The 72,089-nt window shown below is 37.6% G+C and overlaps 1 long non-coding RNA gene across 1 annotated transcript; it reads left to right on the plus strand.

The window, feature by feature from the left end:
• Window positions 1-14,816: 14,816 nt before the first annotated feature.
• Window positions 14,817-33,259, plus strand: LOC119873239. Its single transcript, XR_005364335.1, has 3 exons — window positions 14,817-15,084; window positions 21,774-21,884; window positions 32,376-33,259. It is a non-coding gene; the product is annotated as an uncharacterized LOC119873239 (long non-coding RNA).
• Window positions 33,260-72,089: the final 38,830 nt, after the last annotated feature.

Here is a 72,089-nt window from a genome sequence, read left to right on the forward strand (position 1 = left end):
CTATATGAAGTTGTTGCCACTGAGAGGAGGTTATTACAATATAGTTACTAGGTAAATAAATGCAATTAAAGGTTACAATACTACTAGTCCTTATGTCTTTTGTTCATATGGATTCTGCCCTTTAAAAAATATTTATCTTTCCAAAATGTCATTCATTCTTTCGAAAAGATTGTCAAATCCAAGTCCGGTCTCCTTCCAAGAAAATGTCCCTGGTTAACTGAGCCCTACTTATTTTATCTACATTACCAGAGTTCCTAAAGCATCATGATTATGTCCTACATTCTGTGTATGTGAATCTCATTACCAGAGCAGAACCTTAGGCCAATTTATTTACTGTTGCCTCAGTATGTTCATTAACTAATATTAAGCCCCTTAAAGACTTAGACAAAATACAAATATATTTGAATCCCCCATACTCCCTAGCAGAATCATACACCAAAAAATGAAATGTAACAATTATTTTTTGAGTTTTAGGTTAAAATTTTTCCTTGAATAGGAAAGATAAATATAAAACACTGAGTTTATACTAATTACAGCCAGAAGCCTAAATAATCCAATTATCAGGTATAAAGTTACTCCCTCAGTTTTTTTCAGGTGAGAAGGTAAGTCAGGATATAACAGCCAATATTTCAGAGAGAAAACTTTTTCTTTAAACCACTGAGTAATTTCTTAAGATAAACACCTCTCTGACAACATGAACACTCTCCTGAGACTTATAAACAAAACCTGGTAGGAACCATTTATTCCCCATCATTTTATAGATTCAGAGAGGATGCAGGTTTGAAGGTCATGTCAACAGGTCAATCCATGGCAGAACCAGGGCTAAAGACTGGGTCAAACTATTCTTGTTCTTTCATTCAAATCAAGTCATCAAGTATCCATTTATCAACACTTTTTAGGGGCTGGGGATTCTGGAAAGGAGAGACAAATCCTTCCACCCCTGCACCCTCATCTGAATCCATCCCTGAAAGAGTACTTATATTCTTATACTGGGGAAGATAGATAATATACAATATAAATATGTAAATTTTATATAGTATTATCAGGAGGTATAAAATGCTAGAGAGGAAAGAACAGTGTGAGGATTAAGTTGGAGTGGGCACCTCAGGGCTCTTACAGCACTCTAAAATAAGACAGCAAGCTAGCAGACACTATGGTACCAAGACTGGGAGAGTCTCCCCATCTTTCACCTCTGTTCCTCAAGTCAAAAGCAGAATCATGCCCAGGCTCCCTAGGCCTAGAAAACCCCTACATAAGGATGAAAGGAATTGGGGTGCGTCATAGTTGCATGCAGTAGTAATACATCCTCATAAATTATTCCTTTGTGGAAACACAAAGCTCTCCTGTAGAGGTCAAAAAAAGGAAGAAAAAAAATAATATGAACTAAAATTGAAAAAGGAAGAATTGGTAGAAGGAATTATGCTAAGTCTGATTACAATTCCGGGGAAAAGAAGCAAAAAGGAAAGAGGAAAAACCAGTTATAGATGTGGGTTAACTGCTTCTATTTCATCAATTTTGTGTAACATATGGAGTCAAAGTACAAGATTAAAAACATCAATTTATAATACAGAATTAAGATGCAATTTCACATACTCCCTTCCCCTTTTCATTCTGAGTAGATCCATCTTCCTTCCCCATCTTAAGATAAACCAGTGATCTCACCGTAGATCAGTTCCACAGTAACTGTCTGGGACTACCTAGGCAAGACACAGCTGTCCAGAATGCCTTACATCCCCACTAAAATGGGAATGTCAACTGCTTTACATCACTTTTGAAGACAGGTGCATTTCTAATCTTCTCTTCCATTCGGCTCCTTTTCTATCCATAAACTTCAGTGCTCTTCCACCTCTCATTCCCAATAAATAACTGTGCTGTGTAATTTCACAGATCAAAGAGATAAAAGAAAAATGGTATGTTTTGTATTAGACATGGATGTTGAAGACTGTGTTAAGAAATCTCCTTTAGCAAGGGAACCCTTTTGGTCCCTGTGCTTTCCTCCTCAGGTTTATTTAGCACATACGAAATTTCAATAAATATGCTCAAGACAAATGATGAAGACAGAATTGCAGGGTATTAGACAAAATGCTTTGGAGTCAGATAAACAACCATGAGTTCAAATTTACTTCTGCCTCTTACAAACTTGTTAGCTGTAAGATTTGCTCTGTGCATTAAACACCACACATGAACATACCTTATATAGTACACTCTCCAGGTACATAGTTTTCTTTTCTCATTCTAAAAGACATAGTAGCATCTTTTTTTTTTTTGTTTAAGATTTATTTATTCATGAGAGACAGAGAAAGAGAGGCAGAGACACAGGCAGAGGGAGAAGCAGGCTCCACACAGGGAACCCGATGTGGAACTCAATCCCTGGTCCCCTGGATCACACTCCGGGCAAAAGGCAGCGCTAAACCGCTGAGCCACCTGGGCTGCCCCATAGTAGCATCTTAAAAAAACAAACAAACAAACAAACAAACAAAAAAACCTCACTGAATATGAAAATTAAAATACAATAAATAGCAAGGAGCAAACACCCAGAGGAACTCCTAAACACTGTATCCTTTCTCCAAAAAGCAAAAGGAATCATTACTGGTACCAAAAGAAACCCTCAAGACTCTTTCAACCTGGAAGTTAATACTTAATTTCTGATTGAAAAGAACTTGGTAATCAACTAATGGTAGTTCTCCCTAACCCTAACGCTTTTTCTTTTTAAGGATTTACTTTCTAACATGTTAACATTAAGTTTCTCAAAGCAGCATAGTCCAAAAAAAAAAAAAAAAAAAAAAAAAGCCTCACCCTTTTTCCCCCAACCTAAGACAAATTATAACTCTACAGTTGACCATAAAACCTAGACTCATGTCATGCAAAGGTCTGTACTATCCAAGCAATCTTAGATACCATAGAGCAGTATGGAAATGGGAACATCAATCCACTTTATCAAAGCAAGGCAGTTAAAAATCTCACATTGTAATAACTTAAAAAGTAGTTAAGCACTTGGAAAAAAACTAACGAGCAACAGTCAAATGCTTCTATCTCAGCTCTGTCCTCACATGTTTACTTGACCATGAACAAACTGCTTACCCTTCTGGACCTCCACTGGTTTACCTTTAAATTTGTAAGTAATGGTAGGGCACTTAGCACAGTGCCTAGCACAGAGTAAATGCTCAAAGACTTTTATTATAGTGATATAAGACTAAATGCATGTTAACTTATCTTTGGGGTGAATTTCGGTGCTTCTACGTTATACAGGCATGAACAGTATCCCTCCGAAATTTATGCAACCCAGAACTTGTAAATTAATCCTTTTTGGAATTAAGGTCTTTGCAGATGTAACTGGGTTAAAATGAGTGCTAGTGTGGGTCCTAAATCCCAATATGACCAGTGTTCTTTTAAGAGGGCAATGTGGGCACAGACACACAAAATGGTCACATGACAAGAGGCAGAAACTGGAATGATGCTGTTATAAACGGAGGAACACCAAGGACAACCTGCAACCACCAGAAGCAAGGAAGGATTCTTTCCTAGAATCCTCAAGGGAATGTAGCCTTCCCTACACCCTGATTTCAGAATTCTACTCTCCAGAACTGTGAGAAAATAAATTTCTGTTGTTTTAAGTTTACCACTCAATTTGTGCTGTTACAGTGGCCCCAAGAAACTATACATTGGTTTTAAACAGACATTGGGTAAATATAAAATAATAAAATAATAAGGTTGTCAATTTTCTTGACGTATTATTACTTATTAGAATTATTCAATGTTTCCTGTCACAATCATAACAAACATTGTGTATTTAGACTCCAGACCAAGAAAATATATTATAATCTTGAATGTCTTATTTTACAGACCATGAAAACAGAGGCCCAGAAAGATTCAGTGACTTTTCTTTCAGAGCTTCTGTGGTAGCAAAGACAGAACTAGAACAAAAGATTATCAACCCCAAACCTGGAATACATAATGTTCTGAATAAAAACCTCTTGGATTATCAATATATACACAAAACTCCAGAATAACTACTTTCCGGATATTAGAAATATCTAAGACTTCTGAAAGTTTCCCAAAACTGCTTATCATTGCTGCTGAGTTATGAGCTAAAGAATAAAGCAGGAACCAAAAGTGAATTAAGAATATCTTCTCTGGGTGTCTGTCTATCTGGTTCAGTCAGTAGAGCACATGACTTTTGATCTCTGAGTTATGAGTTTGAACCCCAAGCTGGGTGTAGAGGTTACTTAAAAAAATAAAATCTTAGGGGAAAAAAAATTCAAACACAGCTAGTAAGACTGTAAACAGAAGCTGTTGCCAAAATACTTCTCTAAAGTATCCATTAAGAACATAAAAGTTCTTAGCTGAACATGTTTATTATAGTATACTTTATAATATAATTTTAATAAAAGGAATAATTAAAAGTTGCCAAGAAAGGTTAATAGAATGTAGCCAATAAAAATGTTTTCCCAAAAAACAAGAAAAGCACTCCAGTGGAATTTTTGGGATACAAACTCAGATGACATATACGAGAGGCTGGGGAACTTCAAACTCTTGTCATTTTATCTTGTCAGTTGGTCATTCTTTAGCTTTGGGCCTACTACTTAATTTAATGCATACGGTCCACAGTACAGTAATTTTCTGAAGGCTTTGACCAGCATTAAAGCAGAACAAAAAAGTGTTGTAACACTTAAGAGCAGCAGATTCAACTAGCTAATACTTAAAAAAAAAAAAAAAAAAATCTTGCAGGATTTTGCATACAAAAGTATGATTTTTATTTACCACTGACCCCTCTAAGGAGAACAGTGCCTGGTACACAAAGGCACTCACCTATTTGCTAAACAGACATCTTTTCTATGCACATTCATTCCTCAGTCAAACCCATATTGAGTAAGAGACTTTTTTCTAAGTTCATCTTTAAAAAGAAAAACTACCAGAATGTCACTATCAAAGATAAAAGTTCTGTAGGAATCAGGACTTAGCAGTTTGGAGGACACCAAAAAAACCCAAAATCTCAACACCAATGTCTAATTTCACTGGAACAATCTTTCAAGAGAAGCTTAGTCGTAAAATAGAAATGCACCTAAGTAACAACGCAAGATATCATCCTCCTGTCATCAATGCTTTTCCATATATATAACAAATAGTAAGTTATATCAATGGCTTACTTAATAGTCTCTTTTTCTTAGTTTCCTACTAGCCCCCAAATAGAACTGTTTTGTTCTAAACACATGTTCAATTTAACATTATATTCTAATAGTGTTGTCTCACTATACTAAACAACAGCAGGCCCTTAAACAAATTAAGCCACTATATCAGATCACATTAAACTCTTCCCTCTGACACAGTTAAGAGTTACTGAGGATGGGGAAAAAAGGGATAATGGTAATTTTTCACTGGGCTGAAAAAGACCAGACATTTATCTCTTACCTTATTAGCACGTATCTGTTTGTAAATATCTGTTTGCTGCCGAATTCGATATTCCAAGTCAGAAACATGAGCCTGAAGCCAGTTCCAGCGGCTGACAATAGCTGCTCGGTCTGCAGCCCATCTCCATTCTGACCTGCGCCTCCTAAAAGGAAATAAACAGTGAAATTCAAGAGTAGCAACAACATTTATACCCAAAGGGAATAGGAGGATTTTAACATCTAAAGGCTCTTACGTCACTTCTCCTAGTGCCAAGAAAAACACAAGACTTTATGTATGTATGTATGTACGCATGTCAATCACAGGACACCTATGGACAAAACCTCACATATAAGTAAGTCCCATATTAACTAGTTGAAACTGACTTCTAGTATCCTGATCCTGTGGCAATTTCAGAGAAGACATAGAAATATTCTCAGGAGACAGAGAAGTATTTTTCTACTTTACATAAGACATATAAACTAAAGATTATCTACACAGAAAATCCAAAAGACATCACAAATTAAGAATTCAGCAAAACTGTCAAGATTGGCATACTAAAACTCAAAGTGTTGTTATGTGCCAATAAGTAGAAAATACTCACTTTTATAAAGAGCACTATTCACAATACCAACAAATGCTAACATTATACATAAAACATTTTTAGGGAAAATAATAAAACCTAAAATCATAAAGGCCTCTATAAATGATGCGATACAATTTTTAATGGCATTTTCATATACATGTATAAATTCAGATATTTTTTAAAAAGATTTTATTTATTTCATCAGAGACAGAGAGAGAGAGAGGCAGAGGCAGAGGGAGAAGCAGGCTCCATGCAGGCAGTCTGATGCGGAAGTCATCCCGGGATTCCAGGATCATGCCCTGGGCTGAAGGCAGGCGCTAAGCCGCTGAGCCACCCAGGGATCCCCCAGATAATTTTTTTTAAAGATTTATTTATTCAGGGATCCCTGGGTGGCGCAGCGGTTTGGCGCCTGCCTTTGGCTCAGGGCGCGATCCTGGAGACCCTGGGATCGAATCCCACGTCGGGTTCCCGGTGCATGGAGCCTGCTTCTCTCTGCCTGTGTCTCTGCCTCTCTCTCTCTCTCTCTGTGACTATCGTAAATAAATAAATAAAATTAAAAAAAAAAAAAAGTTAAAAAAAGATTTATTTATTCATAACAGAGACAGAGAGAGAGAGGCAGACATATAGGCTCTATGGGAAGCCCAATGTGGGCCTCAATCCCAGGACCCCAGGATCACAGCCTGAGCCAAAGGCAGATACTCAACCAATGATCCACTCAGGTGTCCCAAATTCAAATAAGTTCCAAATTCCCTACGAGGTTTTTAATGAAAGCAGATGAACAGATCCAAAAATTCACAAGGAAATGAGGACCAGCAGTAGAGATATTCTAAAGAAAAACTGATGGAAACTGGCACTACAGACTTCCCGTAAAGCCATGACAATTATGGCAATCTAGAAAGACAAAGGAGACTAGTGAGACAAATACAAGGCCCCAAAATTTAGAACTGGATATATAAAAAGGATGACATCCATTACCAATGGGGAAAGATTGAACTACTCAATAAAATAGTACTGAAATAGCCAATTCTTTACATGGAAAAAAGTAAAATTAGTTCCCTTCTTCATGATATAATTCCTTAATTTTGGAATTCCTAAATCTGAAAAGCCACGCTCAAAAGTATCTTTAGGATTCCTTAAATAAGACACAAAAAACATTTTAGTTAAATTTCAACATACAAAAGATTTAATGAGGTAAAGGCAAGCCGCTATTTGGTAGAAGGTATCTCTAATACAAATAATTCAAGATCAAATATCAAAATATAGAACAGAACTCCAAACAGGTTAAAAAATGGACAATGTAATAACAGATAAATGGAGAAATCACCTAAGAGAAATCCAAATGGCCAGTGAGTACATAAAAATATGCCATACCCTGTTAGATTTTGGTCAAAATATTATTTTTTAAAAAAGATTTTATTTATTTAATTAATTATTATTTATTCATTCATTCATTCATTCATGAAAGAGAGAGAGAGAGAGGGAGAGAGAGAGAGAGAGACATAGGCAGAGGGAGAAGCAGACTCCATGCAGGCAGCTGGATGTGGGACTCGATCCCAGGACTCCAGGATCACACCCTGAGCTGAAGGCACTTAACCACTGAGCCACCCAGGCATCCCTGAACTTCTAATTTTTTTTTAAATTTTATTTATTTATTCATGAGAGAGAGACAGACAGAGAGAGAGACAGAGAGACAGACAGAGACACAGGCAGAGGGAGAAGGAAGCTCCATGCAGGGAGCCCACCATGGGACTTCAGGACTCCAGGATCACGCCCTGGGCTGAAGGCAGCACTAAACTGCTGAGCCACTTGGGCTGCCTATTTAAACCCAAATAGGGAAAAACCAAGTTTTGGTAAGATGTGAGAATCAGGAATTCATACACTGCCAGTAACAAAAACCGGCACTCCCCCTTTTAAAGAGTAATCTGGAAATACTTGGCTAGACAGAAAAATGTGCATACCCAACCATCATGAAATTCTGTTTCTGAAAACAAACCTGCATACCTATATGAAGAAACTGATTCACTGCAGTAAAAGGCTGTAATAGCTAAAAGTACAATCTAATTTGCTAAAGTAGGGAAATAAACTAAGAAAGAAGTCTTTTCAGATACACACAAGTAGTAAAAGAATTTAATGGAATACTGTTTATCAATAGTTATTATTGTATCTATCAACATGAATAAACCTCAACAATACAGAACAGAAAAACTTAAGAAAACCAAAAAAGAATAAACATACAATTAGGACTGTTACCAGTACATAAATAGTAAAGGTATACAAACATGCACAGAACTAATACTCAACAAATTTAGAATCAGGGTTCTCATCACCTCTGGGAAGGGGAATGAAGTTGGATTTTAGCTCTACTTATAATGTAATGTGTGACTCCTCTTTTAAAAACAACAAGTCTGGGGCACCTGAGTGGCTCAATTGGTTGTCTGCCTTTAGCTCAGGCCCTGATCCCAGCATGCTGGGATCAAGCCCCACATCAGGCTCTAAGCAGGGAGCCTGCTTCTCCCTCTCCCTCTGCCTGCCTCTCCCCGTGCTGGTCTTAATTATAATTAAGACCAAGGATAGTAACAATATTTTATTTTATATGGTCCAAAAATAAGCCATTCAAGACAACCACTGTGATAAAGTATTGTCCTATTATTTCTCTGTTAGAAAGAAGGCATTTGGGGATCCCTGGGTGGCTCAGCGGTTCGGTGCCTGCCTTTGGCTCAGGGCGCAATCCTGGAGTCCCAGGATCAAGTCCCGCATTGGGCTCCCGGCATGGAGCCTGCTTCTCCCTCTGCCTGTGTCTCTGCCTCTCACTCTCTCTGTGACTATCATAAATAAATAAAAAAAAATAAAACTCCATACATTCTCTGAAACATATCACCTTGTCTTTAAAAAAAAAAAAAAAGGTATAATTTTCCTATTTAAGTGACAGAATAAAAATGATTAATGTGTTAAAAAAAAAGTATAATTATCTAGTGTAATGTTGACTGCAAGTCTAGTTCCAGCTCAAATTCAGAAGAGAACCTCAAGAGGTTAAAGTAATAACTTCTGGATCATCCCTAAACTATAAAAATGTCTGAAAGAGGCAAAGCTAGTTAACCTGCATATCAACTTTCCAATATTCATTCCTCTACAAAGTTTACCACCTTCTGGGATCCCTGGGTGGCGCAGTCGTTTAGCGCCTGCCTTTGGCCCAGGGCACGATCCTGGAGACCCGGGATCGAATCCCACGTCGGGCTCCGGTGCATGGAGCCTGCTTCTCCCTCTGCCTATGTCTCTGCCCCTCTCTCTCTCTGTGGGACTGTCATAAATAAATAAAAATTAAAAAAAAAAAAAAAAGTTTACCACCTTCCTATCCTGTTAAATCTGTTGGTTTTTATAAGTCATGTCATTCCCAAAACTATCACAGCACTGAATGTCTGTCTACCATATCACCAATGCGCTCAATAAATAAACCTCAAGTCACTACTTTTTTTTTTTTTTTAAAGATTTTATTTATTTATCCATGAGAGACAGAGAGAGAGAGAGGCAGAGACATAGGCAGAGGGAGAAGCAGGCTCCACGCAGGGAGCCCGATGTGGGACTCGATCCCAGGTCTCCAGGATCACGCCCTGGGCCAAAGGCAGACACTCAACCACTGAGCCACCCAGGTGTCCCAAGTCACTACTCTTAATGTAAGTTACACACTACTTTTCCTAAATAAGCTCCCCTCAAACCTCATTTCTTCCTGTCATGTGTAAGGTACCATACAGCTCCTGTGGCTTTTCAAATCCTAACTCTTGAAGAAAACAAAGTATAAGAGAAGTCAAATATTGTAAAAGCAATTCAAAGACAAAAAGTGATTAGTAAAATTAACACAACATCCATTTAATGACAAGTGATTCACAGACAAAATTTGTTTTAACAACTGATAGTGGCCAGCCAAAACAAAACCCTAAAGTTGAAAACTAAAGAAAAGGAGATTTCTTGGCAAATTTACAGCACCTCCTCCTTAGTCACCCCTAATGGACAAGGAATCCTGGCAGTCTCTCCCAATGATCCTGAACTTAGTTCATAAGCCTTCTCATGACAATGTTCCAGGACACCAAGCTCTCTATATTGTCAAGAAAGATGAAATCTATTTGTTATCTCTGAATTTAGACACATCTTAACCAAAAAAAAAAAAAAAAAAAATTTTTTTTCCTTGTCTGATGGAGGAAGGGAAGAATAAACCAAAACATTTTAAAATCTGTGTGAAAGTCTGAGGCTAAAAAAGAAAATTACTTAAAATATTTCAGTTTACAAGAACTTTGATGAATAAATACTATTTTTCTCTGATAACAAAGAACAGCCCTTTTAAATTTTCCTAAGGTCAAAACTAACAAACCTGCTATATAGGTATTCTCCTAAATATCAATAATAAACTGAACCTCCTTATAATATTTCTTGGAAACTGGCGAATAAACTAATTAAAAATAGGCAGCATTAAGGGAATAGTCATCACAATTATGAACAATTTTCATTCTACAAATACATTTGTCATTTGACAGTTTAGAATTGGAAGTAATTTTCAATGGCAAGTTGCCACCATATTATAATGAATGAAAAACAGAAAACCCTGCCCCAAGTGTCCAAAAAAGTATTTTGTGCTTTTTTTTTGAAGATTTTATTTATTTGAGAGAGCAGAGAGCACAAATGGAGGGGGACTGGGGGAGAAGAGAAGCAGAATCACCACTGAGCAGGGAGCCCAAAGCGGGGCTTGATCCCAGGATCCCTAGATCATGACCTGAGCTGAAGGCAGACGCTTAATCAATTGAGCTACCCAGGCACCCTAGTATCTTGTATTTAAAAAATCTGCAATAGGGGATCCCTGGGTGGCTCAGCGGTTTGGCGCCTGCCTTTAGCCCAGGGACGTGATCCTGGAGTCCCGGGATCGAGTCCCACGTCGGGCTCCCGGCATGGAGCCTGCTTCTCCCTCCTCCTGTGTCTCTGTACCTCTCTGTCTCTCTCTATGTCTATCATAAATAAATAAATAAATCTTAAAAAAAAAACTGCAATATGGGCAGAAAGCTCAACTGTAGCAAAGGTGAGAGGAATACAGTTAACAAGTCTGAGGTAGCTATGATGATGTTACCTAAACTCCAGTGATAGAGCAGAACCTCACAAAATATTATTTTAAGAATAAGATCTTCACATCTCTTCTTTTCCCCCCATAACAAATACAACATGCCACAGAAGCTCAATTTACCAGAGGGAGATGTGGATTTCCTCCAAATGTTCAAAATGTAAATTTACTATTCTGATAATTTACATTATCAAAAATGAGATATTGATTTAATATTAGTCATATAGACTTCAAAAAAGAATACATGACTAAGGCAGCACAAGGATAATTACATATTGAGAATTTGTTTCTAATGTAGTCTTTATGAATGATGAAGAAAAAGATGCATTCCAACACAGATGAGTCTTTCAACTCTCTCTTGTTGCTTATGCTGTGCTAACAATTAGTGAAATTGTTTTACTGCATTGCCTGTGCAGGATGCTAGAATGCCTTCTAATCTATTATTCTGCTATGAACTTTATTCCAGTTTATGCTAGAATGTTTGTCTATAACTACCAGGCTACTGCTTGAGAATTCATTTTAACTCATATTTTGCCCCTCACTTTTATAAAAGTTTTATTGATAAATTTGCTTTCCCTCCATGTGCTACATAAAAATCCATTAAAATTTTACATTATGGGTTGCTCTTTGGTTACCTAACTGCAGGAAGATACAGTTCCAATGTTTCCTTTGGTAATACCACGTGAATAATAAATTGTAATGTTGCCAGCTATGTATCAGTAGTTATTTGTATAAAATAGTATATGCCCTATAAATAGATTTCTTTTTTAGCTATGTGAATTTATAGTTTAATGGTTCTTTTTAGAGGGTTAGAAGAATATTACCACATATCTCGAACTTAGGAAATTTTACAGGAACCCCTATAGAGTATTTATAGTGCTGACTTGAACAAAAAACTATTTCCTCTAAAAAAGCTCTTATATTTATAAATACTTTGAAACTACATAGTGGAAAGCACTTGAAATTTTAGGGTTCACCTTACCTGCTGGCCAATGTAGAAAATGAACAGGTGATTTCTGTCTTTAATTTTCCAAATCATCTTGAATGGTAATGTTAATGGAAATGTTTCATTAGAAGAGGAGAAATAGATCAACACAGGGATTTTTGTGTAAGGAGATTTAACCTCTCTTTAAATGTGGCAACCAAGATCCTCCTATATTTCTTACGAATTAGGAATTACACACTAAATCCTCAAAGGTGTCACTGACAAAAACTTTTTTTTACTGCACCTTAAGAAGTAATGATCTGAGTCACTTAACTCAGAGGTGGTTACCACTGATTTTCTAAAATAGAAACATTAAGGAATGTAATTTCTGCTAACAGAAAAATAAGAATTTGCAATATTATGTCCCTTACTATGCCCACTGTCAACTTAGTGTCAATGAGTTCCAACAAGAGATTACTAATATACCAACTCTATTTGATAAACCCTATATTCAATGCCTATAGTACTGCCACAAATAGCAGACCAACAAGCAGCAGTGACAGATACTTCTTTTTTTCTCAAAGATAAAGTACAGCAAAAGCAGACTTATCTGAAAGGAACACTAAAGCTAGGCATTGAACCACATCATATTTAACCTACTGCTGTCTTTAATGAAACCACCTAGTCCTATTCCAAGATGGAAAATCTGTAAATCTAGCAGAACAGTGCTGATGGATAGTTTTCCCTGATCTATGTATATATACATTTTGTAAGTACAAGGGCGGGGGGTGGGGGTGGGGGAGTGGGGACAGGACAGGACAGGACAGACACGACAGAGGGAGGGGAAAAGAGAATCTCAAGCAGGCTCCATGGTCCCAGAGTAGAGCCCAATGCTGGGCTCAATCTCACAATCTCAAATCCTGTACAGTAATTTTTAAAAATTTTCATTAAACAACAATGAATAGGCTGGAAAGGCCTAAATGGCGGTGATTCCTCTTCAATTCTGATTTCATTTCTATTTCCAGTTCTTTCACTTTATGTTAAAAAAAAAAATTCTACTAACAAAATGGCTGTCTACAGCAAGTTACACAGCACTATGCTGGCACACAAAAAACTGGCACGCAAATCACTTCAGTTATGTGCTATTCAAAGTGTGCAACAAGGCCTGGGAGACACCTAGATTCTGAAATCTCCAAGTTCTCTAGATGACTTAGAAAACCAACAGAATAAAGTAAAACTGAGATCCCTGAACATCCAGAACATACACAGTTGCAAGATTCACAGTATCTAGGGTAAGGGTTAAGAGTCACAAGAACAGAAAATCTTGACATTATTGAGAGCCTTATTAAAAAAAATGTAAAAAAAAAATGTGTATACAAGAATTCACTATCTATCTCAAATGTAGTATGAAATGAATAGGTAAAAGAGCAGGAATATAGGTTCACGCCAAGTTCTCACTTTTATTTACTCTATGACATTACAGACATGAAAACTGACCTCTGGAAGTAACAGCAACATTTGCCTCACAGGAGTGTGGCGTTCATAAAATGATATAATCCTAATTGCAAAGTACAATCTGTGTATTAGAAAAGATTAAATAAACATAACCTTGGATTTTAATTCTGTATTGTAAAAGATACAAAAGAAGGGAAAAAAGAGAAACCTCTAAGAGGCAAAAAAAAAAAATACAGGAAATAGATGTTTTTAATAGCAACAGAATTTTGAGCGTTCAGCTTCAGACTCATCCAAAGAAGTTCCATTCTAAGTAGCAAAACTAAAGTACAGCTGACCCTTGAATAACATGGGGGTTTGGGATATCAAAACTTAACTCCTAACTGCCTAACAAAAACAGTCAACACATATTTTGTATGTTATGTGTATTACATACTGTATTCTTCCAATAAAACTACAGGAAATACTATGAAAATCGTAAGGAAGAAAAAATACATGTACAATATATATCCAAAAAAATCTATGTACAATGGACCCTCCTAGTTCAAACACATTATGTTCACAGTTCAACTGTAGTTCATTAGAATAGATACTGTATTTAGCAACAACTTCAATGACATTACCCTCTGCTAAAATTTAGAGGTGGAGGAAATAAAATACTGGGAGGAAAAAAGTCTACCATCAAATATCCTTCATGTTTTAGCTGTAAAATAAAACTTAGATAAGAATGGGTTAAAAAGCAGTTTGCATCTGTCATTCTAACTGGTTATATCAGCTTTCTAGAGAGGTTTGTAGTAACAGGAAGCAAATGTACCAGAGCCAATTCTAAACTTCCAATTTATCCTGATAAAGACTCTGTGGTTGAATACTGAAGGCTTTTGTCCTACTGCTTAAACCAGATTACCTCTGAAATTGAAGAGATTTGTGTATTTCAACAAATTATTTCAGCCAAACTTTCAACCACCATGAACTCTTCCTCCTCCCCCACACCCCTGCCCCAGTGCCATTTAATAAATATTTAAACACCTATTATTTACTACCAGAGATTATACTAGGTGCTGGGGATACAGTAATAACAAATAAGAACTGTGGCTCATTAATCTTAGAGTTTATTTATTTTTATTTTTATTTTTTTTAAGTTTTTTTATTTATTTATGATAGTCACAGAGAGAGAGAGGCAGAGACACAGGCAGAGGGAGAGGCAGGCTCCATGCACCGGGAGCCTGATGTGGGATTCGATCCCGGGTCTCCAGGATCGCGCCCTGGGCCAAAGGCAGGCGCCAAACTGCTGTGCCACCCAGGGATCCCTAATCTTAGAGTTTAATGGGCAAGATAAATGTTAATAAACAATCATGCAAAATGTGAGATAAGAGATTATGACATCAGATCTAGATTGAAGAATCTAGAAGACTTCTCTCTGTGGTATAAACATTTAGCCTCCAAAGAATAAACCAGAACTTGGCTGGGCAGACTTGCTCAGGATGAGAGGTTCCAGGAATAGGGGGATGTGGAAAGGCACAGAAGATACTAGGGGATTGTGGTGGGTCTTAAGAAAAGATAGGTACACAAGTTCTCTAGCTGGAACTTAGAGGGTAAAGAAGGGGAAGAATGCACTGGAGCTGGCACTGGATATAGGTAGGTAATAGGGTCAGATCATACAGAACTCTGTAATCCATGTTTATTTTATGAAACAATATTAAGCAGTCCTGGTCTATTGCCTATGTTCGTGAATTTATCTTGGGACTCTTTTTAAATCAAAAATTTCAGGGACGCCTGGGTGGCTCAGCGGTTTAGCGCCGCCTTCAGCCCAGGGTGTGATCCTGGAGACCCGGGATCAAGTCGCACATCAGGCTCCCTGCATGGAGCTTGCTTCTCCCTCTGCCTGTGTGTCTCTGCCCCCCCCCCCTCTCTCTCTGTCTCTCATAAATAAATAAAATCTTAAAAAAAAAAAAAAATTCAGGGACACCTGGGTGGCTCAGTGGTTGGTTGAGTGGCTGCCTTCAGCTCAGGTCATGATCCCAGGGTTCACATCAGGGTACCCACAGGGAGCCCACTTCTCCCTCTGCCTGTGTCTCTGGCCTCTCTCTCTGTCTCCCTCAGAAACAAATAAAATCTTAAAGAAATAGGGCAGCCCGGGTGGCTCAGCGGTTTAGTGATGTCTTCAGCCCAGGGCCTGATCCTGGATACCCTGGATTGAGTCCCACGTCGGGCTCCCTGCATGGAGCCTGCTTCTCCCCCTCTGCCTGTGTCTCTGCCTCTCTTTCTCTCTCTGTGTCTTTCATGAATAAATAAAATCCTTAAAAAAAATCTTAAAGAAATAAAATAAAAAATTTCAAATACAAGCCAAAAGATAACAAGCTTCCACATAACCATCAACTACCTTCAATAATTATTAAATCTTGGCCAATCCTCTCATCTGTAACATCCACCCCCATCCCTGTGTATTAATTTTAAAGTCAATCCCAGTCATTAGATCAGTACATCTTGTATTTCCATGTATAACCTTAAAAGGTAAAAAAAATTTTTTATAAATTTTTATTTATTTATGATATTCACACAGAGAGAGAGGGGGGGGGGGGCAGAGACAGGCAGAGGGAGAAGCAGGCTCCATGCACCGGGAGCCCGATGTGGGATTCGATCCCGGGTCTCCAGGATCGCGCCCTGGGCCAAAGGCAGGCGCCAAACCACTGCGCCACCCAGGGATCCCTAAAAGGTAAATTCACTTAAAATACAGTATACTATATATAAGCGCGTGCGCGCGCACGCACACACACACACACACACACATACTCTCTACACTATACACTTTCATAATTTAAAAAACAAAAAATCCTTCATGTCAAATATCCAGTTATTGGTCAGATATCGTGGACTGTCTCAATTGGTTTCTCCAAATTGAAGACAAGATCCACACAGTGCATCTGATTAGTACATCTCAAATTTATAACATATTTCCTCTTTCTCTTTGCAATTTATTTGTAGAAGAAACAGCTATCTGGTCCTTTAGAATTTTCCATGTTTATTTTTATTCTTGTCTCAAAGTCCACACTTCTGAACTTTATAAACTCAACCTCTAAATTAGTTTTAGTTTGTTATTTAGTATTAGTACAGATTAACAGATAAATTATTTGTACTTTTGTACATTTTTACATGTTTAAGGACTGAGATAATGTTGGGGGAACCTGGGTGGTTCAGTTAGCTAAGTGTGGACTCTTGGTTTCAGCTCAGAGTCCTGGCATCCAGCCTCACATGGGCTCTGTGCTCAGTACAGAATCTGCTTGTCCCTCTCCCTCCTTTTGCTCACGCTCCCCTCTCAAATAAAATCTTTAAAAACGAGATGTTCCAAAACACACTCAAAGTTTTAAGGTACTTCAAACTCTTCTCAATGCCCATTTGTCAGACTTTTTATTAATCATGGTAATATTTACATAATACATAATCTGCTAAGCACAGTAAAACAAAAAATATAATTAATTCTCCAACAAAGCCCCTCAGTAGCAGTACTCAGGTCAATCTGTCATACCCAATTCAATTTCCAACTAGAAAATATCCAGGGGCATCCTTTATGCCTAAAACCCACCACACTGGGGAAATCTTTCCCCTGGAGAACTGTATCTTGGAATTCATTACTTTGTATTCTTCAAGCTTACTGTGATCGTCTTATTTCATTATTTGTGTATTCTTATTTCCAAAGTCATGTCATAAAGACCTGACTGGTCTTCAACTAGATTATCCATGCCTCTTTATGGGTACTACCTACCATGTATTTTAAACTGTAGATCAATTTTCAGTTATCTGCATACATGTAGTTCACAAATAAGGAACTCTCAGGAAATTAAAAAAACATATATGAGACTGATTTAGCCAATGACTTGTTCTGCTTAATTATCAAACTGTTTAATACAACAAACCAGGGAACCTGGGAGGCTCAGTTGGTTAAGCATCTGCCTTTGGCTCAGGCTACTATTCCAGGGTCCTGGGATCAAGTCCCACATTGGGCTCCCTGCTTGGCGGGGAGTCTACTGCTCCCTCTCCCTTTGCCCTGCCCCCCACCCATGCATGCTCTCTCTCAAATAAATATATTTTTAAAAAATTAAAAACCCCACCTAACTGAAGCTTGAAAGACCCAGAATGCCTTTGACACACTGAAGTGTTCCAATGGAGAAAAACACAGCATGACAAAGAAGGATGGAAGTGGCTTATAGTTCTTCTTGGCTGGCTGTAGGACTAGACACAGAATCTGAGCATGAAGATTCAGAACAAAACACTGGCCTAGTTACTGTGTCTTTTTTAGAGAATAGGACTGTTATGCTTCAAGAATAAAGCAAAATGACAAAGTCAATACTGAAAGACTCAGTTATTCAAAGAACTGCTATCCCAGAGTGACTCCTCCAGAGTAAACCAGTCAATTTTTTGTCTACATTTTTGACTACAGAGTTCATCTTTTTAGAGTGGATTCCATTTTAGAACATTTCAAAAATCAAACTTAGGTTAGAATATTCAAATTCTAGAAGTGATACTAATTCCTCCTTTGAAAATCCTAAATAGTTAAATAATCCCACTTGTTCAAGAGCTACAAATTAAAGTCTAAGAGTAGCTATTATTTGATCTAGCTCATTCACCCAAGGAAGAGACTGACAAGGAGCATATCTTACAACTTAAAAGCACTTATTGTGAGATGCCTGGCCGGCTCAGTGGTTGGGTGTCTGCCTTTGGCTCAGGGCATGATCCTGGGTCCAGGGATCTAGTCCCACATCTGGCTCCCTGCAGGAAGCCTGCTTTTCCTTCTAAGTCTCTCTCTCTGGCTCTCATGAATAAATAAATGAAAAAAAAATTTAAAAGTACTTAGTGTAAGCAGCAGGGGACTTAGAAACTTCTCATACACATCAAAACATCACAATTAAAACGGAAAGAAAAACAGTCTCCTATACTCGGCATTTCCCAACTTGTCAGCCTTGGGACTTAAAGTTCAGTGGAAGAGCAGAAAAGTACAAGGTACTGACAAAAAATAGGAAGGGGGGGGGGGGAGGACACCAGCACTTCTTATTCCATGGGGGAGAACTTCTGGCTATTTCTAGAAAAATCTAAGGAATCTATGGATTTAGCTCCATAGATTAAACTGTATAATAAAGGATTCCTATAGAGAATCATTTTTCTACTCACTATAAAAACAAAATACAGCTTGTTAGAAAGAATATGGTATATGGAGGTAGTAAACATTAATTCCAAATCCTGGCACTGTCATCTAGCTAGCCATAATCACTCAGCCAGCTAACTGAAAGATGGTAGAACCAAGACTCAATGCAAAAATCCAGAAGTGATGTTCCAGCTTTACTGTGTAAGAAGTTATCTGAAAGTTGAAATGAGTTCCAGAGTGAATGAAAAGAAGTTGGATAGTTCTTATGCAAGAAATATCCAAGACCATACTTTCAGAAACAGTACTCAGAGCTACTGGGGGTTAGGCATAAAAGGATACATCTTAAAGAAAATGAAGCTGAATCAAAAATCAATTTGTTAGTTAATTTATCAGTTCTTAAACACAACTTCTGGTTTAGGCAAGACAGTGTAGATTCTTTTCTTCTAGCTCATCCCAGTAAATCACAACTATAAATCCTGGAAATAACACAAGAGGCAACCAAAGAAAAACTCTGAAAGGTGGAAAGATGAAGGTGAACTGGTTAGGGACCTCAGGATTAGAAAAATAAAAGAAGGGATCCCTGGGTGGCGCAGCGGTTTGGCGCCTGCCTTTGGCCCAGGGCGCGATCCTGGAGACCCGGGATCGAATCCCACATCGGGCTCCCGGTGCATGGAGCCTGCTTCTCCCTCTGCCTGTGTCTCTGCCTCTCTCTCTCTCTCTGTGACTATCATAAATAAATAAAAATAAAAATAAATAAATAAATAAATAAAATAAAAGAATACAGGCCATCTAAAAAATCCCATTCAATAGAAGGTAACCCAAGCTTAGCATTTCCTAACTTCCAACCTAGCAAAAAAAGTAGCCTGGGCAGGCTCATCACTCTCCTGATGGAACAGGAATACCACCCACAATAGCAGGCAAGCTCTTCTGCAGCAACTGAAAAGGGAAGGATCAGGAGGTCAGCTAATAATAAGAGGCCAGGGCAAACATTATTACCACATTTCTCTCTTTCCTTTTTACAACAAAGATTCATTATGTCTAATCTCTTTCCTCCCATTATTTCTTAGATCCAAGTACTAACCTCCACTACTGCACTGAAACTGCTAGTCAAGGTCACCAATGACCTCCATTGTACTAAATCCAATTCTCAGTCCTTATCACTCTTGATCTATCAGCAGCATCTAGCACAGGTGATCAGCCTCTCCTCCTTAAAATACTTTTCATTTCTTTCAAAACATATTAACCTGATTTTTCTCTTGCCTTTTTGAATTCTTTTTAAGATTCCCAACTGCCCATACCTCTCAATCTTTTTTCCTACACTCACTTCCTAGGGAATCTTATCAAATAGCATAGCTTTAAGTATTGACTATGTTCCTGACTCTCAAATTCTTATCTCTAGCCTCAATTGCTCCTCTGAATTCCAGATTCCTGTATACACTTACCTACTCAACACCTGCATCTGAATGTCTAAAAAGCATCTTAAACTTACTATTCAAAACTGATACTCCCTCTTCCCCATTCTTTATACCATTCCAAACCTGCTTCAATTGGATTGATTTGCTTTTGCTTAGAGGTAAAAACAAAACAAAAACAAAAAACCAACCTCTATACTATTCTTTTTTTTTTTTTTAAAAAGACTTTATTTATTCATGAGAGACATACATAGAGAAAGAGAGGCAGAGACACAGGCAGAAGGAGAAGCAGGCTCCATGCAGGGAGCCCGATGTGGGACTCGATCCTGCTGAGCCAAAGGCAGATGCTCAACTGCTGAGCCACCCAGGCATCCCCCTCTATACTATTCTTAACTTCAAACCTCTTACTCACACCTCTTACCCACCCTCCTTACAGACACCCCCACCACCACCCCAACACATACACATTCAGTCCAACAGTAAATCTTACTGGAACTATTTTCAAAGTATGTCTAGCATTCACAAATACTTCTTGTCACCTCCCTATTACTTCTTTGGTTCATACCGCCCAGATTATTGCCAAGAGCCTCTTGAATGGTCTGGCTCTCATCCTTGACCGAATTCAGGCTATTTAGCATGACATACATACAGCATGACATACATACATACATACATACATAGACATACAGCTGCCAGAATGATGCTATACAAAAGGACAAGTTAGAAGACATCCCTCCTCCTCTCCCCAGTATCAATTATGGCTGCTTTCCATTTCTCAAAGCAAAACCAAACCAAACTGAACCTTGCAAGTTCTTTGTATGGACCTGTATAGGGCACCTGGGTGCCTAAGTATTGAAGAGTCTGCTTTTGGCTTAGGGTGTGATTTCGTGGTCCTGGGATCCAGTCCTGCACCAGGCTACCTGGAGGGAGGCTGCTTTTCCCTCTGCCTATGTCTCTGCCTCTGTGTCTCTCATGAATAAACAAAATCTTAAAAAGGACCTGTATGGCCCCAAATGGTCATGTACCACTTACTTCTCACCCTATCCCTGCTTGCTCTCTGGCCTCATCTCCTACACTCCTGACTCATTCCTCTAGGTCACTGCTTTTACTACTGTTCACTGAACATGCCAGATAAGTTATCAAACACAGGGCTTTTTTTCTCTTTTTAAAAAAGTTTTATTCATGAGAGACACAGAGAGAGGGAGGCAGAAACGTACACAGAGGGAGAAGCAGGCTCCCTGTGGGACCCAATGTGGGACTGGATCCCAGGACCCTGGGATCACGCCCTAAGCCAAAGGCAGACATTCAACCACTGAGGCATCCCAAACACAGGGCCTTTTAATTAGTGTCTCCAAGGTGGACAGCCTCATTTTCTTCAGCTTTTTTCTTTAAAAGTCGCTTCAATGAAGCCTTCCCTTGATTACTCAATCTTAAAGCTACAAGCCTTCACCCTTCCCCAAATCCACACATTCTCTTTCCTTTCCATCCCTCCTCTTGTAAAAGTTTAATTAAAAAAATTTTTTTCTACCTGTAAACATTTTAATTACTTATCTTACTTATTGTCTGTCTCCTCCACCACCCCACCCCTCTAGAGGAGTAGGGACTTTTGTTTACTACCACATCCCTGGTATCTTGAACAATGTTTGGCATGCTGTAGGTAGTCAAACATTTGTTGAAAGGGATAAGGAAGGGAAAGAAGAAAAGAGAGAGGTTAGAACTAGGATCCTAACTTTTCCTTGAGTGAAATTAACCTCTTTCTCATTTGGTGCCAATAGAGCTCCATAAGCCATTCTGGCCTCTGTTGACCAGGTAGAAGACAAAACTATAGTCCACACTCTTCGTCCAAGTATGAAGGAAAATATTACAAAATGGAAACTGCCAGTAAGGTATTTATTTGCTCTGTATTAACACCAACCATATACAACTTGAATGAATGCTTACTAAGGGTATTATAAATGTTCTACATGCTTTTACAAATAAAACAAACTTCTCACATCTGAATTCCCACACTCTTTCAAACCATTTCCTAAACAGTTAAAAATCTTGAATTGTACCATATACATAAACTATCTACCTCAAAGTTTTCTTGGCAAATTTTCAACCTTTCTCCACATAAAGTTGAAAACTATTTTGTCAGGTTCTTCTTTACCATATGGTATAAAAATCCACTCCTCTCCCCTTAAGAATTTGTAATGACCTAGTCAACCCTAAGAGGTCAAAACAATTTGTAGTAAAGAATGACCAAAGGCACAGAAGACAGACATTTTCAATGTCCTACTAACTGAGAGAGTAGTCTATCCATTACAGTGCTAATTGTAGCTACAGTGTTACAATATCTAGCATATGGTAAGTGTTCAGTAAATGGTAGACACTGCTGCCCCTACTATTTCTATCATACCTGACTGCATGAAGCTACCACAAGGTGCTCTGTGCCCTTCCATCTTATGACAAGCCTCTGTTTTGGTAAATGTGTATTCCTTAAACACACTTGAGAAACAGGAACTTGACACCAAGTATCTTTTGCATATGGAGGGGTGAAGGGTGATGAGGGAAACGGCTTCATAGATTATTCTATAGTGGTCCCTCAATGAAAAAGTGATGATAAAGCTCACCCACAAACTCCGGATCATTGATAAGTAACCACAATAATTGTTCATCTTAACTCATTAAGAACCTATTGTTGCAATACTAACAAAAAAATCCAAGCACACAGGAAAAATCTTTTATGTACTTCTAGGATTTTCAACAAGTCTACTGAGAAAAAGCACAGTGATCTCATAATAGGGAGCTCTTAAAATTGTACTTCATTTTACTGATGTTTCCTCTTAAGTAACACAAATTATAAAAATCACAAATATGGTGCTTACTATATGTTCACTACACATCACATATATTAGTTCATATAACTTCAAGACACTCAAATAGGTATTATTATTCACTATCATCCCATTATACAATGACGAATTTAAGGAAATTAATACAGAAAGGTTGAGAAATTTGTCCAAGCTCACGCTGCTGTTAAGAGACAGGGCATGCCCTATGTACTCTGGCTAGAGTTCTTGTTAACAGTTGGGACAGTATAAATCTAAAAGAGTATCACACTGCCAAATTAACTTTTTCAGAAATTATGTCAAATTTCTTTCTCTTCTCAAATTTCTCTTCAAATTTCTTAATTCACTAAGAAATGGCTCAATTCACTCCAGGTGCTTTAATAAAAATTCTTTCCATTAGTTATAAGATTCTTACAGACTTTGTTAAGTCTCTTGATCAATCTCTTGATGATGCTAAGTCTAGACCTAAATCACTCTCTCAAAAAGGTGCCCAAAACTTTAAAAGAAACCCCAGAGATTATCTCTAAGCATCTCAATTTTTAAAATGGTTTCAATGAGACTAAGATGGGACCCAAAAGAGTAAATGACTTTCCCGGTGTTAATTCAGTCAGTCAACTTCTTAAAGCAAGTATCAGAAAGAGATGCTCAGAAGAGTCTGGAATGCCAACAAGAATTGAAAGTTACATTCTGATTTTTAAAATTATTTTGGCTTCTTTAATTGGCACAGGTTACTATACCTTATATGTTGTCTTTTTAAAATTTAACAACTTTTAATGACTCAGAAATAAGAATACTTGATCAGTACACTCATCTTTGACATTTTCCTAAAAATATATATATAAAATTAAGACTAATGATCTCTCCTGAGAAATAAACAGGAGCCATATGAATAATAGAACACATTGATTGACCAAATGGCAACATTTATACTAAACTAATAAAGAATTCCACCATTAAAGGAACTCAAGCCCCGAATCTATTCTATACTTGCATGGCCCTCAAGTTTTCTCACTTGCAAAACAGATCTCTAGGGTCCTTCTAGCTCTAAAATTCTACCCATCTTTGCTCCTAAGCATCATATTATAAAACAGGAGACTCCACATTTTGTTCCCATTTTAAGGCATATTTGTATGTCCTGCAAACAAGGTGCCTACTAATTAATAACAAACTAAAATAACTGGTGTGTCAAAGTAAGCTTTGTCTAAGTTAGTTTTTCTGAATTTACTTACCTTTATGCCAAAGAGTTCCTGAACCACAAACTATGTACCTATCAATTTGTTTACTGATAAGAACCCTGGGCCCAGAATTAGCAACCCAACATCCAAAAGTAGGATATCTACCTGAATCAGATTGAGTGAGCATCAAAAAAATCTTAACCTCAAATATGAATTCTAAAGAGGGAAGAAGGATACATATTTTCTCTCTTACAAAACTAATAAGACTAGAAAAAAAATTGTCTGATGTTCTTAAGGCACAGAACCATCAAGTTCCCCATAGGAGTACTACATTTTTGATAGTTTACAATGTTTCTCCCATTTTAGTTAGGACCCCATGTTAACATTACAACCTTGCAGGCAAGAAAAAACATCTCCAACATATTAAGGATAATGTTTAAAGGGAAAAGGGAACGGCAAATCTTATTTAAACCATTTTAAACTAGACAACAAAATGAAAACAATGCCCAACTAAGTTATGAGACTCTTGACTGACAGCTGACAGTCAACTTCCTGAGTAGGTAACTAGCTTGAGGGCGGGAGAGGAAGAAATCCTAATCCAATTAAACTCATCAAGACAATAGTTTTAGCATTTTAACAGAAATGTTAATTTCTTTTTCTTTTTTTTTTTTAAAAGATTTTTTTTATTTTTTAATTCTTATTTATTTATGATAGTCACAGAGAGAGAGAGAGAGAGAGGCAGAGACATAGGCAGAGGGAGAAGCAGGCTCCATGCACCAGGAGCCCGACGTGGGATTCGATCCCGGGTCTCCAGGATCGCGCCCTGGGCCAAAGGCAGGCGCCAAACCGCTGCGCCACCCAGGGATCCCCAGAAATGTTAATTTCTTCCTAAAAGGAGGTTATAAATTACATCACATAGAAGTTTCTAACTATCCGGATAAAGCTTTAAAGCAAATTTTCTTGTACCTTTCTCCTTTTAATTTAGACACTCTCTAAAGGTCACTCCAGGGGCGCCTGGGTGGCTCAGTTGGTTAAGAGTTGGACAATTCCATTTTGGCTCAAGTGGTAAGTCTCAGGGATGTAAAACTGAGCACTGGGCTTGGAGCCTGCTTGGGATTCTCTCTCTCCCTCTGCCTCTCCAGAGCAGGCTCCTGCAGGCGTGCTCTCTCTTTAAATAAAATAAAGGTCTATCCAGGTAGAGGTTCATCTCATTAGAACTTTTTTTTTTTTTTTACTAAACATTTAATCCTAATTAAATTTGCCCTAACATTTCTTTTATAATACTTAGCTGTTTTTATAAGTAAGGCAAGCAGAATTATCTTAAAGAATAAAAAGTTTACAGCAATTGTTCTTTCTTCCCTACCACAGAAGAAGAAAGAGGATAAAGCTGTACAGAACAGCCAACAGTTCTATATCAGCCTCTTCCCACCCCACCACCAATTACACAGCTCATGAAAGCTAAACAGAAGTCCTAGGGAAAATATACATTCTAGAGATGAAGATTAATTTTAGAGGTGTATTACATGATGGCAGCTATATGTATTTTCAAACTAAATTAAGGACAAAAACTTCACTATGACATTACAAATGAGAAATAATACGTTTATTTGTAGGACACGCACACCAAAAAGTGTATTCAAGCAGTCCAAACATCTCAAGAGGAACCAATAAATACAGTCTTTGTGGAGGAGCAGAAATGCTATGGCAATTGCAAAACATGCGCACAAAGCTTTTAATGTTTCCCCAGAGATCACTAGGGTCATCATAGAGGATGGCCATAAAATGCTTAAGATGCTCATAGACATGGGCAAATGCCACAGAAGTGCAGGAAAGTGGTTATTCATTAGACTGGCCACCAGTGTGATGAAGCAGAGAAAGAGCCTCCAGGGTTGGAAAAATACAATAGAAACAATCTGGTTCGCTTCAAGTTTCTGATTAGTTTTAGAATACACATTACTAATTTCAGAATCACAGAAGAAAAGAAATAACTCTAGGAACCGAATCTGCTAAGACTTACGGTAGAGTGAGAACTAGACCCAACTTCCAACTGAGAGGACTTTGTACCACACAAAAATGAAACATTTAAATTTAAATTTTGTTAGAAATAACCTGGTTACATATATAGTAGTCTCCCATTATTTGTGGGGGATGTGTTTCAAAACCCCTTGGAGATTCCTGAACCTCAATGTATTGAGCCCTATATATACTATGTTTTCCCTATACAAACATACCTACAACAAAGTTTAATTTATAAATTAGGTACAGAAAGAGATTAACAATAACTAATAAGAAAATAGAACAATTATACTGTATTAGACTAGGCTATGTGAATGTGGTCACTCAGAACACTTATTGAATTGTACTCACCCTCCTTGTGATAATGTGAGATGATAAAATGCCTACACATTTAGATGTAGTGAGGTTAATAATGTAGCATTAGGCTACTACTGACCTTCTGGTGATATGTCAGGAGGATAATTTACTTCCAGATCTCAGGAAGTGAAATTGTGCATAAGGGGGACTTCAGTACTCCTCCAAGGAAATATAATATGGTGAAAGGGGGACTTCCCAGGCCAAGTTATAAATGAATAATCCTTGTTCATTAGATTCTATCCTTGTTCCTAAAACATACAGAGGCCATGTGAGAACTCACAGCCCTGATGCTATTATTATTATGCAGGTGCTTTTGGCCAGCAGGTCCCAGCTGAGGAAAGCACTCTAGGCATCCCCAAACAGGTGCCACATATAAGAGTAAAGATGCTATCTTGGAAGTGACCCTCTAGTTGGCCCCCAGCCTTTGAATCTCTCTGGCTGAGCCCAACATCCTGAAACAGAAACAAGCTGTTCCAAACTGTATCCTGAATTCTGACTCCTAGAATCTGTGACAATAAAATAAACCTTGTTTTATGTCATTCAGTAAGAGGCAGTTTATTAAGCAGTAAAAATAATAGAAATAGGTATCATTCAATCAAGTTGAACATTTGCACACTTCACCACCAAAACCTTTAGCATGCATATACCAGGAAGCATGTTCAGAATAAGAGGAGTGAACATTATTTAAAAATAATCTAAGGGAAAACCCAAACACACACCAAGAGGAGAATGGATGAATAACAGTATTATTTGCTCAATGCAGCAATGAAAATGAACTACTGCTACATGAAATAGCATGTATGAATTTTAGTAACAATGTTGAAAATCCAAGTCAACTTACAGCTTACTTTCTTTTGTAAAGTTTAAGGTGAAACAAAAGTAACCTAGAGATCCCTGAAGAAACTTGAAAAGCTGTGAGTGCATGTTTTGTCACTGCCTTAGAATCTTTTTTGGAGAGTCAGAAATGCTTTCTGATGGCTTTCCTATAATTTTTTTTTTAGGTAAACACAGATATACAATGCAACTAAAAGAGAAAAAAGAAAATTATAATTTAGGATATAAAATGGGGATGGATCTTAGAGATAAATTTCTGTTATTAGCAGGCAGTCTTGGAGCTGGGCAGTCATGTCACTGGTGTATATTAATTTTAAAAGAAAGTCATGCATAAACCACTAATAATGTCAGGAGCTCAGAAGTCTAACTAAAAGGAAATAAATAAACACATATAAATAGGAGTACATAAAATAGGAGGACAAGCTATGAGAGTATGGAGGTTAGGGGCAAGAGTAACCACATTACCATTAGGTTAAAAAAAATACCTTTTCTAGTTTAAGATAGCAAACACTGAAATCCAATATGCACTCCACCAATTTCCCTTTAAATACTCATGAAAGGGACACCTGAGTGGCTCAGTGGTTGAATGTCTGCCTTAGGCTCACAGCTTGATCCCGGGATCCTGGGATCAAGCATCAGGCTCCCTGCGAGGAGCCTGGTTCTGCCTTTGCCTATGTCTCTGCCTCTCATGAATAAGTAAGTAAAATCTTTAAAAATACTCATGAAAATAAGAAGTTTATAGTTTCACAGAGCTAGAAACTAATAAGAATACTGATTGGTCTCTGAGTATCCAGAGAAATTTCCAATAACCGAACTCAGAAGAAGCTTTAAGGCAAAAAACGGTAGGGACACATAAGGAGAGAGATTTCCATTCCCTACCACTGTATCATTCCTAGAATCTTCAATAACCAAAAACAGTGAGGGCATCTACTCCTAACCCCTTCAGGAAACATTTAAAAATATAGAACAAGCTTCTTTCCTTCATTAAATTTTAAATAATGAAATAAAAACTATAAAAAACAGAAAACTGATACTCAGTTTGGCAATGAAAAGATGCTAAAGCTGATAAAATGATGGGAAGTGGTATTCACGGACTGTTTCTAACAAGGAAAGGCCTACAGACTGCACTGGATTATACATGCAACACTACTACTAATAGGAAGGCACTGTGACATAATCAGACATAGGATCCTTTCTCAGGCCAGCACATCTGAACACCATCAATACCAGCAAGTTAGCCAGAGGCAGTACTCAGTAACACTTAGCAAGTTGAAAGCATGAATTTAAAGCAACCAGGTGGACACTGAGAGGAATCCATCAAGCTGTTTACTTGCAAACACCAAGACCTTTCCAAAGGCCTTTCCTCCTTAAAATCTCCAGAGAAAAAAAAAGGGAAACTACCAGAAAGAGTTAGCAGAAGTTAAAAAAGATAAAATAAATGTCCCTTAACTAAAATTCTTTTTTTTTTCCTTAACTAAAATTCTTACATCTTTCCAAAACTCTGTTTTTGATGGTCTTCCCCCCTTTGTAAAAACACATACAAAAACAAAAATCCCCAAAACACAAGATACTCTTCCTCCAATTCCTTAAAAACTTGTTATCCCCAGCTCCTCTTTCCCTCACAACCATATTTAGTCTACCAGAAACTTTATATTATATGTATTATATATACTGTATCCTTACAATAAAGTAAGCTAGAAAAAAACTTAAGAAAATCATAAGGAAATACACTTATAGTATTATATACTGTATTTACTGAAAAAAATCTGGATATAAGTGGTTGTCAACTGTCCATCTAGTATCAGACCACCCCTGATCACTTGCACCAACCAATCACCATCTCTCACCTGGAAATGGCATCAGCCTCCTGACAGTTCTTCCTCAGATCTACGGGTCAATCCTTCACCTCAGTACCTTCTCTGGTAACCCAGAGTAAAAGCCACAGTTCCTGTAAAGTTCCTGGCTAGTTCCCATCTCCTCTCATTTTCTGATTTAAATTGATTTCACTTGGAACACATTTTTCTCCTAGATATCCTTGGGAAATACTCCTTATTTCCTTGAGGTCACCTTATCAAAGAAGCCTTCTTTGACTGACACAAATTAGTAAAAGCTGCTGCTGCTATCACTACCCTCCCTCAATCCTGTTTTGTTTTCCACAGCACTCACCACTTGACATACATGTTTACTGCCTCTGCTCCTCTAGCAACGTAAGTTCTAAGAGGGCAAGAATTCTACGTGTTTTATTTACTAATGTATCCTCACAAACTTAACAGTTTCCTCATATGCAGTGAGCATTCAATAAAGGTTAAATTTATTCAGTGAATGAATACTGGTGATGGTGGAGGTGAGGAAACGGAGTATCCTATATACAGTGGTTCATGTGCATGCAACCATGTACATGCCTGGGAAGTCAGCCAAAAATCTTTATTGAGGGTTATTATAGATTCGATCTAATTCCAATTAAAGTTCCTGTGAGATTTTTTTGAGGGAATTTGACAAAGACGGATGTATTTGACTAGGCAAATTTAAAACTCCTGTAATTCAAAAAACATACAAATTAAAAGGCAAATAAAAAGCGAGGAAAAACATTTGGCACTTACAAGTCAATTTAAAAAGACATAAGCAAGTGATTTCAGATTTGTTTATATGAAAAATATAAATGGCCAATAAATACAAACCAAGGGTTAAACTACATTAGTAAATCAAAGCAATAAAAAATTTAAAGAATGTTTTTTTCCTATCAAATTCAAAGTCTTTATAAAAATTGTATCTAAGGGGCACCTAGGTGGCTCAGTCAGTTAAGCGGCTGACTTGATTTCACTCAGGGTGATGAGAACAAGCCCCAAGTCAGGCTTCCTGCTGAATGTGGAGCCTGCTTGGGGTTCTCTCTCTCTCTCTTAAAAATAAAATGTATCTAATATCTGCTAAGTTTCAGGGAAACACTGACAAAACAGTTCAATTCTGGACTACATAATTTTTATCAAAAATCTTAAAACTGGGGCTATGGAGTGGCTCAGTTAGTTAAGTGCTGGACTCTTGGTTTCAGTTCAGGTCATGATCTCAGGGTCATGAGATGAAGCCTCGCTTGGGGCTCCACAGTCAGCAGGGAGTCAGCTTGAGACTCTCTCCCTCTGCTCCACCCATCCCTGTTCATGCATGCACACGTTTTCTAAAAATAAATAAATCTTTTATAAAATATTAAAACTCTCATCCCATTACCAAAACAAATTTTCTCATCTAGAAATTTAACCTAAGATAAGTAATTTGTGCTATGAAGCAAGCTTTACATACAATAATGTTTTTTAACTCCTACAAAAAATTGCAAATTAAGTCACATGACTTAAGTTGGTTTTACTTGCTTGTGGTTGCACTTTCTTTGGCCTTTAAAGGTATCAAAATTTTTTTAGTTTGTTGCCAGCACTTCAAAAAAATATATACAAAGCAAAGATAAGATGATTTGCCAATGCTGGGTCTGCAAGTCCTTCAATAGTCATTAAACATTTAGTAGCTGGTCCCTTCAGATGTCGCACATGACTCATAGTTGAAAATCATCCCCATTCTAAAACTTGATTCATTTATATTATATGCCTAATCTCCCGAAGTTACCAGAGTTGGAAACCCTACACCTAGAAGTCAAACTTTGAGCCTGTAGGCTTGCTTTCTTTCTTTCTTAAAATATTTTATTTATTTGAAAGAGCAAGTGAGCAGTAGCTAGGTGGGGCGGGAGTGGGGGGGTTGGGGGGAAGCAGCAGAGGGAGAGAGAGAAGCAGACTCCAACCTGAGCAGGGAGCCCTACTCGTGGCTTGATCCCAGAACCCTGAGATCATGACCTGAGCCAAAGGCAGACACTTAACCAACTGGGCCACCCAGATGCCCTCTCTGTAGGGCTTTCTAAACACATATCACTGGGCCCCACCCCCAGAGTTTCTGATTTAATAGGTCTGATGTGGAGTCCCAGAATTTACATCTCTCAGTTCCTAAGTGATGATAATGCTAGCTGGTCCAGAGACTGCACTTTGAGAATCTTAGACTAATGAAGCTTCTTCACTGGAGCTAGAGAGGGGCCCAGCCTCCCTCCCATGAATTACAGAATTACAGGATACTTGAACAATGGGGATTCCTTGATGGGGGAGCAGGAGGACACACCAGCACAGGAAAACTGATGGGACAATCCAACAACCACTGCCTATGGTCATTGTATCATCATTGCAGATAGCATAGCACCACCTCCCTTCCTAATTATCAGAGGTGGAAAACTGTTGCCCTACACTAAATTTAGTAATAATTCTAGATTAAATTCTTAGTCCTATTTTTTTAGTCTTATTTTTTTTAATTCTAACATTCTTCTTCATGGGTTTTATCTATTCTCCAAGTTTTAATTACTTCTTCTACACTTCATGTATAAAACAACAAGGGTTGCAAATAAAGACTTGCAAAAATCACCTTATGGCTCCAATATTTTATTACCAACAAAAATGTGTATTGCTATCCCTAATATTTTTTACTTAATTCAATTTTTCTCCAGCTGGTCACTATAGATAGTAGCTAACATTTGTTGAATGCTTCCTTTGTTGTGGGTACTGCTATATACTTTACATGAATCTCATCATTTAATCGTTATAATCTCCTATTTGACAATGCCTACTATCCCCATATTGCAAATGGAGAATCTGAGGCAGCAAGATATTAAGGTCACTTGCCCAAAGAAGAACAAGAAAGACCTACATTTGAACCCAGACAATCTAGCTCCATAGCCCTCAATTATAACCAATGTAATACATTGCCTTAATCATGCAAAATTCAACATAGTCAACTTCCAAATTTCATCCCAAACCAGCCCTTTCTTTAAACTTGCCAATTATCTGTCAGTATTCTCAATTTCCTACTCAAGTTCTCAGGACTGAAATCATAAAGTTCTTGTAATAATTAAGTCCAGTTATATTTCACACTTGTCCTTTTTCTTTTAATTCAATTAACCTAAAAGTCCTCTAATCATTCCTTCACATGGTCTCTAAAAAATAACTCTTCCTGACTCTAGTCTTCTCCCAACCAAGGCTACAGTGCTCCTCGGCCTTTGGGTTAAAGGCCAACTTAGTTATTAACAGGGAATTAAACTTGAGGCCTTTCTTACCTTTTGAACTCATTTCTCTGTTTCCATACACAGGCAAGAACTCTACTTAAAACACATCAACACACATGCAGAACTTTCCTTACTTCTGAGGGAGAAAAGAAGAATGGAGGCAATGTTCAACCTAAAAAAAGTATTATTTCTAAGTGGAAAGCTACAAGCTCTGAAACCAGAACACTGAAACATCAAACCCTTATTTCATGGACCCCTTAACAGTTTAAAAAGAATCCTTAAGTTTGTCTAAAATTTTACACAATGTTATATGTCAATTATATTTCAATAGAGCTGGGAGTGCACAGGGAAAGAAAATACTTTTAATTGTTGAGACACTCCAACCTAACAAAATATGAATGCCAAAGTGAGCTTCATTCTTGGTCAGGGGTGGGCAATCGCTCTGGAAACAGAACAAAGTCTTAGAGATCCTGTTAAAACCTCCTGTTTGACATGGAAGAACTCCAAGCTGTTTGTTACAGGAGAATCCTGTGTCTTTAGCTTGAAAGCAACACAATTTCCTAAAGTATATTTATATAAGCCATGCAGTTTCACACAATATAATAGTCACCACCATGATTCTGAAGAGTCGCATCTGATGAGTCAGACACTACCAGTTATCTTTAAAGGTAACGTAATAATTATACATCTTAAACAGATGAAATGTGAGAAAGGCAGCACTTTGAAGAAAGAGCAGAGCTAGAACTAGACAACTGGAATCCAATCTTCATTCCGATGCTTAGGTAGAACTCTGGGCAAGCCCCCCCCCCCCTTTACTCTGAGCCTCAGTTTCTTTTCTGAGAAACTCCTAACTTCAGAGTTGTGGTGATTTAATGAAATTATGTGTTTAATGCCCCTAGCACAAGAGTACAAGCACTACAAGAACACTAATATCCTCCTCTCTCCTTTATTGTATCATCTAATGTGTTAGTGCTAAATTTGTATTAGGGTTACCAGTAATTTACTGTTTTGCTTTCTATGTTCTTAAATGTTTTAATAAATTACTTGTATAATAATATATTTTGTAAATAAATTTTTTTAAAGAATTTATTTATTCATGAGAGACAAGAGAGAGGCAGAGACATAGGTGGAGAGAAAAGCAGGCTCATTTTGGGGAGCCTCATGTGGGACACAATCCCAGGACCCAGGGATCATGACCTGAGCCAAAGGCAGATGCTCAACCACTGAGCCACCCAGATACCCCAATAAAATTTTCTTTTAAAAAATTTAGATCAGGGCAGCCCCGGTGGCGCAGCAGTTTAGCGCCGCCTGCAGCCCAGGGTGTGATCCTGGAGACCCGGGATCAAGTCCCACATCGGGCTCCTTGCAAGGAGCCTGCTTCTCCCTCTGCCTGTGTGTGTGTGTGTGTGTGTGTGTGTGTGTGTCTGTGTGTCTGTGTCTCTCATGAATAAATAACGTTTTCAAAAATAAATAAATAAATATAAATATATATATATATATATATATTTTTTTTTTAAATTGCATCGAAATCAGTGAAAAGATAAGCCCAAATGATTTAGTTTTATTTCTTAACATTTTTTGGTCCTGGCTCCACAATGTGTAAATGCATAACAAACTCCCAACACAAGTTAAAGCTCTCATCACAAAAAACAACTTTTGGGGCACCTGGGTGGCTCACATAAGTGTCTGCCTTTGGCTCAGGTCATGATCCCAAGGACCTGGAATCGAGTGACACATCAGGCTCCCTGCTCAGAGGGAGTCTGCTTCTCCCTCTATCCACACCCACCTCCCACTTGTGATCTCTATCTCAAATAAAGTTAAAAAAAAAAAAAAAAGCAACTTTCAATAAGAGACAAGTTGTATATTATCCAGATTGTCATCATTTCTACCCACAACACAATGTCCCTAAAACTGAGAATCACTTACCTAAAAAGCAACATATTTTATATAAAAAAAAACCCTGAAATTCTTGCAGTGCTATTTCTCAATTAAAGAAGCAGACAGGGATCCCTGGGTGGCGCAGCGGTTTGGCGCCTGCCTTTGGCCCAGGGCGCGATCCTGGAGACCCGGGATCGAGTCCCACGTCGGGCTCCCGGTACATGGAGCCTGCTTCTCCCTCTGCCTGTGTCTCTGCCTCTCTCTCTCTCTCTCTGTGTGACTATCATAAATAAATTAAAAAAAAAAATAAAGAAGCAGACAATTCCACTATAATAACATTAATAACATGTGACTTTATTTATTTATTTTTATTTATTCATTCATAGAGACAGAAAGAGAGAGGCAGGCAGAGACACAGGCAGAGGGAGAAGCAGGCTTCATGCTGGGAACCCGAGTTGCACTCCATCCCGGGTCTCCAGGATCATGCCCTGGGCTGAAGGTGGCGCTAAACCACTGAGCCACCCGGGCTGCCCTAACATGTGACTTTAAAAACACATTAGTCCTTGCCTAAACTTAAGATCCAGCATTCAAAACAAAGTGATATCCAATTTACCCTAAACTAAGCCTCCAAATAAGCATAAAAATGGAAAAGTCGAGAATGTGCTAGCTGTAATCCTTTGAGGGGACTGACAGGGCTGGTCTATAAAACTAGAGATCTAGGAATGTGTACATGACCCTGCAAAAGCAAGGGAAGACACAGATAAAGACTGAACAAAAGAACATCAACAACATCAGCCTGTTGCCACATACAATTCTCTTATTTCTCATACATGTCTTACTATTCAAAACCACTTACTGAGCTGCAAGACATTGGTGACGTCCAAGACAAAAAATTTTGGCAGGAATGCTATAAAGCGGGACAAACTTTGACTCAAGAAAAGAATTCTGAAGTAACTGAACTTAACAGAATTGAAAAGAAGTCTGCTCTAGACATCTAATAGGTATGAAATTATGTTAGAAACCAATCCAATTTAGGCGGGAAAGGCAATTCAATGTGCTATTGCAAAAGAGGAAAAAAGGCCTTGGCAATGAACCAAAGACTATGATCAGGAAAAGCATGACAGCATTTATCAGCATGAATGCTTTATTTAAATTAAGAGAATTTAAAAATAAATAAATTAATTAAGAGAATTTATTTTTTAGAGTATTAGGTTTACAAAAAAACTAAGCAAAAAGTACAAAGTGCCCATCCCCCCAGCTTCCTTTATAATTAACATACGCATTAGTGTAAGACATTTGTTATTACTGATGAACCAATTGATACATCATTATTAAAGTCCATACTTGACATTAGGGTTCACTCTTTGTTTTGGCTTTTGACAACTTATAATGACATATATCCACCATTACATTTTAAATGTATGATACCGTATTCAAAAAGTAATGTTCTAACATGTCAATATCTTTATAACCATTATATAAACTAAACTTCGAATCATCCCCCTGCCCTCACCTACTTTTCCCACTTTTCCCCATCTCAGTGAAGAACACCAAAAAACTCTTCTTTCACAACCCACACAACTAGCACATCAGCAAATTCTACCCATTCTCCTTTCAAAATAAATTCAGAATCAAACATTATTTGTGACAAACTCTACCACCCTGAACACCCTCACCCAAGCCGCCATCACTCTTCTATCACTAAAATGTTACAATAGTCCCCAGTTTAACTCGTTTCCCTATTTCTGTCCACAGCAATCAGTGTTTCTTTCAAATTAGGTTAGGTCATGTCACTCCTCTGCTCAAAGGTGACACTGGCTTTCCACCTTGGAGGAAAAATGCAGTTAAAAACTGAGTAAACACTCAAGTAGGCTTTTGCCCATGGGGCTTCTGCACCTGCTGATACCCTTACCCAAAACGCCATCCTCACATACATCACCCTGTATTTAATGGTACCCTCTCTTCCTTCATAGCACTATTTCCCATCTGCCTTACTGTTTCTCTACAGCATTTACTGCCATTTAACACAACACATACACTACTCATTTACTGTCCTGATCCCACTAGAAAATAAGGGCAGAGACTTTTATCTATTTTGCTCTCTGCAGCAACTACAAAGTACTTGGCCTTCAACAATAAGAGGTTCTGAAGGTGATATAACTGAGTATTGGTAGGAAATTAAAACCAGGATACAGCTGCTAGCTCCTATAGCCTAAATAGAGCCCCCTTATCAACAAATTAGTGATGTACTGAACTAAATTAGTTACTGATTCTGGAAACACAGAAGTTCCTTTGCTCTCTTAAAGGCTTCGGAGGTTCCTTTATTAGAAAAAATGTCCAGAGTCTAAGAGGCTGGACTTCTGCCTTCACAGAACTTCCCCAACTACTTACTAGTCCCTTACATAGTCACTAAGTAAATTAGACAGGAATAAATTTGTGGGTAAGGGACACAAACATATTCAAGGTTGCTATAATAAAAACAAAGATGCATTCAGCCTTAAGTGCTTAAAAGATAAACAGGCATTCACAGTGTGAAATATGAAACATTTTAAATCATATTCATAACAAAAATGCTGCAAGATTACCTGGCTGAGGAATATGGGGAAGAGATCAACTACAAGCATGGTTAGAAAGAGTGAATTTATCTGTCATAACCAAACAACTTAAACTCAAAGCTTTAATCTAAATATAAAAATACTTCTAAATCTAGAATTCTAGACCCCAAATACATCCTCATACACAGAGGTACCACCATCCACGACCCTAAGAAGCGGGGGGGGGGGGGGGGTAAGAGTGGAGATGGCAGAACCATGAAATACTATACATACAGTAACACATCTCATTATTCTCTACAAGACAGCTACACATTCAGTGGAAATCTCTTATAAAATGGGCAGAATAAGAAAACCCTGCCCATTAACACAATAAAACCTACTTTTTTTTAAAGGTGAAATTAGTTTTTCTGAAAGGTAGCTTTATTTTTTTTTAATTTTTAAAAAGATTTTATTTATTTATGACACACTCGTGCAGAAAGAGAGAGGCAGAGACACAGGTAGAGGGAGGAGCAGGCTCCATGCAGGGAGCCTGATGTGGGACTGGATCCTGGGTCTCCAAGATCACACCCTGGGCTGAAGGCGGCGCTAAACCGCTGAGCCACCCGGGCTGCCCTAAAACCAACTTTTATATAAGAATGTCCTGGGCAGCCCCCGGTGGCTCAGCGGTTTAGCGCCGCCTTCAGGCCAGGGCGTGATCTTGGAGACCCAGGATGGAGTCCCACATCAGGCTCCCCGCATGGAGCCTGCTCCTCCCCTCTGCCTGCCTCTCTCTCTCATGAATAAATAAAATCTTAAAAAAAAAAAAGAATGCCCTGCCTAGGGAAAGAGGAGTTATTAAAGGACAATGTAGTAGAACAAACAATTTCAGCTTTGCAGATAAATTTGTGTGACTGTATTCAATAGTATCAGATTTTACCATTATTACTATCCATTTCATTTCAGTTCCCAGGCTTTAAAATCCCAAAGCACAGAAAGTGATGAGTATACTACATGCTAGCATTAGTAATACTAAAAAGTTGCCACTTAATGAAACATTAAGGACCTAGTACTTGACACTTTTTAAAAATCTTAGTAACAAAGTAAATATTATATTCCAAGGCTATTAGACACTGACCAATATGGACAAAGTCAGTTAATCAGTAACTGTAGGAATTCAAACTCAGATCTGATCAAAAGTCTGCACTCTAGGACAGCCCTGGTGGCTTGGCGGTTTAGTGCTGCCTTCAGCCTAGGGTGTAATCCTGGAGGCCCGGGATAGAGTCCCACATCCGGCTCCCTGGATGGAGCCTGCTTCTTTCTGTGTGTGTGTGTCTCTGCCTCTCTGTGTGTGTGTCTCTCATGAATAAATTAATAAAATCTTTAAAAAAAAAAAAAAAAGTCTGCACTCTAAAACATAACTCAGTAAAGCTGTTAAAAAAAAAAAAAAGCTGCATTCTTTCCACTAGATCACACTGCTTTCCTTAGTCAAAACTAAAATCCTTCCAACAGATACATAAAGCATATCTTTATAGTTCTGGACATCAAAGAGTTATCTGTCAGAATATTTTAGTGAAATAAATTAAGGGAAAGAGAGCTTAAAATCTGAAAATGTTCACCTACTAACAACTGCAATACTTTCCCCCAACTTTAAATTAAATGAATTTAGGCCTCAGTTTTCCAAGTCCTTTCCTCTAAGGGTACCCTAAAGACAAATACATAAATAACCTGATTATTTATCTCCTTTAATAAGTGAAAAACAGTAATGTGAAAATGTTTCTGACTATACTCATCAACAAAAACTGCCCACTAATATGGACTCTTTCCTTCAAAAATTGGTCATGGTCATTACCCAACCTCTAAGTAATACACCCCACTGGGTTATCATGCTAATGAAGGAGGAGAGGGAAGCCACAGAAAATTCAACAGGTGGTTTACAAGTGGCTCTCATTAGATTCACATACTGGGTCTAATGAGAGGTCAAGTGACATGGTGGGATTATGGAAGCCGGCAACAACCGTATTTAATAAAATATCTTTTACACACACTGTCATTTCCCCCACGAGAGTCTTCAAAAATTATTTTCACTCCTCAGTTACTCTAAGGATATGATAGCCAATCACAGCTCAGAGTAACCAGATTTCCTGAAAAGGAATTCAATTCTGTATTCTCTTCAGAATTTTCCTTTCCCAATAATGGAGAAAAAAATTTATGTATGAATCAATTGAGAGAAAAAAGAAAATACACAATGAGTTGTAAATCTCTGCTCATCATCAAAGCAGCATCAAATAATTAAAAGTCAGAAAAAGTAAAATGCTGATGACTGAACATAGCACCTCTCTAATTCTACACTATAAGGCATCTTCCCAAGCCAGTTATTAGTTGAAGTACCTGGTAAGAGTTGAGATGTAATTTCATATTTGACCCTTATCTAACTATGAACTTATATGCCTATAAGTACTTTATGCCTATATAAAAGACTTACAAAAAAAAAAAAAAAAAAAGACAAGTCCTTTCCTAATTCTTAACTAGGACCAAAGGTACTGCTTGATCTGGCTGCTGCTCATATCATCAGAATCTTTAGCAACTACTCTCAACATTTCTCCTTGCTCTCTTATGCTCTGGCCAGCTGGAGACCAAAGGAGAATTCCTGGTAGCCCCCTTTCATGGAACTCCTTGTCTTTTGCTGTACTCATCATAATTACTATTTTAATCATTTAATTCAAACTTTTTTTTTCAATATGTCTACCTATCATGGTTCAAGATACTTGTATTATTGAGGTGAACAACATAAAGTCCCTAATAGGAGGAAATTTACATTCCAGAGCTAGAGAACGACAATAAGCTAGTAAGCAAAAGGGCACGCGCCTTTGAATATAAAAAAGCGGGCAGCCCGGATGGCTCAGCGGTTTAGCACAGCCTTCAGCCCAGGGCCTGATCCTGGAGACCTGGGATTGAGTCCCCCATCAGGCTCCCTGCATGGAACCTGCTTCTCCTTCTGCCTGTGTCTCTGCATCTCTCTCTCTGTCCTTCATGGATAAATAAAATCTTTAAAAAAAAAAAAAAAAGTCATTGTGGGGATGGCCTGGGAGGCTTAGTCGGCTGAGCCTCTGACTCTCAGTTTTGGCTCAGGTCAAGATCTCCAGGTTGAGATCAGATCGTGAAATCCAGCCCAGCAGGGAGTCTGGCTCCTTCTCTCTCTGGCCTTCCCCTAACTCCTGTGCATGATCTCTCTAAAATAAGTCTTAAAAAAAATCTTAAAAAAAAAAGTCATTGTGATGCGAAGCTGGTAAGCTGGTGGTCAAGAACAGCTCTTTAAAAAGTGGCAGGTATCTGAACAGTATGAAGAACAAAAACAAGGTGATAGGAGATCTGCACAAAAGCTTTCCAGACAGAGGGAATAGGAAATGTACAGACACGAAGGCACTAGAGTAAGAAGGTAAGTGTGGTTGGAGCAAGTGAACTAAGGGAAAAGTAGTAATATGATAAATAAAAGAGGTAAGCTGAAGCAGACATAACCTAAATCTTGTAGGGCCTTTGTAACCTATGATAAGGAGTTTGACTTTTAGTTTAAATGTGACATGAAGGCTTTGGAAAAATTTGAACAGGGTACAATGTGCTATAATTTACATTTTGTTTGTTTGCTTTGTTTTTTTTAAGTAGGCTCAAAGCTGGTCTTGAACTCACAGCTGAGATCTGGAGTAAGACACTTAACTGAGCCACCCAGATGCCCCTATCATATATGTTTTTAAGCTCATTCTGGCTGTGGTGTGAACACACTGTAGATGATAAAAAACAGAAGCAGATAGACTAAATTAGGAGGCTGCTGAGATTGTCCAGTCAAAAGATAGTAATAGCTTGAATTAGTGTGAAGCACTGGAAATGGAAAATGGGAAATTGCATTCATAATGTAATTTGAAGGTGGAGCCAACAAGATTTACCAATGGACCAGAATGTGGAGATGAAAGAGAAAAATCTGGTATTTGTGTCACTTCCTCCCCCTCCCAATGAGAATGGATTTAAAATCACTATAAAAGCAGGGACTGTATTCGACTTATATTTAGGTCCATGAACACAGGAACAGTGCAGTATGTTCCAGCTGAATGAAACAATGAATGGCGTATTACACTTCTCAAAATACAAGCATTTACTTTTGCTGGCAAATACAAGGGTGTCAGGCATGGAAATTAAATACCTTAGGAGAAGAAAGGGAAGTTAAAAGATTCTGAAATAAAAGAAATCAGAGACCCATGTTTCACTGAACTTGCAAAGTCACCTCAAAGCACCACCTGTCTGAAAATGAAATATATAGAAAACAGTACATTTAGGGAAATGAATCACAGTATCTGAACACTGCTTTTTTGTGCGTTACAAGATTGGCTACACCATCTGACATGATCACTTAAATTGCCAGACTTGCTTCATCAAGTAGAGCCAGAGGTCCTTGGAGTCCTTGATATTAGAAATCTGGGTAAATGAGCCAGAAGTCAAAGCACGCTGAAGGTTTTTTTAAAAAGACACAAAATAAGTTTAGCAAACCAAGTTTGTTAGAGGGGAGAATGGAAATTATTTTTAAAAATAACACAAAGCCTACTCATCTATTTGCAAATTACAGAACTAAAATAAATTTCTATGCTTTTAAATAAGATTCAGATTTGACATTCCTTTTATTTTTTTTTTTTAAAGATTTTATTTATTTATTCATGAGAGACTCAGAGAGAGAGGCAGAGACACAGACACAGGCAGAGGGAGAAGCAGGCTCCATGCAGGGACCCCGATGTGGGGCTCGATCCCGGGTCTCCAGGATCAGGCCCTGGGCTGAAGGTAGCGCTAAACCGCTGAGCCCTGGCTGCCCAGATGCGACATTCTTAACCTCCTCTATGACACAGCTACTTAGGATGGGAGTGTTGGGGAACTATTTTCCTCCAAGAAATTTACTGGAGTCTTTAGGCAGTACTTCTCAATGCTGGCCATACCTTAGAATTATCTGGGGAGGTGTTAAAAACATAAATGTGGGCAGCCCAGGTGGCTCAGTGGTTTAGCGCCTGCCTTCAGCCCAGGGCGTGATCCTGGAGACCCGGGATCGAGTCCCATGTCAGGCTCCCTCCATGGAGCCTGCTTCTCCCTCTGCCTGTGTCTCTGCTTCTCTCTTTTTTTTTTTTAAATTTTATTTTTTTAAAGATTTTATTTATTTATTCATGAGAGAGACAGAGAGAGGCAGAGACACAGGCCAAGGGAGAAGCAGGCTCCATGCAAAGAGCCCAATATGGGACTCGATCCCAGATCCCGGGATCATGCCCTGAGCCAAAGGCAGATGCTCAACCACTGAGCCACTCAGGCGTCCCTCTGCTTCTCTTTCTGTCTCTCATGAATAAATAAAATAAAATCTTTAAAAAATAAAAAAATAAATGCTGGAGACCCACCCCAGATAAATAAAATCAAAATTTAATTAGGAGTAAGGCCCAGACTTTTTCCCTTTAATGTCTCCCAGGTGATTCTATTTAGCAGCCCAAGTTGTGAACCACCAACCTACAGCAAAAAGATTAGAGTGATTTAAATAAAAAACTCAACATCTTCAACAAAGTTGAGCCCTCATATTAACATGTGGCTCATAATGGGCATTTTGGAAAGCAGATAAAAGAACTTGAAGGGGGGGGGGTGCGTCTGGGTGGCTCAGTCAGTTATGATCAGGTCATAATCCCAGTGTTCTGGCATCAGGCCCCTTGTCATCAGACTCTGCTCAGCCAGGAGCCTGCTTCTCCCTTCTCCCTCTGCCCTCCCCTTGCCTGTGCTCTCACTCTTGCTCTCTCAAATAAGTAAAAATCCAAAAAAATAAAAAATAAAAAAAAACATAAAAAACTTGACTGGAAAGGTAAATGGTTCTGTTTCATACATAATCAAACATCTTAGGGAAAGGAGAGAACATAATTTTAAATAAATAAAAAAATAAAAACCCTGGTTAATCCCATCCACATTCTTTCTTAAATCAGCAACAATACTAGAGAGTCAAACCAAGGTCTTCTTCCTGAAAAGCTGACTCAAATCTCTATAGAACAGCAACAATTACTGCTGCAAAGCGAAATACATCTTCAGTCATCAAAATTAACAAATTTCTTTAAGAAATTCTACAGAGCACAAGAGAGTAATGCAAAACTTTGCTTAATTAACTGATGTACCTTTCCACCCTCCTGAATGAACACCTGAGGAAGGCTGCCATTGTTTCTTTTCAATTACACCTAAAACCCTCTGGTCCTTACGTCATTATAATAGATGTTCAAACTGCCACCGGTTTTATTTTCAACTATCAGATAAGTGACAAATTTCCAATCTAAGATTACTGATAAAAGGAACAAACTGAGTTTAAATAAACCTTTTAAAAAAGAAGGGAACAGGAGTCTGGTTTTTACATTGATTTAGATCTTTCTATACTGAATTAATTGAAGTCAAAATGACAGTTCAAGAATAAAAATAAAATATAGGAAGCATTTTTAGGCATGGTATCAGGCTAAAAGGATTTACACCACTGCCCTTTAGTCATCCAGTTTCTGGATAATTGAAATCAGAACATGGGACTTTTCATTTCATGTTTATATTTAAAGTTCAGCTAACCAATTAAGAATTTTCTCAATAAAATTAATTAGCATTCTAATTTTAATTGTTTAAAGGCAGCAAAGTGGTAAGAAACCTGAATACCCTGAGATTCAAAATATACACCTTATGCATTAAACCTGAATGCCGAACAGGTAACTTGCTAAAATGAGTACAATATCCAACATCCTCATCATCTAGACCATTACCATGTGAACAGCATTCTGCTGAGCACTATACAATGCTCAAAAGACAGGGTCCATACCCTAAAGAAGCTTATAAATGTGAGGAGATAAGCAAAACAGCAATAAAACACATATAAAGGCTTACATCAGGAAGTACAAATTAAGTTCTGAATAGCAGTTCCAGCCTTAAAGTCTCAGAAATTAGCAACAAAAAAACTGTTGTTAAGCCAAAAAACTAAGAAGAAAAACTGCATGTGGGGAGCCAAGGTTAGAAGCCAATCATTTAGGTCAAGAGAAGGTGGTTTGTGTCCAAAAAAGTAGACCAGACAGTCTCAACTTTGTCACTTAATAGCTAGCTGTGTGAACTTCAACAATCTAGCCCTTTAAAAAAGGATACTACCACCAATCACCATGAGCACAAAATAATACAAAAGTAGAAAGCATTCTGCACCATGCCCAGCACAAAGTCTCAAACTCTGGCTATTAATTATCACTATTGTTAAGAAAACTGCAATCCTAGGGCTGGCAGGATTATCTGATTATCAAATCCAGTGGTTTTCACAGCTTGGATCCCAGATAACCAGCAGCAGCATCACCTGGGAACCTTTTAAAAACCCATACCTAAGGCTCCACTTAAGATCCATCAAATCATAAACTCTGAATTTTGGGCCCAGCAACCTGTGTTTTAATAGCCACCAGGTAATGGTGATGGGCACTGAAGTTGGGGGTCACTGCTCTAGTCAAATCTCCTAACTTTACACATAAAGAAATGGAAACCCAGAGATTAAGCAACTTGCCCAAAATAAACAATGGAGAGAGTATTTGTTTAGGGTCCATTATATGTCAGATACTATGCTGGCCACTTTATATTTGTTATTGCAGGTTTTTCTCATAACCACCCAGCCAACACCTTCATTTAAACAGAAGAAAACTTGAGGTTCAGAGGGGTAATTTGGTAAAGGTTACTCTATTATTAATAATTATTTAATTATTAAAATATTGGTAAAGCCTACACTTAATTTAAATCCAAGTATATGATCCCCAAATTCCTGCTAGAACTACTACTACCAACTGGTATGAGGGAGAAGTACCTAAAGAACCCTAGGACTCCTTCATTCAAGGACACTGCTCTTTCCACACCACTTCAACTGCAGTAATTTTACTATGAAACACAACTAGAAATTACTACTTTAAAAAGCAACTCCCATTAAAAAAAAAAAAAAAGCAACTCCCAGAAGAGAGGTGGTAAATTGTTCTGCGCTCTAACTAGAAAAGAGAAAAACGCAACATATTATAAAAACAGATATGAGAGAGAAAGAAGTCCAAGCATAAAGAAATAGAAATGGGACATTTCTTTTTGCAGACACCTAAGTATAAAAAACAATCTGCTATCAATCTTCCTAATCTCCCAATTTCCAAGAGGCTATAAGTTTTATATCACAAGTTATTGGTTCACTCGGGTGGCTACAGAGTCATAAAAGCTCAATGAAACAACAGAGTTTTTATTCCATTAACTGTTAGAATTTTTAGTTCTAAAAATTTTAAGCAAATATATCTGGTAACTAAAATCACAAATTAATTTAACCGAGTTAAACAATATCCTTTCTTCTGCATCCTCCAGTTCAGTGTTTAAAAAATACCAGACAAAAGCAGAAAAAGAAAATTCCTAATTTCTACCTTCTCTATTATCTTCATTCATACAATATGTACAGTTTGCCAACACTGTGTTAGGCACTGAGCTAGAGTAAGTACCATAATAGAGCTTACACTGTAGTGGGTAAGAGACAAAACAAATTAAATACATTAACAGTATAATTTTAACTTATCGTCAGTTCTATGATGGAATCTGGGTGATGGGACAATAATTGGGTAAAGCCATCTTGGAAAAGGTGGTCAAGGAAGGCATCACTGGCATATTTTAAGCTGTTTTCTGCAGAGGAGACTAAGACAGCAAGGCTAAGAAATGGTGATGGAGTGGGGAGGCATAGTCAGGGTGAGAAGGGTACTGATAAAAATAGAATAAACTGGGTCTGATCAAGAAGAAGCAAGAGCTCCATTTTAAACATATTAAATTTGAGGTATTTACAAGACAGACATTAGCTAGAACTCCGAACTTCAGAAAAAGATATATGGCTGGGGCCTGAAAACTAAACCCTCAGGCACTTCATTCAAAGAGCAGGGAAAGGAAGAGGGGCACAAATCTAGATAGAGGCCTATAAGGCAGAGGGGGAAAAGGGAGGGGAGGAATGTACCATCTTATGATAAATAAATGGAAATAAATTAATTAATTGATTAATTAATTAATTCTAGCCTATACCGCCCTTTACGGTTCTGTGTCTCCCCAATTCCTTCTCAAAGTCAAGTAACAGTTGGACCTAATTTCTACTCTTTGTCCCATCCATACTCTTTTGTATCTTTTTCAACAAACACAGGAATACTTTAAAAGAGCTACTATCTTTTAGAGACAGATTCTGAACCATTTACAGACATAGTATATTGTAGACAACTGGCTTCAGAATAATCAAAGTGTGTATATGTGGGTGTGGTAGGACAGTCTAAGTAAAACTAGAACCGCTACGAGTTGATGCCTGTTGTAACTGGGTGATACACACAACAGGGTTTACTACACTGACCTCTCCATTTCTATGTAAGCTGAAATTTTCTATAATAAAACATAAGGGAGGGTCTGAATTGGCAAACACCAGCCTGAGAGAAACCTCTTGATTTTATCCAGGTAATGAGATATGATCAAGGATCCACACAGTTGACCAAGACATTCTAAAAGATTAAAGGTATAACAGCAATGAACTTTTAAGGGTGAAAGATTTCTTCCTAAACTGTATATTGTTATTTTAAAATGTGTCATAGGTGCTTAAGTCAGGCACAGATCTACCACAACAGTGACTCAACAATTCTCCAGTTTTGACAAACTAGGCTTTATTCAACACTTGCATTTCTTAAGACATCTACTTGAGTTTAATAAAATTTCACCATTTTGGGAATCTCTCAGGAAGCTACAAAAAACATTCACACGTAATGGAGCAAGCATCAAATGCTCCTACACCAGTTAAAAAAAAAAAAAAAAAATCACTCATCATACATTCTGTGAGATGAAGCAGGCTCAATAGTTGTTAATCGGGAAGGAACTGGGCACTGCATGTTCTGAGTCATAACCCTATATACTAATCAATTATAAATATTATATTTAAGAAAATAATCATCCATAGTAAGACCTCAATTTCAAGATAAAAATTCCTAATCTACATTCTTTAAACAAAGTATTACTTTCTTCTGAATGCCATGAACGCTACATAAGCTGATGTGCCTTTTCTTGCAAAACTCTTCTCTGAAATCAGAGTTATTTTGAATTTGCCACAAAGTTCAGAATGAATTTTTTTACATCCACACACACGTTCACATACCCATAATCATCCCTCTTAAGAGTAAACAGAAATGAATCAAATTCGTACTTTCTTCTGCTAAAATAAAAAATTTCCTAGGAATGACCTAAAATGATCCACAAAAAGTAGAAATTTGGCAGTATCAGGACTCACATTTAAACTGAAATCCTCAATGGTAAAGCACATGACATAAACACACTAAGGAGACAGGTTGCCCAAAGTCCAATCCCACCTCCTTCTTCCTGACATTTATCAATGATATTTGTATGCCTTTTCCTTTTGCCCACCCCACTCAGGCTCTCTGTTCCCAAGCAGTTTCATGAAGATTCAGAAAGAACCAAAAAGGGAAGGGGAATCTTTTATCAAATTAACACAGTATCTTTCCTCTCAAGGTTCCAAATTAAATAAAAAACCAAGAGAAGAAAAACAGAAGGTCAAAACACTAATGACTTCAAAGGCAAACACCAAAGCAATTTAACGCTATTATGGACCAAATTATGTCAGCCAACACACAGTATTTCCTAGAATCTGTGAATTAAAAAAGAACGTCTGTCATCGTTACTTTTATTTTCTGGGCTGGGAGTTGAGTCCCACAAACCAAATTTAAATACTGAAAAATCACATTCTTCAATTATTTCCAGATAAAAATACCTTTCCTGAACATTTGTTCTTGTTATTTGGGGTGGGGTTACACCAAAACTGGAGTATAGTGTAACACAAAAATAGAAAGCAGATGCTTCATAACAAGTGTGTCAAACCCTTTTCCCAAAACATTATGCTTATCTCTTCTGGGATTCTGTTCACACTTATTCCCATGGTTTACTTCTGTCTCCTGGTCTTCCTTCTTATTTTCTACTCAACCCCATCCTCTCTAATATCTACTAGTCAAATAGTATTTCATGCTAAAGCATTTCCTGAAATATTTCCAGATATTCCAAAGAGGTATCATCTTCCCTTTTTCTCTAAGCTTTAGAAGCTTATTACATTTTTTTAGAGTGCAATAACTACTTCTGCCCTGTATTCATCATAGATATTACTTATATACATAATTTTGCATCCTCAAAAATCTGACTACAGCATATTAACCTCAGAGCTCAGCAAAAAAATCTTTTTAATTTTGTAGCAGATATAATATTCATTGGGAGAAAAGGGTGAATTCACCCTCTAGATTCAATTGTCATAAAAGTTTTTAGTGTGCACTTAAACAATTCAACAATGTGCCTTTCATCTTCCTGTTTTGAAAACTGATTTCACAAGAATGATTCATCCTTCAGTGGAAAAATCCAGGTGAAAAGGTGGTTGAAGTGTGTTACAACCAGCTTCCCAGCCTCTCTAGCTGCACTCAGAAGTGAATAGTGGCTCACCGCGACTAAGACTAGTTAAGTAATTCCATCAGGTTCAGCAAGCTACCCACAGGAACAGAATTCACATTTCCTGACTCCTGACTTCAGGAGAACACTGCTCTCCTCACACACAAACAGTAGTGAGCGCGTGGGTGGCTCAGTGGTTGAGTATCTGCCTTTGGCTCAGGTCATGATCCTGGGGTCCTGGATCAAGTACCACATCGGGCTCCCCACAGGGAGCCTGCTTCTCCCTCTGCCTATATCTCGCCTCTCTATGTCTCTCATGAATGAATAAATAAAATCTTAAACACACACCAGCCTTCAGTTCCCTAAATTAAAAACAAGCCTGATTGGATATATAGTCATCTAGAGGTTCAAAGATCTTTAAAAATACTAAGTCTAATACAAAGATGAGGTAATACTTTTTACCAGATCCAAAGGCCTCACCTGACAGCAAGAACTGGAGTTCAAGAATCATCAAAGTAACTCACTAACACAGTCAACAAGGGAAGGAGAATTCATGAGTAACAGAAATATGGGACGCACACAAATTTTACCTCAACCAGAAATTCTGTCACAGAATTCATTAAACCTATTCACACTCAACTGTCCTCAGTGGCTTAAGAATCAATCCTAAAGGCATCCAAGTACCAACAAAAGTCTATGAAGTCTTAAGTTTTTGAGAAATTAGTGTCAATTCACTAAAAAGGAAAGCATATAAAAGAAAAACTAGATGGCTTCATTTGTGCTCACCCCCAAACCTGGAACAATACACGGGACAACATAAAATGTAATGACTGTTTACTAAATAAGTGAAGGAAAAACCTTTTCATCTTTATTAAAGTGAACTCCAAATATTCCCATTATTTTCTGTCCTCTTATGGCACTTGCCAAATTTTTAGAACTGAGTTTAAAATCTTTCACAGGCAAGGAAATGTATAGCCCCTAACATGCTTTGGATATTGTGACAAAGTAAATACTTGCACTCATCAAAAGTTCCAAAGTCCTAGCTTCCTCAAGACACTTTATGATTTCCATTATTAATTTTTTCTCTTTAATATCTATTTCTTCATCAGGATTCCTCAACCCATTACATTATTCATCCATCTACATGGGCACGTGCTTTCCAAAGCATTCAATGAATTGCTTACTATGTACTAGTCAGCACAGAGAAACACAGAGAAACCTAAGCTTTGGTAAGCTTTGGAGTGATATAACCCTGATTCTAGTTCTTGCTTTTAACTACTAAGCTATGGGACAGTGGTTAAGTCATTCATGATGTCTAGTACTCATTTTTCCCATCTGTAAAAATGTGAAAAATTAAGATACATTATCACACATAAAAGCATATGTCAGTAACAGGCACTTTGTGTTAGTTTCCTTCCCACTTCCCTATTCTATAATAGCACCCACCAACTTTGGAAATTATCATTCCAACTACAGAAAGCATTCTTAGAAAGCGTGGTCCTTAAAACACATACACACAATTAAAGGACTTTTGGCCCTGGTCTTAAAGCTGCCATAAAATAGGGCACCTGGGTGGCCCAGTTGGTTAAGCATCAGCCTTCAGCTCAGGTCATGATCCCAGGGTCCTGGGATCGAGCCCCACATTAGGATCTCTGCTCAGCAGAGAACCTGATTTTCCCCTCTCCCTCTGCAGGCCACCACACCTCATACTCTCTCTTGTGCTCTCTTACTCTCTCAAATAAATAAAACCCTTAATAAACAAACTGTACCATAATTATTTAAGTAAATCAGTATTATCAAGAGAGGTGAAGAACTTTGTTTTTACATATGAAAGTCAGCATTTCCTCCTTCCCTAGTCCCATCCCATCCTTCAGAAATAGTCACTGTTGGTTTTTTTTTTTTTTATAGTCACTGTTTATACTCTGGTTTATACTCTGGTGTGTATTTTTCTTACCAAAGTTCTGTTATAGATACTTAGAAAATAAAAAAATAGCAGAGTGTATCACCTATACAAACTACCAAAAAATTTTAAAGTACATTTCCATCTTAAAATTATATGCATTTCCATCTTAAAACACATGATGGGGAAAGAATGGTCTCCAACTAATAATGCTGGGGACAATAGGCAAAAAAAGAAATTTGGACCCCTACCTCATACCATATACAAAATTAACACAAAGCAGACATAGAATTAAATATAAGAGCTAAATTATAAAACTAGAAGGAACCATAGGAGTAAATTCTACATGTTCTTGGCTTAGGCAATAATGTCTTATGCTATGACATAAAAAGCAAAAGGAACAAAGAAAAAAGGTAAAATGGTCTATGACATTTAAAACTTCTGTGTAATGGACAAATCAGGAAAGTGAAAACAACCCAAAGAATAGATGAAAATATCTGCAATTTATATATCTGACAAAAGACTTGTATTTAGAATACATAAAAAACACAATTCAACATCTAAAACAAATAACCAAACTACCTTTAAAGATGGGCAAAGGATATAAATAGGTATGGATAAGCACATGAGATAAAAAGGATCAACATCAATAGTCACTAGAGAAATGTCAATCAAATCACAATGAGATGCCACCTCACACCAATACAGATAAAAGAGCAGACAATAAAAAATATTGGCAAAGATCCACCACTAGTGGGAATGCAAAATTGTGCAGTCTCTTTGGAAAAGTTTGTCAGTTCCTCAAAAATTATTAAAAATGGAATTACCATATGACCCAGCAATTCCACATGAATGTTCCTAGCAACATTTCCCATGATAGCCAAAAGGTAGAAAGTCCAGCTGTGGATAAATGAATAAACAAATTGTGGTACAGCCATACACTGAGATATCATCTGGCCATAAAAAGAAATGAAATAATAAATGCTGTATCATGTATAAACCTTGAAAAATGTTTTTGTCAATAAGCTAAATGAAAAGCACAAACTAAAAACCACACATTCTGTGATTCTATTTACATGAAATATCTAGCATAGGCAAATCCAGAGACAGAAAGATTAGTGGATGCCATGGACTGGGGGGAGGAAATGACTGGGGGAGCAGGAGGGATGACTGCTAATGGATAGAGGGTTTCTTTTGGAGATGATAAAAATGTTCCAGAATTAGTTGATCATAGCAGCGCAACTCTGTAAATACAATGAAACACACTAAACTGTTTTAAAAGATGAATGTTACAATATGTAAATTATACCTCAATTTAAAAATACTAAAATTCTCTCAAAATTTATTGGCTCTGGGCAGCCCAGGTGGCTCAGTGGTTTAGCACCGCCTTCAGCCCAGGGCCTGACCCTGGAGACCCAGGACCAAGTCCCACGTCAGGCTCCCTGCATGGAGCCTGCTTCTCCCTCGTCTCTGCCCCTCTCTCTCTCTCTCATTAATAAATAAAATATTAAAAAAAAATTTATTGGCTCTGCATCCTGTCACACCACATGTGAGTTGGTACCTGACAACTTACAAAAATGCTATAACACTAAATAATTTTCCAGTTTACAAACAAAGGATTCAGGATGCCTGGGTGGCTCAGCAGTTGAGCATCTGCCTTTGGCTCAGGGCGTGATCCTGGAGTCCTGGGATTGAGTCCTGCGTTGGGCTCCCTGCGTGAAGCCTGCTTCTCTCTATGTCTCTCATGAATATGTAAAATCTTAAAAACAAAAATATAATAAAAAGGATTCTGCAAAGATATTTAAAATAATTGGAAATATAGCATGTTTTGATTTAGTTTTTTTTTTCAATTTGCCATGCAACCATCAGCACCATCCATCTCCAGAAGTCTTTTCATCTTGCAAAAATAAAACTCTATACCCATTGAACAGCAACTTCTGATTTCCCCTTCTCTCCAGACCCTAACAAACATGATTCTTCTTTCTGTATCCATGAGTTTGACTGCTCTAGGTACCATGTAAGTGGAATCATACCTATTTGTCTTTTTAGAACAGGCTTATTTCACTTATTAGCATTATATCCTCAAGATTCATTCATGTTGTAGCATGTGTCAGAACTCGCTTCCTTTTTAAGCATAAGTAACATTCCATTTTATGTTTATGCCTTATTTTGTTTATTCACCTGTTAAAGGACATTCACGTTGCTTCCACTGACTTAATTTTTGTGATCAATATCTGAAATAAATACTTATTAGGAAAACATAGATTACGCAAATATTTGCACAACTCTGTGAATACTCTAAAAGTCAATGAACAGTATACTTTAAGTGAGCAAATTACATGAATTACATGTGAATTATATCTCAATAAAACAATAAAAAAAAACACATAAAGGCTCTTTCTCATTCAAATTACGTAAGACGAAATACAGCCTAACACCCAATAATCCGTGTGAAGTATTTCTACTGCTAAACATCGAAAATATCTGCCATAATTTTATGCTGCTTCTAGACAGTATGCTGAACTGGATTAGGAATGAAAATCTTGGGGCATTTGGGTGGCTCAGTGGTTAAGCCTTTGGGTCAGGTCGTGATCCCAGTGTCCTGGGATCAAGTCCCGCATCAGGCTCTCTACAGGCAGCCTGCTTCTCTCTCTGCCTCTCTCATGAATAAATAAAATATTTATTTTTTTAAATTAATTAATTAATTTATTTAGGATAGTCACACACAGAGAGAGAGAGAGAGAGAGAGAGGGGCAGAGACATAGGCAGAGGGAGAAGCAGGCTCCATGCACCGGGAGCCCGACGTGGGATTTGATCCCGGGTCTCCAGGACTGCACCCTGGGTCAAAGGCAGACACCAAACCGCTGCGCCACCCAGGGATCCCTAAATAAAATATTTAAAAAGGGGGTGGGGGGAATGAAAATCTTTAACAAAGTGATCTAGCAAGAAATTCCATTAAGGTCCACTCAGGTAAAAAATTCACCTTCCTCCATTAATATTAATAAATTGTTTTATTTTTTAAAAGATTTTATTTATTTTTGATAGACACAAAGAGAGAGGCAGAGACATAGGCAGAGAGAGAGCAGGCTTCCCGCAGGGAGCCTGATCCACAACTTGATCCCCAGATCCTGGGATCATGCCCTGGGCCAAAGGCAGACACAGGAGGACCGCTGAAGCACCCAGTCATCCCAATAAATTGTTTTAATAGTCAAAATATTTTTGTAGTTTGAGAGAAATGAAGAGCAATCATAGTCTCCACACTAGCAGTGACACTAACCCACTAAAGTCATGAATTTCCATTAATGAATGATATATTCTATTCTATCCCTTTCCTTCTAAATTTCAGATTCTTATATAAGATGGATGAAATAAATAACATCCTTTCTTTGCTTCTTGAATCAATGGTTCTCAAACTTGGCCTTGCGCCAGAATCACCTAGGGGGCTTTCTTGTTAAAACACTGTTAAGTCTCATCCCCAGTATTTCTGGTAAAGTAGGCCTGGAATTAAGGTCTCAGAGAGCTTGCATTCATAACCTAAGTCAGAAATTCCAAACCAGAAAAGTTCCTGGGTTACGTGCATTCTGCTGGCCTGGGGATCACACTTTTGAGAAAACTGTTAAGTCCAAAAGCAAAGTGAAAGGTCTAGATATAATTGATATTATCAGTATGGTTTTATGACACCTTAGTATATCTATTTGGGGTGGAAAGTAAAAGGTTGAAATTATTTTGCCTATGTATTCTTTGGTATTTTTTAAAACTATTTAGAATTAAATCATGCAGATCAAAATAGTTGAAAGCTTAGCCTCTCAAAATTTACAAATGACAGAAAATAGTTTTCATTCCTGTTTTGTCCTTAAAAAAAAAAAAGTCTTATACACAGTAGCAATTGTATATTGCTACATATACAGTTCTCAGAAGACTATTTCAGAGAAAATCAAGGAGGAATGCAGACAGGTCAATACATCAAGGGACACAGGTAATTTTACATAATTATGAGGTAAAGTTACCTGTGTCCCTTGATGTATTGACCTGTTTTGATGTTACCACAGTGAACTAAATATTTGAAAAATGGTTTTCAACTCCATGTCTCTTGCCTCTTTCTCTATTCTAGTAAGTGCATACATCTGTGAGATTCTCCATCTTAAAACATCAATTCCATTATGTCAGGACCCTGAGCAAAAATGTTTCTATTGCTTAAATGAAAGCATCTGAAACTCTCCTCTCAGGCCTTCTCAGACCCTCCACAATGGCTCCAACCCAGGTCTCAAGTAACCTCCCTATTGCCCTAGCTCATTCAATAACAGCCATTGCAGCTCCGCAATCCAGCCATTAACATTGGGGTGCTATACCAAGGATCAATGCTATTAATCACTAACAACACATATTTAAGCTAGGAATAAGGAAGATCTAGTTCTATGCCACAATAATTTTTTTTTACTGGCTAAAACTGAGCTAGGTCATATAGGTGGGTTACTAGATGTGAAAGACGGAAATCTTGCAGTTTCTGGTCACATTTCACTTCCCTTTTTTTTTCTTTAAGATTTTTATCTATTTATTCATGAGACACAGGCAGAGACAGAAGCAGGCTCCTTGCAGGGAGCCCAATAAGAGACTCAATCCCAGGACCCTGGGATCACACCCTGAGCCAAAGGCAGATGCTCAAGCACTGAGCCACTCAAGTATCCTCTACTTTTTTAAATTTAATTTTATTTATTTATTTGAGGGGGAGTGAGAGAAGAGATATCACAGGGCTGACTCCCCACCAAGCTGGGAGCCTGACATGGGGCTTGATCCCAGGACCCTGAGATCATGACCTGAGCCAAAGGCAGAAGCTTAACTGCCTGAGCCACCCAGGTGCCCCCACATTCCGCTTCCAAATACTTGACTAAAATCTATCCCCCCCACTTCCTACACTGAGAACTTAAGCCATCTCAATTTTCAAATTATAAAGTTCCCTTTCAAGACAAAAAGGTTTTGAGACAGGGGAACACCTACATTTAAACTCAGAGGTTATGCCATGGAATAGGGTCCAAACTTAAGTGCGGCCACTAGGAATCCTTTCACAGAATTATAGATTTAACCATTCCTAGAGACAAGAAAACAGCCAGAGTGTCCTTCCTTCCTTCTCTTTCCTAAGGTTGTCTACACATCAAGTTCACTGAAGGGAGGAGAAAAGGGCTGTTTAAGGGTCTAAGATTAAAAAAAACAAAAAACAAAAAAAACAAAAAACAAAACAAAACAAAACTTCCATGCAGTATCCTGAGTTCACAAAAGGTCTCTCACGCTAAGCTCAAAACATTCCACTGGGCTACTACAGAAACACTGGGTGAAAAATAAGAAAAGGAGGCAATTTTCACCTTAGATTCCAAAGAAAGGAATATAACCACATTGTTCTTTGTTGTTGACTTTTTTGTTGTTTTAAACTACATGAAAGTGGCAAAAAGAGTAAGTCACTCAAACATCACCTTCTAATCCTTCCCTTGGACCTTTATTAATTGAACATGTTCTCCCAACTAAATTAAAATTTGAAGAGAAGCTAGCTCTTTAAATTATCAAGCGGAAGGTTCTCACAGTCCCATCTCTTCTGGAAAGATACTGATAATAACCAGTTAAAGAAAAATCAAACAAACTAATCAATGGCAAATATATCATATTAAGGCAGCCTCTAGACTTTATGGATAATCCATGTTTCTGCAGTTGGTATCAAAAAGCTAGCTGCAAAGACACAATGAAGAAGCCTGTATGCGAGAAGGACAAGTTTAAATTGACACCAAGTGGGATAAGACTGTCAAAACCACTGAAACTGCAATAATAAGAGTACTGTTATCAGAATAAGGGCCAGTGATTACTCAAGACACAAGACAGTTATCTAACAGATCCAGGTAGAAACAAAGGGAAGTAACAAAAATGGTCCATCAGACCTAAAATGCTTAAAAGAATCCTGCTATACTTAAAAAACAAAAGCATGAGGATCCCTGGGTGGCTCAGTGATTTAGCGCCTGCCTTTGGCCCAGGGCATGATTCTGGAGTCCTGGGATGGAGTCTCACGTCCAGCACCCTGCATGGAGGCCTGCTTCTCCTTCTGCCTGTGTCTCTGCCTCCCCCCCCCCCCCCTTTCTGTGTCTCATGAATAAATAAATCTTAAAAAAAAAAAAAAAAAAAAGCACAAGGATTCATTAAATAGAATAATCCAGGTTAAAAGTGTTAAATAAAATATCATAAGCTAGACAACTTACAGTTCATAGGTAAATTAATGTCTTTCATATATTTGAGCAGGTATCATGAGAAGACATTCTATGAATGGGGAGAAGCACGAACACTGAAGTTGCAGGTGAAAACATTTTTCCCTATAGATCTGTAAAGGCTTTCCCTACTGTCCAAGAAAGTGGTGTCTTCATTCCAATCAAGTATGGACAACCCTTTAAGGAGAGTTACTACAAAGGAGTATGAGTGAAATCTGCTACATTCATGATTTCAGTTGCTACTCTGCCACTAAAACCGACAAATTAATCTAGAACTCAGGAAGGAAGGGAGTAGCCCAAGTACCCCAAAGCTTCTTAAAATTCCTACCAAATTCCATGACTAGATCATTACTTATGTAAAAAAGAAAAATGAAACCATTTTTATCAGAGCACATGGACTGGCCAGATTTACTTTTCATGCTATAGAACTACCACTTCAAAAGAAAATGCTGGCAGTGTTTTAAATATGTATGGACAAATTTTGCCAAAAGCAAGAGTTCATACAAATTTTAGAAAAAGGAAAATGTAACCAGACCACCCATTAGTGCCTACTAGATGGTAGGCAGTGGTTTTCACTTACATTATCTTGTTTAACATTTTAAGGATGTGTAAAATCACATAAGCCTTTCACAAATTGCATTAGAATTTATATCACCAAGAAAGTTTGCATTTGAAGTATCATTCATTTATCCTGTCATTACCCTTTCAACCTATTAGAGGAACAGGAGGACACAGGCAAACATACAACTATACACTGCTTATTAAGTGAATTATTTCCTATTACTTGTACTTACTTCTAGATTTTTTTAAGTAGGTAAGATATCAAAAAAAAGAAAATTATTTTTTTCAGTATTTACTATTTTTGCTATCTGCCAGCAATAAAAATGTCTAATGAAAGTAATCCTATTCAGGGACGCCTGGGTGGCTCAGCAGTTTAGTGCCTGCCTTCAGCCCAGGGAGTGGTCCTGGAGTCCTGGGATCGAGTCCCACATCGGGCTCCGTGCATGTAGCCTGCTTCTCCCTCTGCCTGTGTCTCTGCCTCTCCATGTGTGTATCTCTCATGAATAAATAAAATCTTAAAATTAAAAAAAAAGAAACTAATCTTATTCATAGGGGCATTAAAAAAATACAAAATGCTCAAAAATGCCCTTATAGAATAGACTATATGAATATTAAAAAACTGGACAACCCATTTCTGGATGGAAATCTATTCTTTTCAAATTAACATGTAGGCTTAAAGCAACTTCAAAAGTCCCAAAGGGAAGTAATATAAATATAAGTGGTTCTGAGACATTAGTTAGCTATTTGGGAAATGAGGTGGAGAGGATTTATTTAGATCATAGCATGCAACAATAAATGTTTTGATGAATTAAAGGGCTAATTTCTAAAAATACAACTACTAAAAACATCTAGAAGAAAACAGGAAACATTTTCCTATTACTCTGGAAGGGATAAAGGATTTCCACTATTTAAGGTTGAGAAAGAAAGCTCAAAAGATCAATAGATCAAAATTTTAAATATTTATAATTTGTATCTTATCCAAGTTTGATTTCCAGTATTTTCAATAAAGGATTAATATCTGCATCATATCAAAGAACCATAAAATGGACAAAAAATCCTTTTAAAAATTAATTAAAATATATCAGAATGTTCAACTTCATTGATAATTTTAAATCCAAATTTAAGTAAAGATGTTATTTTTCACCCATCTCTTTAGCAAACATTAAAAGGTCATTCTCCATGAGTATGTTTAAACAAACAATCCAATATACTGCTGGTATGAATGAATACAACAGACAATGAATGAATACACCTTGCAAAGCAACCTAAGAAGATACACATACAGTCTTCTGAAGTGTTCAAACTCTCTTTTGTAGATTCTGGGAGCCTAAATACAAAAAGCCAGAACTTCATGCACAAATATTAGAAAAGTCTAGCAACAGAATAATAAAGCATAAGTATGTAGTAAAGGAAACCTTTTATGCTTGCCTTTTTCATACTACATTCAATCCAACGGATACCAAAATATCGCAAATTTATAAAACTCCAAGTCCATAAGCACACTGCAAAGACAAACACCTTCATATCACTATAGTATACTCAAACTAGAAAGTCTTCAAAGGCCATGAAACTAAAATTATGGGACTTTTAGGTGAAATGGAGGGTAAAAAGCAAAAAGTAGGGTAAGAATATCCATTAGGAGTCAAATACTATATTATGTGCTCATACATTAAAATCATCACAGCAATTCTGTGAGTTACTGTCTTCCCAGAAGGAAACGGAAATACTTGAGGTCCAGAGTGGTTGAGTGATGTACTGAGGACCACCAAGCTAGTAAAAGCTAGTAAAGTCTATCTGATTCCAAATCACATGCTCTCACACTATGCTAAATGAAGGGGATGTTTTTTACAGTAACATCACACGGTATCAAGGAACATTACAGGTAAAACATTTGTTTCATATAGCATAGGTTTCATTACTTCTGTTTCAAAACATAGGTTGTTTTTCACACGGGGGTTTTCATTACTTTGTCATCAGAGAAAAAAGGCAATAATTTTTTAAAACTAACTCAAGGAAGCATAAAATCACAGTTTAAAAGGTTACTTCCCAAGTCCTTTCAAATTCTCTATTATTCCCAATGACAGGTACAGACTGTACAACTCCAGACTTCCCATGGTGTGCCAAAACTCTAGGAGATATCAAAAAATGTTTGTTGAATGAATGAATGTACAAACACTAATTTAAAATAGAACAAAAAATTCCAGATTTCCCCCATAAGTAAGAGGCCTACAACAACAAACTTCTAAAATGACAGAGTACTAATTGCATATTCAAACTTAAACCAAAGACAAGTTGAACCAATTCTGACAATTTCTGTGGCTCTCTAAATAAATTCAATACCAAAATACTTACTCAGACTCAGCATTCTTTCTAATCATTTATGAAAATAAAAGTATGTTACATAAGAGCAGGTTCTGTTGAACCTTTATAAACAGCCATAAATTACAGGTGTCGGTTGCCAGGTAAATAACCAGTATATGACGGTTTATGAAGAATACCACCTTAAAGGGGCTGCCCCCACCCCATCAAAAAAACGGAGCTGGAGACACTACACAGCACAAAATAATCCCAAGAATGAAATTAAGACTCTTTGGAACAGTTGGTTATAATTTTGCTTTTGCAGTCCCCTCCCTCACAAAGGAATGATAATGACACTGCACTGACCTTTCTATGTGAAAAGAGAGAATCTTAGATCTCCTAGGCCAAATTTATTGCTAATGTTATGTTTTTTCCCCCACACAGAATGGATGGCGCTTCTAACTCCCCATATTATTTAAAGCTATTTGGATGGCACACCGTACATAAAGAATGAAGTATCCAGATAAATACTAATCTGTTTTAAAGTTCACTAGGAATTGGAAATTCTAAATTCAGTTTCCAATTCTTAACAGTGGAACCAGGTCAAACTCTGGTAGGTATTGAAAAAAAGGGAATCTGGCTAAAAATAGATCTTTTACGACAAGTACTCTACAAATTCTATCTTCCATCCAAACATCTTCTTATATTCATGTTTAAACTCACTCTACACAAAAGCCATGGGGAATGGTTATGTATGAAAGTAAAGGTGTTTTCTAATAGGACTTAAGAGCACTGGTAAACTCAATCAAGAGGTACACTCATTTATGGTCAGGTGCCAACTCACCCTCAATGGGCCCTTTCCTATTTCAGATAAAGACACCACCATCTGGCCTTTTCTATTGTCTAGTTCTTAGGAAGACAACTCTACTGATTTATGCAACAAATTTTTTATTCCTACTTAACCAATTTGATAATGTAGTATCTGGAAACAGTTCTAAATCCCCCAGACCTCCATCATCAGGGATTTGTAAAAGATAATAGCTATCCAGATAACTATCTTCCTGAAGAACAGAGCTGTGCTATGCCAAACATAGTCTTATTCTCAGGGCTAAATAACTACTTAGGTCTGAATTTTCATGAAATAAATAGCTCGTAAGATTTTTTTTAAATCAAAAAAGCATAACTTGTCAAGCTCGTATAGCTTATAGAATCCCCATCTGTTATGAACTAGGAAACCAAACCACAAAACTTACCTAAAACACGTCTAAAATAATGTCACAAGCTCTAAGCGCAACAATGAACACAGAGACGCTCCATCCACATAAAAAGCCTTTTTTGTTCTCCATCCTGGATAGCTAAAAACATCTCCTAAAGAGACAATTAGGGTTACCTCCATAGAACTAAACCCTCAGTAAGCACTCATTATTTTGACACTAATTGTGAAAATTACTAAAATAAGTGCATCATTCATCCACAAGCTCCTGAAAATAATACTACCTCTTATATGAATAGGCTTTTTAGTTTTCACAGAAATGTTCATATATTCATTTGATCAAAACAATAGGAAAGAGGGCAAACCATCAAGCCATGTTATCATTTCTAATTTACAGATAAGAAAATGGATTAGTAAAGGTTATATGGCATAACCGAGGTCATAAAGTAACTAACTGGCCCATTCGGTTCATGGTCTTTTGACAGTCCAAGGCTCTTCTACTTTACTCTTATACTGATCCTAAGTGTAAAACTGAAACATATCACAGGAATTTGACAGGCCTAAGATTCTTCACATTTAGATAATGTTTCTTTTAAAAAGGTAAAAGAGGGCAGCCCAGGGGGGCTCAGCGGTTTAGCGCCTGCCTTTGGCCCAGGATCCCTGGAGACCTGGGATCGAGTCCCACGTCAGGCTCCCTGCATGGAGCCTGCCTCTCCATCCTGTGTCTCTGCCTCTCTCTCTCTCTCTCATGAATGAATAAATAAAATCTTTAAAAAAAAAAAAGTCATTTAAAAAGATAGAGATCCAGGGTGCCTGGGTCGCTTAGTTGGTTAAGCAGCTGCCTTAGGCTTAGGTTGTGATCCCAGGGTCCTGGAATCAAGACCCACGTAGGCTCCCTGATCAACAGGGTATCTGCTTTTCCCTCTCGTGCTCTCTCTCTCAAATAAACAAAATCTTAAAAGTAAAAAAAGAGGTAATAGATTCAATCAGCTGGCTAAGAAATTTCTTGCTTTAAATTAGAACAGCCTGGAAAAGTCTGGATGCAAAAATATGATCCAATTAAAAAAGTGAATGTGCTCAAAAAGCAATAAAGAGAAAAAAATCAATATAGTATTTTGTATTACTGGTTTAAAATTCTAAACATGTTTTAGAGAGTGAAAAACCTGAACTGATAAGACACTACATAACCACATCTTCTGCTTGACCAACTTAACAAACATTTCAAAATATTTTATTGTAAAAATAAAAAACCTGAGTCATCTTGGAAATAGGCTGGAGGTAAAATTTAGTTGTTTTCCATATGAGGCAATATCTGGTAAAAGAAGTCTACATGGTAGACTTTCTCCACGTTTGGTTCAAGGATCACAAATAATACAACTACCCATGAGGTAAAATCCTTCCAGAAAAAGCCTAGAAATCTGTATTTTTAAAGTGCTGGGGTGATTCTAATCAACATAAAATTTAACAACCACCAGGGTACAAACTGAGGACAAGTTTAGGGTAAAAATAACCTTGGCCTTGGTAACTGTAGAACTTGAGCAATTATTTATCCTAAGCCCTGGTTTTTGCAATGGTAAAGTAGAGGCAGTAGGGACACAATTTTCCTATTTCATAGAAAAGTTCTAAAGCATTAAAGGAGATGGTTTATAGTACTTAGCATACAGTTTTGACACACAGTAATAAATAGCAAATACGATGGAAAACTCCATTTGTAAATATTTAGCATTTTTTAACATTAGCAAATACTTTATCAAGCTTTTTATGCTTTGTCATTTCACTTTCCCCTACAACTCCTAAAAGAAAGCAGTATTTTAAATGTAAGAGTCACGTGATTTGAAAGGGGCAGGGTGCACAAATCAACATTCTTCCCTCTAAAGACAACTGGAAACTCTGGTCACATTTTAAGGACTAGAATTTAAACACTACACATAATTTGTTATACATTTACATATATTATCATTACCTGATTAGACCATGAGAAAAACCCACTCCCAATCATAACAGGTAGGAAATATTTACTGTTTATCAAAAGGAAAAATTAATACTTCCAAAGATCAGAATTCTTGAACCAATATTTAAAAACAAAGAATGGCTTACAAATTAAAGGCCTATTCTATCCCAAAACACTATCCTTATCCTCAGTTACAGACACTTTTTTAAAAAATTTATTTATTTATTTATTTATTTATTTATTTATTTATTTATTTGTAAGACACAGAGAGAGAGAGAGAGATGCAGAGACACAGGCAGAGGGAGAAGCAGAAGCAGGCTCCATGCAGGGAGCCCAACATGGGACTCCATCTCAGGTCTCTAGGATCACGCCCTGGGCTGAAGGCGGCGATAAACCGCTGAGCCACCCGCTGAGCCACCCAGGCTGCCCTCAGACACAGACTCTTTAAAAAAAAAAATGATACCTTCCTCTCCCTACAATCTTGATAATACAATCTGCTGCCAAAGTGAGTAATCTTCTCTTACCCCTTCTCTCTTTTCTTTTCCTAGTAGGGCTAACTGCAATTCTAACTTTCATTTGACATGAAGGCACAGGTTTAGACCCTAGGCAGAATGCAACAATACTAAACAGGATTTCTGCCTTCACCCCTTTAATCCAGAGGTTGGCAGATTATTTCTGCATAGGGCCAGATGGTAACTATTTTAGGCTTTGCAGGTCATAAAGTCTCTGTCTCAAGTACTCAACTCTGCCACTCTATAACTAAAACAGCCATAGGACAATATGCAAGTAAATGAGCATGGCTGTATTCCAATAAAACTTTATTTGCAAAAAGTAACTTCAGGTTAAATCTGGTTTACAGGCCAATTGCTGACCATTTCTAATCCAACTAACAACAACTTTGCTAAATTTCACCATGGATCATGTTATTTTTTATCAAAGGTCCTCTTTCTTACAAAGAACTCAATACTTCTTAACCAGACACACAAAGGCTTCCTTTATATGGGTCTAATTTTCATTATCCACTTGATTTTAGCCAAAAGGCTGAGAAGCGATTGTAATTTTCATTGTCAATAGTTTTTTCCCACTTCCCTCACCCTACATTACAAATTGGTTTCCCTAGTGTGGTAACTTATACGTCCCCAATTCCAAGCTTTTTTGCTCAATCTGCATACAGAATGACGACGTTTCTTCCTTTTTTTCCCTCCCTCCTGGACACCTAATACCTCCCTTACTCTCCCTACCCCAAATCCAGGTTCTAAAAAAAATTTTTTTAAGGTTTTATTTAACAGAGAGAAAGATTGTGCATGACCTAGGGGAGGGACAGAGGGAAGAGGGAGAAGAGAAGCAGTCTCTCTGCTGAGCAGGGAGCCCGATGTGGGGCTTGATCCTGGGATTCCAGGATCATGACCTGAGATCAAAGGCAGAGGCTTAACCAACTGAGGCACCCCTACTATTTTATTCATCCTCTAAAAAAGTCCCTTATCTTTACCAAGAAACTGTTTCTTAGCAGAACTTCCATGGCATTTTATTTATCCTTTGCGACAATCATTGTTTCATATACCACAGTGAATTATGTGAATATCTTAGCTCTCTTAAGACTGTAGACAGGATCTATTTATGACTCATCTGCATCCATAGCACTTTACACTCAACAAATATTTAAAATAAGAAATTATGGTTTTCAAATATGCCTACAAGTAAAAGCCCTTAAAAAAAAAAAAAAGTCTTCACATAACCTAGCACTTTTAAGAGAATAAGCCTGAGGCCTTTCTTGTTCTATATTAATATACTGCATAAAAACTATTAACACTAGCTCAACAAATTATTCCTCCAAAAATGTTTCAATTTCATTACTCAGAAAACAAAATGGCAAAGTGGGAAGAGTATAAAAGGACTGGATTCAAATCCTAGTTCTGCTGTTGCTGCATCTGTTTCCTCCCTGTTAGATATTAACACTACCTACACCTGGGGAAGAGAGGGGGAACAGGCTAGGGATTATTAGCACACAATAGGCAAAAAGTAAATTATTATGCATTATGACTTTCATATAAATATAAAAACACCTGTCTAAATTCATTGCACGGTTCCTATTCTATTGTTGAACATCTTCTGTACTCAGCAATATGAAGAATAAAGACATACGGGCACCTGGGTGGCTCAGTCAGTTAAGCATCTGCCTTTGGCTCAAGTCATGATCCCAAGGGTCCTAGGATGAGGCTTCTTGCTCAGCAAGCAGTTTGCTTCTCCCTCTCCCTCTGCCCCATCCCCCGCGCATGTGCGCTCTCTCTCTCTTTTCACTCACCCTCTGTTCTTTCAAACAAACAAACAAACAAATAAATAAATAAATAAATAAAATCTTATAAAGAAGATGGAGAAGAAGAAAGACATACACGGCCCCCCCTTGTTATAAAGAAATTCAGTATGGTAATGATCCTTTCACAGATAAGTAACGCAACATATTGAGTCCAAGTAATTCTGAAAAAGAGAATGAAGATTATTTTGAAAATATTTTAGGCATAAAGCTAACATTTAACGAGTTATAATCAATCTAGTTAATAAGTTCCTATCAAATTAAAATGCCAAACTTTTTACAATGGACTACAAGGCTTTCCAAGTTCACCTCCTATCACTCATTCTACACACTTATGTGTGCTCGTGCCACCCTGGCTTTCCTGCTGAAACTCCAACAAGCCAAGCTCAGTTCCACCTTAGGGCCACTGCACTTGTTCTCTTCACCAGGAATGCTCTATCTTTGCAGGACATCCCCTTTGCCTTCTTTTAAATGTCAGCACACACCTCACACTTCCTTAAAGAGGCTTTCCCTGGTCACCCTATTTAAAATAAAATAATCATTCCTATAAGGTAACCATCACTTAGAATCTCCTCACATTATTTTAGTTCTCATTATAGCAATCGTTAACTAGCCTTCGGTCATTTATTCATCATCTGTTGCTCACATCAGGATAAAACTTCATGAAAAGAAGCGATTTCTTATTGGCAGCTGTATCCCTTGCAACTAAAATAGTGTTGGAACACAGAGCATACCAGATACACATTTGTTAAATGAATACATGTTTAGGAGGGATGAGGAATATTCCTTCACCATCACAAATCACAATGGCTTTTTATACTCAACTGCTTCCAATTAAATCTAGCATGTCAAGGCTACTCCCAGGACAGAGGTTCTCAATTTGAGGCTTCAGGAGTCATTACATTTAGGGGGGGGAGGGAGGGGCAGGTAAATTCTACAGTATTTCTTTAAAGGGTCCCTAATCACAAAAACATCCTAGAGGCAGTGATCTACAACTTTGACTACAGTATGGAATGTCCTTGGAGAATTTTTAAAATACAGGTGCCTGGGTCCCACTCCAGAGATGATGTCTTATCTGGTCTGGGTACAGGATTACCATCAGGTTTTGGTTTGGGGGGATTTTTTTTTGCTGTTGTTTTTGAAGTTACCCAGGTAATTCTAGTAAACAGCAAAAACTGAGAAAAATGCAATTTGGAAGCAACAGATATTAAATGGATGTCAAAGCCAATTATACATGGAAGAAAATAAAATTTAAAAACTAAGGACTGGGGCAGCCCAGGTGGCTCAGCAGTTTAGTGCCCCCTTCAGGCCAGGGCCTGATCCTGGAGACCCAGGATCGAGTCCCACGTCAGGCTCCCTGCATGGAGTTTGCGTCTCCTTCTGCCTCTCTCTCTCTCTCTGTTTCTCTCATGAATGAATAAATAACAATCTTTAAAAAAATAAAAACTAAGAATTGTGAAAGAATTAGCATATCTGGCAAACATTAATATACAAGTGTGCAAATAATCATAGAAACATTCTACATAAAGATTAATATCTCTAACTCCACTTAAATACTAATCTGTCATTAAGATTTTATTTATCTATTTGACAGAGAGAGAGACAGCATTAGCAGGGGGAGGAGTAGCAGGCAGAGGGAAAGGGAGAAGCAGACTGAGCAGAGAGCCCAATGTGGGACTCCATCCCAGGATCCTGGGATCATGACCTAAGTCAGAGGCAGATGCTTGACTGACTGAGCCACTCCCAGGTGCCCCTGCCATTGAGATTTTAGACCTTACCCCCAAAACAGAAAATCACGTTTTTCATTTAAAACACATTTCCTACAAAAATTCACTTGTTAATAATACAGTAGGTAAAACCTAAATATATCAAAGGAATGACAAAATACTTTTTGACTAATCAAGGAGCACATTACATCTATGAAGCCCTTTGCAGATTTACTGCTAAAAATTTCTTTGAAGCAATGTATATGTACCATTTAGCCTCTACTGTTATATAGGATGATGCACAGTAGATTCAGGTGAAACTAATGCTGACAACATACACAAAAGGATAAAGAAGGAGAATTTCAGAGATTTATTTAGATCATGCAAACAAGGATTTGCAAAGAGCAAAGACACACATTAAGTCTAATAAGCAAACATCAAGCAATGAGCCAATCCATCGCTACCAGCCCAGAGTACCATAAGTTATTGGTTTTTATATCCTCACCCAAGCAGCCCCTTCTAAAAAATGATTAATGGTATAAGACAGCAAAAAACCAAAATGCCAAACATTTGAAGAATAAATAAATCCAGTGATGCTAAGGTCATAGTGGTAAATAATTTTAAATGTCAGGATACTAAGAATCACTAAGGCACACACTCTATCCACCTTCTATCTTGGCTCTTGACTGTACAGAGATATTTGCTAAGACAGAAGCAACAGGTCATGAGCCCCACCTGATAAAGAACATCACATACTTAAAGTAATAGTTTTTAAATTGAAAAGGCTTTGGTGGGCAGCCCAGGTGGCTCAGCGGTTTAGCGCTGCCTTCAGCCCGGGGCTTGATCCTGGAGACCCCGGATCGAGTCCCATGTCGGGCTCCCTGCATGGAGCCTGCTTCTCCCTCTGCCTGTGTCTGTGCCATTCTCTCTCTCTGTCATGAATGAATAAATAAAATCTTTAAAAAAGAAAAAGAAAAGGGTTGGGCGAAGGAAGCCAGACTCCTAGCTCTTAAGTTTCCCTGGCTTGACTTCTTGGTCATATTGCAGTGATAGTCTATCCCAAGCTTTATACATGACAAGACCGTGTCAAGTTAGTGAAATAAATTTAGTGAGAAAGTGCAAACAAAGACACATGCAGGTACAGAACTCATCAACACATTTTAGCTGAAGAGACTGAGCTTGGAATGCAAAGAAAACATGAGTAAATGTAAAACTATCAGAGTTGGAAAATTTCTCTTTAAAATCTCCCTTCTAAAAAAAATAAAAATAAAATAAAATCTCCCTTCCACAACAATAGGCACAGGAGCAGCTTTAACTTGCTATGTCATTTTACTCTACAAAAAATAATGTTCTCTTATTAGCAACCTTCTCTTTTGTCAAGAGCCTAGGGAAATAAATGTTCTGGGATTAACTAGTAATTAGATAAATAAAGCCACAGATATACATTCTCAAAATGTGGGCTGGAAACAAACACAAAGCAGCACAGGCTATGAACTTCACTGGCTGCTTACAAAATGTTTTCACACACAGGAGTCTCATATAATATGAACAGAGCCCCTAGTATAGAGTAGGAGAAGATGATAACTATATGAAAGGGCTTTTGGAAGTACAGGCATCGAAGACCTCATGATCATTGAGACCAGGGTCATTTATTCAGTAGCAGGTTACCAACTCTGAGTGCCTGTAATCCACTCACTCCTTTTAATTTGGTGAGATAATAAACAGGAAAAAAAAAAAGAAAGAAAGAAAGAAAAAGAAAATTATCAGTGGGAAGAAGACAGAGAAGCTAAGAAAATCTGATCCAAAACGAACTAAATGCAAGATGGAGGAAAAAGGATCCAGCACCAGGAATTAATTGACTAAGTCAGGGACAGTAAGAGACACCCCCCCCCCCCGAAAGTTAAACAGTGTAACAGTCTATTTCATGGACAACTTCAAATGTCTCAATATGCAAGGGCTTTAAAGACAGAACTCATAGGGCATCTGGGTGACTCAGTCAGTTGAACATCGACCTTCAGCTCAGGTCATGACCCCAGGGTTCTGGGATCCAGCACTACCTCAGGCTCCTTGCTCAGAGGGAAGTCGGCTTCCCCCCTCCCTTTGCCTCTGCCTCTCCCCCTAGCTCGTGCTCAGTCTCTCTCAAATCTTAAAAAAGAATGAGAGAGAGAGATACCCTCTAAATGGGATGCAGCATTTTGAAATCAGCCCCATTTCCCTTAACTCTTAACTTTTGAAGTAGAGGCTAAATGGATAAAATAGTATCGAATTTGGGGGGAAAAGAAAAAGAGCGATGTAACAGTGATGAGGAAGAGTAAAAAAGGGAAAAAAGACCGGAAAGAACAAAACAGTGGCTCATAACTTTTTGTACCTCGACTAAGGAAAGCTGACCGGCATATATTCATGTGTTTGAGAATGATGTATGTAATCATAAATGGGGAAATGGGAAACTGAAAATAGCTGATTATGATTTGTCCCTTAGGGGGATATTCCTCATGATGGCCCTTTAAGAATTTCTACTTTAGGGGATCCCTGGGTGGCTCAGTGGTTTAGCACCAGCCTTTGGCCCAGGGCGCGATCCTGGAGTCCCGGGATCGAGTTCCGTGTCAGGCTCCAGGCATGAATCCTGCTTCTCCCTCTTCCTGTGTCTCTGCCTCTCTTCCTCTCTATGTCTATCATAAATAAATAAATCTTAAAAAAAAAAAAAAAAAAAGAATTTCTACTTTAAAAGTGTAGTCTGACTCATCAATGTCCACCTTCAATGCAAAGCCCTAAACATTACTAGAACACTGTCAATGTATATTTTCTTAGGGCTGGTGACAAATGTGAAGGTGGGATGAAGGGAAGGAATAAACAATCAGAACATAAGTACTCCTGGGATGCCTGGGTGGCTCAGCAGTTTAGCGCCTGTCTTCGGCCCAGGGTGTGATCCTGGAGTCCTGGAACTGAGTCCCACATCAGGCTCCCCACGTGAAGCCTGCTTCTCCTTCTGCCTGTGTCTCTGCCTCTGTGTGTGTGTGTGTGTGTGTGTGTGTGTGTGTGTCTCATGAATAAATCAAATCTTAAAAAAATAAAAAAACACAAGTACTCCTGTTATATAATTTACAAGTTCCCTTCTCAAGATTTAATCTCAGCTTTTGTTTCTTCATCTATGAAATAGACACAAAGCTTATGACATAGCAAGAGAATATTATCAAAAATGAAATAGCTATGGGGCTTCTGGGTAGCTCAGTCAGTAAAGCTTCTGCCTTCGGCTCAGGTCATGATTCCAGGATCCTGGGATCAAGCTCCCCCCTTATTGGGCTCCCTGATCATGGAGAAGTCTGCTTCTCCCTCTGCCCCTCCCCCTAGTTGTGCTCCCTCGTTCTCAAATAAATAAAATCTTTAAAAAAAAATTTAAATAACCATATAAAGAGCATTCCAGGTAGCCAGTAAATAAAAGTGCCCTTTCCCTTTCAAAGACTAATCCAGGGATTGTCAACTGAGGGTGATTTTTTCCCCCAGAAAACATTTTTGCTGAGACGCATGTGGCAATGTATGGAGACATATTTTATATTCACAACTAGCGGGATGGAGGGAGGGTGCTGATATTTAGTGGATAGAAACTAGAGACGCTGTTAAACATCCTACAATGCAGAGAACAATCCCTCACAACAAAGAGCTATCTGACCAAAAATGTCAGTAGTGCCTTTGTTGGGAAACTCTACCCAAACTTATTTCTGGAAAACCATATAAACATAGAAGAGAAGAGAAACGGTCTATATAGTCCTTAAAGCCTATAAGAAATCTATTTTAAAAGGCAGTCTAAAAAAAAATAGAAGCCAGTCTATAAAAAATAGCACTCCTATCTTATGGCAGCTGTTATCCAAATAACAAATAAAAATATCACAAATGTCAGGAAAAAAAGCTTGTAAATTTGTCTTCCAAAACATTATTTTTAAATGCAGATAAAGTGTCAATGAGAACCTATTAAATTCATTTTTCTAAGCAATAGTAATAAATCAAGCTTGAAGTTAAACTGGCACACCCTATCAATCAGACCAGAATAGAATGATACAACTCTTTCAGAAAGCAATCTGGGTTAAAAACAGGCATAAAAATGATGATATCCTTTGACCTCAGAAACCAATTTATTTATCTTATTTTTTATTTTTTTAGAAACCAACTTAAAAGAACACAATTTGCAAAAAGTACTCAATGTATAATTATGAAAAACCAACAATAATGCTCAACACTCAAAATCTAGATACTTGAAATCTGGGTATCATCACTACTATTTATGTGCCAGATCCTAGAATAAGGATATAGGCATTTTGCGTATATTATCTCCTCTATCCTAACAAAAACCCCAATAAGGTAAGTGTTATAAGTCTCATATTACAGAAGAAATTAAGGTACAAAAGATTACAGAGCTAACAATTCAGAGAAACTAGATTTAAATCCAGATGGACTTAGCTCTCAAGTTTCACCCACTGTGCTACACTGCATGTCAAGAGTAACTGAAGGTAAAAATTTGATGAAGTATTATGAATTCAGTAAAAATAATCATGACTACTTCTTAGATACAGATAGAATTCTATAACTAAATGGAGAACAAATACTTTTCAAATACCCATAAAGGGTTTAACAATTGACATGTATGTAATAGATCATAAAGACATAACTCAAATTGTAAAACTCAGAAAGCATACAAGCCACATTCTTTGAAGAATGCAAAAAAATCCAGAAATCAACACTTTTTAAAAGGGTAGCAAAAAAAAAAAAAAAAAAATACAGAAAAATTTACTACACCTTTCCAAGTAATTCTGATGAGGAGAAGCCAAACAGACAACAATGAAGATATGACAGACCAAACTCTAAGAATTTGGCCAAAGAACTAATTCAGAGGAAATGCTACAACTTAAATGCTTATTTAAGAAAATAAGACAGATTGAAAATAAATGACCTACACGTATAACTTAAAGAAGCTTTACAAAATCCAAAAAAAGAATAAAGACAAAAACAAAATATTGTGAACAAAAGATAAATTCAATTGATATAAGCACAAGTTTTTTTAAGAACCTAATTTATAAAGCAGAAAACTTTATATCCAAGAAAACAAAACTTAAATGAAAGATCAAATACAACAGAGTAAAGCAATACAAACCATTGATCTACAAGAAGATTCTAAGATTACCAGGTAGAATTTCATGGCAGTATATTTAAAATCTAGGCAAAAATGAGTGATTTGAAAAAAAAAAAAAAGTTGCCAAAATTGGGTCACATAGGAAGAAGTTAAAAATCTTAATCTAATAACCATAAAAACAGTTTACAATTATCAGCAAAGATCCATTCACAATAATAGTAAAATGGCAACTATGCTATTCAGACATTTTAACATGTCAAGTTCTAGCAAAATGTTAAACAGATTAATCCTTGCCAATTATTTCCAAGTGGAGAAAAAAGAATGGAAAATGTATAAAGTCAATGTATGAGCCTGGCACAACCATATCTAGCCTAAAAATATCCTGTAGGTCATTCAAGTTATGAATATGGGGAAGTAAAGCAGTCCTCTCCCCACAAAAACACCTAAGTCCCATTTGACAAGTATTAAAATAATAATCCAAATCATCCAGATAGTATCTGATAATATTTAGCCTAAGCACTCCCAACTGGAATGCAAACTCCAGAAAGAACAAGATTTTTTTTTTCAATTTTGTTCACTGCTCTATCTCCAGTGCCTTGAA

Source organism: Canis lupus, chromosome 9, assembly GCF_011100685.1.
Source record: "Canis lupus familiaris isolate Mischka breed German Shepherd chromosome 9, alternate assembly UU_Cfam_GSD_1.0, whole genome shotgun sequence".
Classification (NCBI taxonomy): domain Eukaryota; kingdom Metazoa; phylum Chordata; class Mammalia; order Carnivora; family Canidae; genus Canis; species Canis lupus.